Source organism: Rhinopithecus roxellana, chromosome 8 (genome assembly GCF_007565055.1).
Source record: "Rhinopithecus roxellana isolate Shanxi Qingling chromosome 8, ASM756505v1, whole genome shotgun sequence".
Taxonomy (NCBI): domain Eukaryota; kingdom Metazoa; phylum Chordata; class Mammalia; order Primates; family Cercopithecidae; genus Rhinopithecus; species Rhinopithecus roxellana.
In genome coordinates this window covers 31,322,948-31,388,271 of record NC_044556.1, presented here as the reverse complement: position 1 = coordinate 31,388,271, position 65,324 = coordinate 31,322,948, and the positions used below count along the sequence as shown (strand labels likewise).

At 47.9% G+C, this 65,324-nt stretch overlaps 2 protein-coding genes across 4 annotated transcripts; both read left to right on the top strand.

The window, feature by feature from the left end:
• The first annotated feature begins 7,204 nt into the window (after window positions 1–7,204).
• LOC104655794 (transcription initiation factor TFIID subunit 13) lies at window positions 7,205–18,277 on the top strand. The gene is made up of 4 exons (XM_010355307.2): window positions 7,205–7,302; window positions 8,167–8,245; window positions 15,551–15,648; window positions 17,726–18,277. Exons 1-4 carry the CDS (start codon window positions 7,276–7,278, stop codon window positions 17,894–17,896), a joined length of 375 nt encoding a protein of 124 aa, XP_010353609.1. The 5' UTR covers window positions 7,205–7,275; the 3' UTR covers window positions 17,897–18,277.
• LOC115899268 (serine--tRNA ligase, cytoplasmic-like) lies at window positions 15,551–43,783 on the top strand. Of its 3 annotated transcripts, XM_030937033.1 has the most exons (11): window positions 15,551–15,648; window positions 21,327–21,492; window positions 27,855–27,926; window positions 35,862–36,005; window positions 36,616–36,771; window positions 40,534–40,755; window positions 41,300–41,429; window positions 42,016–42,173; window positions 42,430–42,495; window positions 42,870–42,999; window positions 43,357–43,783. In XM_030937033.1, exons 2-11 carry the CDS (start codon window positions 21,355–21,357, stop codon window positions 43,512–43,514), a joined length of 1,374 nt encoding a protein of 457 aa, XP_030792893.1. In that variant the 5' UTR covers window positions 15,551–15,648; window positions 21,327–21,354; the 3' UTR covers window positions 43,515–43,783. The 3 variants fall into 3 exon arrangements, with proteins under 3 accessions (XP_030792893.1, XP_030792895.1, XP_030792894.1); XM_030937035.1 differs by lacking the exon at window positions 27,855–27,926; XM_030937034.1 differs by lacking the exon at window positions 42,430–42,495 and having other exon boundaries at window positions 43,357–43,779.
• Window positions 43,784–65,324: the final 21,541 nt, after the last annotated feature.

Here is a 65,324-nt window from a genome sequence, read left to right as displayed (position 1 = left end):
AGCTGGAGCGTTCAGGGAAGGCTTTATTGAGGAACAGACATTTTAGCCGGGCCTGAAAAGCATATAGCATTTCAATAAGCAAAAATAAAGAGCATTCTCGTGGGGAGGGAATTGAGCCATTAAAGGCCTGGAGAGGGAAAGTGCAAGGTAAGATTGGGGCACAGTAAAGCCTCCCCTTCCTCCTTCAATGGCTAACTCATTCATCCCTCAAGTCCCAACTCAGACCTCAATTGCTCAAGGGAGACTTCTCGGAACTTCAGTCTCCTTCCCCAGTCATCTTTCCAAAGCATACGATATCAGTTTAACTTATCTCCCCCTGCTATACTGTAATGTTCATTTGTTTTGTTTGTCATGTTATCCATAGTCCCATAGCTAGTGCTGAACATTTTGCAAGTGCTTCATAAATATTTATTGCATGAATAATTGAATGTGGCTTTGTGGAACTGGAATGTAGAGCTCATGAAGGACAACAGCAGAAGATAATGGTGAAAGGCTCTTAAATAAAAACAACTGCCAGGTGCGGTGGCTCACGCCTGTACTCCCAGCACTTTGGGAGGCCAAGGCAGGCAGATCAACTGAGGTCGGGACTTCAAGACCAGTCTGACCAACATGGAGAAACCCTGTCTCTACTAAAAATACAAAATTAGCTGGGCGTGGTGGCACATGCCTGTAATCCCAGCTACTCGGGGGGCTGAGGCAGGAGAATCATTTGAACCTGGGAGGCAGAGGTTGAGGTGAACCAAGATCACGCCATTGCACTCCAGCCTAGGCAACAAGAGCAAAACTCCGTCTCAAAAAATAAATAAATAAATAATAAAAACAACAATACTTATGGAATATTTACTACATGCCAGGTACTACCCAAAACACTTTATGGTTATTAATACATCTAAGCCTCATAATAACCTTATATGGTTAGTAAATATCATTATCCCCCTGTCATAGATGAGGAAATGGATGTATCAGCAGGTCAAGTAAGTTGTCTCAAGGTAACATAGCTGATAAATAGTACAGCTAGGATTTGAAACTCAACCTATCTGATCTCAGAGTCTGCATATTTAACCACAGAGTATAGGCAGTGTGGTTAAGACTGTATTAAGATTATTGCAGAAATTCTGAAAGTCATTTAAAAAGTGACATTACCTCACTGAACCCAAATTAGGGAGAAGCACTGTAGAAGTTTACACCCTGGGATGGAGGGATGAAAGTGGAGGCAGGGGTGGGACTGCAAAGCTTCTGCCTTGATTTGGAGTCTGAGTGCTGCTACCTGCCTGCCCATATCTCATCACTAACACCTCTCAAACTGACCATCCAGCTCCTGCTTTCCTCATTTCTGATAATCCCACCCGTGCCATTCCTTCCAAATTACTCTCATACAGCTCCATTTCTTCCTTCTATCAATTACCTCTCTACTGAATCCATTCTTTTGTGAACAAATCTCTTTTGTCATTACCTTTTTCATTAAAAGCTCATTCCATTTTCTTGCTGTAATGAAAAACAGGATTTTCTGAGCAGTTAGCTAAATGACTGGGATAAGTTCACAGCTTCTATTCAGTAATCATTCATTCAAAGTCCACATTCCTTGATCCTACTGCCCTCTTGCCCTCTTTTTTTCGTTTTTTTTCTGAGATGGAGTCTCGCTTTTGTCACCAGGCTACAGTGCAGTGGCGTGATCTCAGCTCACTACAATCTCTGCCTCTCAGGTTCAAGCGATTCTCCTGCCTCAGCCTCCCGAGTAGGTGCGACTACAGGTGCCTGCCACCATGCCCAACTAATTTTTGCATTTTTAGTAGAGACGGGGTTTCACCATGTTAGCCAGGATGGTCTCGATCTCTTGACCTCTTGATCTGCCCGCCCTGGCCTCCCGAAGTGCTGGGATTACAGGAATGAGCCACCGCTCCCAGTCTTTACTGCCCTCTTAAGGCTACTTTCCTCTCTGCTTTTCTACCTTCAGTATCCAACTATATACTCATTCTTTAACCTTTTATAATCCGGCTTCCCTCTTCACCAACACCCTCAAACTTTGTTCTCCAGATTATTCCCATACCTCCTAGTTGTCAAATCCAAGGCCTTTTCTTAAATCTTTAATCTTGTAATCTCTGGCACTGAGCACTCCATACCACCTGCTTTTTTTTGTTGGGTTGTTTAGTTTTGTTTTTATTTTTTTTGAGACAGAGTCTCACTCTGTTACCCAGACTGGAGTGCAATGGCATGATCTTGGCTCACTGCAACCTCTGCCTCTCGGGTTCAAGCGATTCTTCTCCCTCATCCTCCCAAGCCACTGGTACTACAAGCACTCGTCACCACAGCTGGCTAATTTTTTTTTTTTTTTTTTTTTTAGTGGAGACGTTTTCACCATGTTGGCCAAGCTGGTCTGAAACTCCAGACCTCAAGTGATCAGCCTGCCTCAAACTCCCAACACCTGCTTCTTTTTGAAACTTTTTCTTTTTGGGTTTTCAGTTCTTCTCCTCCCTCTCCTCCTCCCCTTTTCCTACTTTTATCTTTTCCTGCCTCTTTGACCATTCTTTCTGTCACTCTGTCTCTTTGATGTACTGTTTCTAAGGCTGTGCCCTTTGCCTCTATTCTGCCTTTGTTTCTGTGCAATCTCTAGACTATCACTTTGTGATGTCTCCCGTGTCATTTTCTCTAGTACTAATTTTTTTTTTTTTGAGACGGAGTCTTGCTCTGTCGCCCGGGCTGGAGTGCAGTGGCTGGATCTCAGCTCACTGCAAGCTCCGCCTCCCGGGTTTACGCCATTCTCCTGCCTCAGCCTCCGGAGTAGCTGGGACTACAGGCGCCCGCCACCTTGCCCGGCTAGTTTTAGTACTAATTTTTCTTTCTTTCTTTCTTTTTTTTTTTTTTTGGTATTTTAGTATAGAGACAGGGTTTCACCATGTTGCCCAGGCTGGTCTTGAACTTCTGAGCTCAGGCGATCTGCCCGCCTTGGCTTCCCAAAGTGCTAGGATTACAGGCATGAGCCACCGTGCCTGGCGTAGATCTAGTACTAATTTTTCTGTGGATTTCTGGGCCCGTAATTCCTGGCCTGGATTTCCATCATCTTTAGGACATCTCCAGACTCTCAAACACATACTAAACTCATTTCCTTCCACTTCCAACTTCTTTCCCCTTTTTCTTTCCTATTTATATTAATAGCATTCCATGCTTCTGTCCATAGCTCTCACATTGTCACAAAGTTCTGTAAATTGTCTCTTAAAGTTTGTCTTAAATCAGTTCCTTCTTCCTCTTTGCCTTAATTCAGATTATAATCATCTCTCATCCTAGTTTCCCCACTAAAGTGATCTTTTTAAAAACTAAAGTCATGTGACACATCTGTGTCTGTTCTATTCTGTTCTGTTCCCAAGAACTCTGTAGTTTGAAGTTCAGTCTCTGAAGAGAACATTTTAGGCCTTTCACACGCAAATTCCCGTCTCATTTCGTGCATCCCCACCCAACAAACTTTGCCCTGGCAACCTACATAGAGCATCTTGTAGAAGCACACCATGGCTTTTCACTCTGTTTTCCTTCTGCTCTGCTTATCACACTGCAATTGTTCCCGCACTTGGTATTTGGACCTCAGGCTCACAGGACTGAATTATTCACATGCTGCAGCTCGTGGCGCACTATTACAACTGGCCCTTCCAAAGCCTTGCACTTTGTATTGATCCATCTATTCCTTTTATCCCTATTCCCATTTCTCCTACACTGCAACTTTCTCGTGTGTTTAATGGCTATGCTTTCTTATATTTTCCTGTAAAATAAGTAGTACTTTTAATTTCTATAAATGGTATTATGTTGTAGATCTTGTTTCTTTTTTACTTTGAACTGCTTTCAAGTTCTCTCATGTTGCTGAATCTATTGCTTCTGATTGCTGCATTGTACTCTATGCTGTGCATCCAGCATATTTTACCAATCTACTCCCCTGATAACAGACACTATGAATGTTTTATACCTGACCTCCTGGACACGGATCACTACCTAAAAGCCGTTCTCAACCCTATCAGGCTCAACAATCTCCCTTAAATATTAATAACAAATACAATGTCTCCATTACTGTGCAGTGAAATTCAAAAATAATATAATTGACTGTGGTAGGTGGCCTCTCAGAAAGCCCCCAGTGATCTCCAGCGCAATATTCTTGCCCTTATGTCATCCCCTCTCCTTGAATTTTGGGCTGCACTTTTTTTCTTTTCTGAGACAGAGTCTCACTCTGTCGCTCTGGCTGGAGTACAGTGGCGCCATCTCAGCTCACTGCAACCTCCGCCTCCCGGGTTGAAGCAACTCTCCTGCCTCAGCCTCCTGAGTAGCTGGGATTACAGGTGCCCGCCACCACGCCCGGATAATTTTTGTATTTTTAGTGGAGACGGGGTTTCACCATGTTGGCCAGGCTGGTCTCGGAACTCCTGACCTCGTGATCCACCCGCCTCCGCCTCCCAAAGAGCTGGGATTACAGGCGTGAGCCACTGCGCCCGGCCCTAGCTGCACTTTTTTACTCACTTCTAGTGAATAGAATAGGGCAGAAATGATGGGATGTCACTTCCAAAATTAGGCAACAAAAAACCTGTGAGTTCTGTCTTCTGGGTTCTCTCACTTGTGTCCTCTGGAGGAAGGCAACTGGCACATTGTAAACTGCCCTATGGAGTGGATTACATGGAAGGAACTGAGGAAGGCCTCTGGGCAACATCCGGTGAAGAACTGAGGCCCTTAGTCCAACAACCTCGAAGAACTGAAACCTCCAGCAACCTGTGAGTGACTCTGGTAAATTCTCCTCCATCAACACTTGAGGTATGACCGTGGCCCCAGCCAACATCCTGACTGCAACAGGAGGGACCTTGAGCAACAGGCACCCAGCTAAATTGCACCCACATTGCTGACCCACAGAAACTGTGTAATAAATATTTGTTGTAAGCCACTAAGTTTTGAGGTGATTTGTTACACAACAATAAATAACTAATGTATCTACCTGCTCACATAATTATGAAAATAACATAATACCCTAACAGGATCCAGTGATTCAGTGTCCAGGAGGTCAGGCATAAAGGTAATATAAAAGTAAAGTAAAAATAGTAACGTATCTTTTTTTTTTTTTGAGATGGTGTCTCACACTGTCGCCCAGGCTGGAGTACAGTGGCACAATCTCTGCTCACTACAAGCTCTGCCTCCCGGGTTTACACCATTCTCTTGCCTCAGTCTCCGCAGTAGCTGGGACTACAGGCGCCCACCACCATGCCCGGCTAATTTTTGTTGTATTTTTTAATAGAGACAGGGTTTCACCTGTTAGCCAGGATGGTCTCGATCTCCTGACCTTGTGATCCGCCCGCCTTGGCCTCCCAAAGTGGTGGGATTACACTCATGAGCCACCGTGCCCGGCCAACGTATATTTCAATATATAAATACTCAGGCATGATGGCACTATGAGGTATAATGAAGATTTCAGATGCTTGTACCTATATGTAGAATTACTTTGAATGCAGACTGATTTGAGTGAGTATTGTCTACCTAAAAGGAAGAAGCTGAGGCAAAATTAATATAAATAGAGAGTTTATTTGGGCCAAACTTGAGGATTGCAACTCAGCAGCATAAAGTGGCCCAGAATACACTCTAAGATTAGCAGTAGGTACAAGTGGATTTTTAAAGGAAAAGAATGAGGACAGGGAGTGGGCTGATACAAAGTTGTCTTTAAGGAATTCTCATTGGTTTACAAAAATAACATTGATTAGTGATTGGCTAAACATTAGGAAGCTATAGGGGGTGGGATATAGTGTCTGGTGGGGCATAATTAGGCTAATTTATACCTAATATGTGTGGAATGGCAAGCAGTTTTAAGACATAAATACATAGCTCAGAGGGGGGCAAGTAGGATGTGATTGCCTCTCATTTTAATGCCTCTCAGGGCCTAATAATTTAACTCAGATTCCTCAAATCAAAGTTCTTTTTTCAGTATTCACTCTTCAAATTATTACAAGTGATGGTGCTTTTGGTGACGTTATTTCTTGAAATGGTATACAGCTCTTGATGAATTCCAAACAAAACAAAATACAATTACTATTCAATTTTGGGGCAATAACATTCCTAGAAAATTCATCGTACATTAAAAGTGTGGGAAAATGCGTTGTGTTTATTAACAAAGATAGGTTCAAGTCTCAGATAATTACTTTTCACTCACCGAATGTTCAGCAGGACATTCAGAAATCGTATTACGGGATTTTCTTTATGTAGCATCATCTGTTACACTATAGGACACATATTTTATATCACTAGCTCTGGCCTTCCAATGCCTGTGGTTTTCCCAATCATTGTTCCAACCAAAAGCCTTCCCTGGTGGACACGGTGGCTCACACTCGTAATCCCAGCACTTTGGGAGGCTGAGGGGGCAGATCGCTTGAGGTCAAGAGTTTCAGACCAGCCTGGGCGATATGGCGAAACACCATCTCTACTAAAAATACAAAAATTAGCCGGGCATTGGTGGTGTGCGCCTGTAATCCCAGCTACTTGGAGGCTGAGGTGGGAGGATGGCTTGGGCCCAGCAGTTCTAAGCTGCAGTGAACCCAGATTGCGCCACTTCACTCCAGCCTGGGGGACAGTGAGGCTGCGTCTCAAAAAAAAAAACAAAAATAAGGCCGGGCATGGTGGTGCACGCCTGTAATTCCAGCTACTCGGGAGGCTGAGGCTTTAACCCGGGAGGCGGAGGTTGCAGTGGGCCGGCATCGCGCCACCACACACTCCAGCCTGGGCGACAGAGTGAGACTTGGTCTCAAAAAAAAAAACAAAAACCTTCACAAAATTTTAAATGCTTAGTCTTGCGACACCATCTCTTGGAAATTTCTGGTGAAGCACAGTATCCCCAATAATTAACACAGTGCTTAGAAACGGTGGAACCACAAAACTTTAAAATGATTTAAAAGCATTTGTGTCAGATAAAGGACCGCTGGCTAGCCCTCCTACGATCCATAGCTTCCCAGTCCGCAAACAGGAAGCCGTGATTCAACGCGCAGCAGCAAATTTAGGGTGACAACGAGATACACACCACCTAGCCCGTGATTTCCTTTTCTTTGTTAGTTTTCAATTCCTTCAGGGTTACAGGGAGGAGATCCGGCCTCCTCCGCTAGAGACTGTCGCATTTCCGCCGCTAGGGTGGAAAGCACCACAGTCCTCCCGCAGGCCGCAGCCAGCTAGTCCCAGCTCCAGCTCCGCCCATCACCGGAAGGGAGGCGGCGGAAGTAGCGTAACCCGCTGGGAGCCAGCCGGGGGGACGCTGTGGGTTGGAGGGCTAGTGGGATGGCAGATGAGGAAGAAGACCCCACCGTGAGTGACCGTCTCTGTCCAAAACCTCTCTTTTCTTCACTCCGTCGGGCTCAGTAGCGGAGACAGAGTTCAGAATCGGATCTGCTTGCCTTAGTCAGTTCCGCCAACAGAATTCGGGGACTTCCCGCCCTAAGGATTGATCATTTTAGAAAGTGGGGAAGGACATGAAGGAAGAGTAGGTTTTGTGACCCCTTTCCCCTTGATTTTGGTCTGTATTTGCCAGACACTGAAACACGTACAGAATCATCAGAGGTCAAAACTGACATCTATTAGCGCTCACTATGAACCAACAGTTCAATTGTTAACAAAACTGTACTTACTGTGAAGTAATGGGAAAAGAATGCATTGAAAGACAGCCTGGATTTCAAAATCTCCATTCTCTCTAAGCAAGTTATTTAACTTTGACAGTCAGTTTTCTTGTTACAAAATAGGGTTACGGGCTTCCTTAAGGAACGTTTTTAGTACCGTATAAACAAATGCTTAGTAAATATTAGTTTTGCTTACTACAAAGTTTACAAAGGTAGACTTTGAGTCAGTCTCAACTGTTTAACGGTAACAGTAGCAATAGGCCACCTTAGTTGTTTAAAAATAAAACCTATGTTCATTAGAACTCTTACACGTAGAAGCAGTAGGATTATTTGTTAGGAACATTGTAGAAGCCATTTTTGGATGAGTTGGAAGTTGGACTAGATACATAGGCCCCTTCAGTGCTAAGGTTTCCTGTGTGGTTTTTTTTGTTTTTGTTTTTGTTTTCTGCTTCCTTTAGGCTTTGTTGCTTATCTGTTAAAAATGAAAAAAAATTGTTATTATTAAAATATCAAATGCAAGGCAATTATTTGACATTTCTATATATACATTTTTTAGTTTGAGGAAGAAAATGAAGAAATTGGAGGAGGTGCAGAAGGTGGACAGGGTAAAAGAAAGAGACTGTTTTCTAAAGAATGTAAGTAGTATTGACAATGATTTTGTTATAGATGATGAAAACTTTTGGACATGTCCTTTCAAAGTACATTTATTGCTTTGAATATTTCCCTGTAGTGACAATATTCTCAGACTAGCCTATCAAATTCTGTTTAACTTTTGAATCAGATAGTACCAATCCTAACTCCAATTATATGTGTGTGTATGTGTGTCTGTGTATAAATTGCTTTTTAGGTGAGCAAATGTAGTTCGTGTTTTAATTTAGGGCAGAAGAACATACCTCCATTTTTCCTCTTGCCTTTGCAGCAGTAGAAACAGAGGCTCCTTTGTAAGCCACAGATAATAATGGATCCTGCAACAGGTGTTGAGGGAGAGTAGCAAGTGAGTTGGGGCTTGGGCTTTGGACTAAGGCCATGAACAAAGTAAGAAGGTGGTGAACAGCTGGGTGCAGTGGCTCACGCCTGTAGTCCCAGCACTTTGGGAGGCTGAGGCAGGTGAATCACTGGAGGTCAGGAGTTCGAGACCAGCCTGGCCAACATGATGAAACCGCGTCCCTACTAAGAATACACAAATTGGCCAGACATGCTTGCTTGAACCCAGGAGGGAGAAGTTGCAGTGAGCCAAGATTATGCCACTGCACTCCAGCCTGCGTGACACAGCAAGACTCTGTCTCAAAAAGAAGGTCGTGAATAGTGTAAGGCATTATAGTGACATGGAGGCTAGATGCAGTGGCTCACGCCTGTAATCCCAGCACTTTGGGAGGTCAAGGCAAGCAGATCGCTTGAGCCCAGGAGGTCAAGACCAGCCTGGGCGACATAGTGAAACCCTCTTTCTACAAAAAATACAAAAATTAGCAGGGCATGGTGGCACACCTCTGTAGTTCCAGCTACTCTGGAGGCTGAGGTGAGAGGATGGTTAGAGCCCAGGAGGTGGAGGTTGCAGTGAACCCGATTGCGCCACTGCACTCCAGCCTTGGTGACGGAACAGACCCTGTGTCCAAAATAGATAAATAAACAAAATAAGCAATGACATGGAGATTATAATGTATTGATTCTCCATCCTACCCCCTCAGTAGATGGTTTTGACCCCTTTTGGCAACACGAGGAAGGGAGAGCAGCTGCTACTACGGATGGTACAGGCCAAGCCCTGGAACACAGCATGAGAATGTGCTCTCCATCTCCCAGTCCTGGGTCCTTTATGTAAAGTTATATCTAAGTATTGAGAGATGAGGCAGCACAGATTTATCATATGGTTTATTTAGGCTGGGTTATATCTGAGCAGTTCCCAAATGTCCTTCAAACTGCAAGGTCAGTATATCTTTTTTTTTTTTTTTTTTTTGAGACAGAGTCTCACTGTCGCCAGCCTGGAGTGCAATGGCGTGATCTTGGCTCACTGCAACCTCTGCCTCCTGGGCTCAAGTGATTCTCCTGACTCAGCCTCCCGAGTAGCTGGGACTACAGCATATGCCACCACGCCCCAGCTAATTTTTTGTTTTTTTGGTAGAAATGGGTTTCACCATGTTAGCCAGGCTAGTCTCTAACTCCTGACCTCAGATGATCTGCCCAACTCGGCCTCCCAAAGTGCTGGGATTACAGGCACGAGCCACCGTGCCCAGCCATACCCAGCTAATTTTTGTATTTTCAGTAGAGACTAGTTTCACCATGTTGGCCAGGCTGGTCTCAAACTCCTACCCTCAAGTGATCCTCCTGCCTCAGCCTCCCAAACTGCTGGGATTGCAGGCATGAGCCACCACACCCAGCCCAGCCAGACACTCTTATTTTTTAACCATCCAAATCCTTTTCCATATTTCGTTTCCTCACTAAAACTGACCATTTCTTATTTCATTTCTCTGATGCTCCTTATACCATTATGTGGTTTTACTTATTATATCAGCATAAGAATGGGATCCTTGTACCAGAGCATCCCAGAGTGATGTTCACTTGATTGTTAGCAAAGACCTTTGTTCCAGTGAGATTAGTTTGTGATGACAGGAATTTGGAATCTTCAGGCTTCTCCTTATCTTACCTCAATATTCACAGAGGTTACTGACGAAAGATCTGTTCTCCTGAACCTTAAAAAAAAAAGTTTGTTGGGGACTGGGTACAGTGGCTCATGCCTGTAATCCCTGCACTTTGGGAGGCCAAGATGGGAGGATCACTTGAAGTCAGGAGTTGTAGACCAGCCTGGCCAACATGGCAAAACCCCGTCTCTAATAAAAATACAAAAATTAGCTGGGCGTGGTGATGCTAAATGCCTATAATTCCGCTACTCGAGGGCTGGAGACGGTAGCTCATGCCTGTAATCCCAGCACTTTGGGAGGCTGAGGTGGGTGGATCATGAGGTCAGGAGATCGAGACCATCCTGGCTAACACGGTGAAACCCCGTCTCAACTAAAAATACAAAAAATTAGCTGGACGTGGTGGCACATGCCTGTAGTCCCACCTACTTGGGAGGCTGAGGCAGGAGAGTCGCTTGAATCCCGGAGGCAGAGGTTGCAGTGAGCCAAGATGGCGCCACTGGGCTCCAGCCTGGGTGACAGAGCAAGACTGCCTCTCAAAAAAAAAAAAAAAAAAAATTGCAGCTACTTGGGAAGCTGAGGCCAGAGAGTCACTGGAACCTGGGAGGCTGAGGTTGCAATGGGCCTATAGAATTTCAAAGCATTATCTGGCATTTGTTTATGCCTTTATAGACCCTTTAACCAAATACAGTTTACGTACTTCCCATATAATAAGTTTCCCTTTTCCAGTGAAATATATTTTCTGTCTGGTAAATTCTGCCCATCAAAATGTTAGTGACAAAGTATCGTCCTCAAAATATTTAAACAAAAACAGTAAACCTACAGTGGAGAATTCTGGAAGACACCATGTTAACCAAGTGATCAAAGCATCACTAATAATATACAGTATATTGACATTATATGCCCCAGATATGATGCATTAGGAGGACACATCACCTTGGTGTTCTTCCTGGTAATGTCTAACTTCAATCTAATGAGGAAACATCAAAGAAACCCAAATTGAGGGATAGTCTACAAGATAACTGACCAATATTCTTCAAAAGTGTCAAGGTTTTTTGTAAACAATGGTTTCATTAAAAAAAAAGGTGTCAAGGTTTTGAAAGATGAAAAAGTCGAGGAACTGTCAGAGATCAGAGGGAACAAAGGAGACATGACAACTAAATGGTATGGGAACCTGAAACAAAAAGGACATTGGTGGAAAAACTCGTAAAATCTGAATAAAGTCTGTACTTGTACCGATGTTAATTTCTTAGCTTTGATGACTCCCTATGGTTGTATAACATGTTAACATAAGGAGAAGCTGAATATAGGGCATATGGGAACTGTGTACTATTTTTGCAACTCAGCTGTAAATCTAAAATTATCTTTTTTTAAAAAAAGGCAAAAAAAAGCACAGAATCCACAACAGAAACATAAAACCTATTGGCTCCTGTGTTTGTTTTTTTCCTCCTGTTTCTGGACCTAAAGACTCTTGCCAGTGTAAACCCTAGGGATATGTCTATCTCAGGCTGGTTTCCAAGTCACCCTTTTCTTCTGTAGGCCTGGCCTACTTTCTTCTCTTTGTACTTCTACTAGTTTTTACTTCTTCTAAATAGAGGAATTATTCTTAATTTACTCATTTCTTCCTTTAGAAGTATTCTACAAGTATCTTTTTTTAATTTTTCTTTTTTTTTTTTTTTGAGACAGTCTCCCTCTGTCGCCCAGGCTGGAGTGCAGTGGCGCGATCTCGGCTCACTGAAAGCTCTGCCTCCCGGGTTCACGCCATTCTCCTGCGTCAGCCTCCCAAGTAGCTGGGACTACAGGCGCCCGCCACCACGCCCGGCTAATTTTTTGTATTTTTAGTAGAGATGGGGTTTCACCGTGTTAGCCTGGATGGTCTTGATCTCCTGACCTCGTGATCCGCCCACCTCCGCTTCCCAAAGTGCTGGGATTACAGCCATGAGCTACTGCACACAGCCGTACCTTTTTTAAAAAAAATAAAACTTAGATACAATAAATTGTGCAAGTCTTAAGTGAACAGCTTGCTGAATTTTATGTATACTATACAGTCAGCCCTCTATATCCATGGGTTCTGCATCCATGGATTCAACCAACCTCAGATGGAAAATATTCAGGAAAAAAAAAAAACTGTGTCTCTATTGAACATGTACAGATTTTTTTCCTGGTCATTATTCCCTAAACAATATAATATAGCAACTATTTACATAGCATTTACATTGTATTAGGTATTGTAAGTAACCTAGAGATGATTTAAAATATAGATAGGATGGGTTTAGGTTATATGCAAACTCTATGACATTTTATATCTGGGATTTGAGCATCTGAAGATTTTGGTATCCACGGGAGGTCCTGGAACCAAGCTCCCAAGGATACTAAGGGGCAACTGTATACACGTGCACACACACACACACACACATTCACACACTTGTAACCACTACTAAGATCAAGATAATAAAACACTTGCAGCACTTGACAGTTTCTTACCATTTACATACATGCCTTTGAGAATCTGATGAAAGTTATAATTATTCCCAGAAAAATGCACATGTACAGATAATGTATAAAATTTTTCTGTATGATTTTAGGGTCGTCTCAAGGACTTTTTTTGAGACTGAGTCTTCCTCTGTCGCCCATTGGAATGCATTGGCGTGATCTTGGCTCACCACAACCTCTGCCCCCTAGGTTCAAGCAATTCTCCTGCCTCAGCATCCCTAGTAGCTGGGATTACAGGCAAGCGCCACCACGCCCCCCTAATTATTGTATATTTAGTAGAGACGGGGTTTCACCATGTTGTTTAGGCTGGTCTCAAACTCCCGACCTCAGGTGATCTGCCCACTTGGGCCTCCAGAAGTGCAGGGATTATAGGCATGAACCACAGTGCTGGCTTGTCTCTGGACTGGGAGTTTATAGGTGATAGGATAAGAACCTGTGTGGATCTCAGCTGAGTGTGGTGGCTCACACCTGTAATCCCAGCACTTTGGGAGGCCAAGGCAGGAGGATTGCTTGAGTCCAGGAGTTCAAGACCAGCCTGGGCAACAAGGTGGGACCCTGTCTCTACGAGAAAACAAAAATAAATAAATTTTTAGAAACCAGTTCAAAACCAGCCTGGGCAACATAGTGAGACCCCCGTCTCTAGAAAAAATTTAAAATGGCTGGCTGTGGTGGCTCATGCGTGTAATCCCAGTAATTTGGGAGGCCAAGGCAGGCAGAGCACTTGAGGCCAGGAATTCAAGACTATCCTGGGCAATGTGGTAAAACCCTGACTCTACTAAAAAATACAAAAATATTAGTCGGGTGTAGTAGCGCATGCCTGTAATCCCAGCTACTTGGAGGCTGAAGCTTGAGAATCTCTTGAACCCTGGAGGTGGAGGTTGCAGTGAGCTGAGATTGTGCCATTGCACTCTATTCTGGGTGACACAGTGAGACTTCCGTCTCAAAAAAACCCCACAAATTAGCGAGGCATGGTGGCATGTGCCTGTAGTCCCAGCTGCTCACATGAGCCAGGGAGGTTGAGGCTGCAGCAAGCTGTGACTGCAACACCTCTCCAGCCTGGGCGACAGAGCCAAGACTGACTCAAAAAAAGGGGAGCAAAGAAAAGAATTCGTATGGATCCTGTCTGCCCTAAACTACAAGTACCAACAAGTGCGATGCTGTTGTGGGTATGAGGAAAGACCTGAGGCAGATCAGCTGGGTTCAAACTCAGGTTCCATCTCTTAATAGCTTTGTGACCTTGGGTAAATCAGTTACTGCAGTGCTTTAATTTTCTCATCTATAAAATGGGGATAATCAATAGTATCTACCTCAAAGGATCATTGTGAGGATTAAATGAGTTATATATGTAAAGACTTATGAGAGTACCTGGCATATAAGGACTATATACAGTTTATCTTTTACAGTTTTTTTATTTCTGTATATTAGACTTCTCTTTCTATTATTATTATTATTATTATTATTTTTGAGACACAGTCTCTGTCACCCAGGCTGGAGTGCAGTGGCACGATCTCAGCTCACTGCAACCTCTGCCTCCTGGATTCAAGTGATTCTCATGCCTCAGCCTCCCGAGTAGCTGGGATTATAGGCATTTGCCAACACCCCCAGCTGACTTTTGTGTTTTGTTTTTAGTAGAGACGGGGTTTCACCTTGTTGGCCAGGCTGATCTCAAACTTCTGTCCTCAAGTGATCTGCCTTAACCTCCCAAAGTGCTGGAATTACAGGCGTGAGCCACCATCCCAGCCTTCGCCCAGCTAATTTTTTTTTTTTTTTTTGTAGAGACAGGGTTTCGCCATGTTACCTAGGCTTGTCTCAAACTCCTGAGCTCAAGCAGTCTAGTTGCCTGGGCCTCCCAAAGTGCTGGATTACAGGTGTGGGCCACTGCACCCAACCTAGACTTACCTTTTTCATTTCCTACGGTTTCTTCAGATGAAGCCTGAAAGGGCTTTGCCAGCAGTTGTATTGATCTAGGAAATGTCAAAATTCCTTGTAGTAAGCCCTCTGCTTTCTAATTTTGATTACCCTGTTGCTTCCTGTAAGAATGTATTTGGGACCAGGCACAGTGGCTCACGCCTGTAATCCCAGCACTTTGGGAGGCCGAGGCAGGTGGATCAAGAGGTCAGGAGATCAAGACCATTCTGGCTAACATGGTGAAACCCCGTCTCTACTAAAAATACAAAAAATTAGCCGGGCATGGTGGTGGGCGCCTGTAGTTCCAGCTACTTGGGAGGCTGAGGCAGGAGAATGGCATGAACCCGGTAGGCGGAGCTTGCAGTGAGCCGAGATGGCGCCACTGCACTCCAGCCTGGGCGACAGAGCGAGACTCTGTCTCAAAAAAAAAAAAAAAAAAAAAGTATTTGGAGAACTTTCTCTCATGTCTTTTCCCCTATGGTAATATCAGTAAAGAGTCTACCTTTTTTCCAATGCCCCTCTGCCATGCCCACACACAAAAACTGTCTCCAAAAAAGGCTAAGCTGTTGCTATCTGTCCTGTCCCCTGCCAGAATTTCCTACTTAAAGGTGTTCTGCTGGGGTCAGGGGCTGGTAAGTAGATGATAGAGATTAGGAAAACACTGTTTACCTTAGGGTTCAGTAGCTGGGAGGAAGGAAGAGTTTGGTTGGCGGCTATCTGGGAACAGTTGGTCATCAGACTGTTCTTAAACCTTTTACACCAGAATCCATACTTGGAGATAACAAATACAATGTAAATATGTTTTTATACCAATATTGTCTATAACTTGGTTCACTTCTAGTTTATTTTTTTTAAAGCATCAAATTGTTAAATCTGTAAAAGTAAACAAAAGTGATTGTTCTCTTACAGTGCGATGTATGATGTATGGTTTTGGGGATGACCAGAATCCTTACACTGAGTCAGTGGATATTCTTGAAGATCTTGTCATAGAGTTTATCACTGAAATGGTAAGATTCTTTCCTAACTGGTCTTACTTAATTGAAGAATAGATTTGAAATATTAAACTTTAGGTAAGACTAGAACTTATGTCATCCCTTTGAAATAAGCTATCCATTTGAGTGCTTGTTTGCAGAAGTTATTGGTTACTGTTTATCATTAAGGATGGAGGTTATACATACATATTCTATCCCCCCTTCTTCCTTTTTTTTTTTTGAGATGGAGTTTCATTCTTGTTGCCCAGGCTGGAGTGCAATGGCGTGATCTCGGCTCACTGCAGCCTTTGCCTGCCGGGTTCGAGGGATTCTCCTGCCTCAACCTCTGAGGAGCTGGGATTACAGGCATGTGCCACCACGCCTGGCTAATTTTGTATTTTTAATAGAGACAGGGTTTCTCTGCATTGGTCAGACTGGTCTCGAACTCCCAACCTCAGGTGATCCGCCAGCCTTGGCCTCCCAAAGTGCTAGGATTACAAGCGTGAGCCACCGCACCTAGCCTCTTCCATTTTTTGTAAGGACATAATTATAAAATCCTTGAATAAAATAAAAATATTACCCCAATGCCATTGTCCAACGTAGGTTTATTTTTTTCCCCTCCTTTTCCAGTATTTAAAGATATACAATGTTTTTGTGTGTGTGTGTGTGTGTGACAGGATCTCACTCTGTTTCCCCAGCTGGAGTGCAGTGGCATGATCATTGTGCACTGCAGCTGAGACCTTCCAGACTCAAGTGGTCCTCCTACTTCAGCCTCTCAAATACCTAGGACTACAGGCATATGCCACCATGCCCTGCTTTTTTTATTTTATTTTATTTTATTTTTTAGTTTTTTTTTTTTTGAGACGGAGTATCGCTCTGTCGCCCAGGCTAGAGTGCAGTGGCACGATCTCCGCTCACTGCAAGCTCTGCCTCCTGGGTTCAAGCCGTCTCCTGCCTCACCCTCCCGAGTAGCTGGGACTACAGGCGCCCGGCACCACGCCCGGTTAATTTTTTGTGTTTTTAGTAGAGATGGGGTTTCACCATGTTAGCCAGGATAGTCTTGATCTCCTGACCTCTTGATCTACTCGCCTTGGCATCCCAAAGTGCTGGGATTACAGGCGTGAGCTACCGCGCCTGGCCAGCTCTGTTAATTTTTAATTTTTTTGTAGAGACAGGGTCTCACTATGTTGCCCAGGTTGGTCTTGAACTCCTGGGTTCAAGCGATCTAACCCCTCAGCCTCATAAAGTTCTGGGATTACTGGTGTGAGCCACTGTGTCCGGCTCAATGCCATATTATTAAGTATTTAGCTTCTACTTTTTAGTCATTAGAAATAATGCTATGATAGGTCTTCAGTTTTGCACAGGTGAGTATATAATGACAGGGGATGAGGTAGATTTATTTGGTTTTTAGAAAACCCACCAATATTTATTGGGTATTAAGATGGAGGAGGACAAAAAGCATAAATGAAATGGGTGAGTACACAAAATGATAAAATTATTTTATACAAATGAAGACAAAATCTACATATATCAAAAAACAGAAAAGGAACAATAAAGCTGACATTTTAATGTCCTTAAGATATTTTTTTGGCTGGGCATGGTGGCTCACACCTGTAATCCCAGCACTTTGGGAGTCCGAGGCAGGTGGTTCACCTGAGTTCAGGAGTTCAAGACAAGAGTGGCTAACACAGTGAAACCCCGTATCTACTGAAAATACAAAAAAAGGTAGCTGGGCGTGGTGGCAGGCGCCTGTAGTCCCAGCTACTCAGGAGGCTGAGGCAGGAGAATGGCGTGAACCCGGGAGGCGGAGCTTGCCGTGAGCTGAGATCCAGCCACTGGACTCCAGCCTGGGCGACAGAGCGAGACTCCGTCTCAAAAAAATATATATATATATTTTAAAGTGCCTGTGAAGCATAAAGGGGAACATTGCTAATAACCCACTAGGAAATGGACAGAGGACATAAGTAGAAAGATAATTCACAAATGAATAGCCATTATATAGCCATAATAATGAGAGAAAATCTTCTACCTCACTTGCAATTAATAAATGCAAATTAAAACAGTAAAATATTAGATTGTAAAAAATTCAATGCAATATGTTTCTTTGTAATAGACTCACAAGGCAATGTCAATTGGAAGACAAGGTCGAGTACAAGTTGAAGATATTGTCTTCTTGATTCGAAAGGACCCAAGAAAGTTTGCCAGGGTTAAAGACTTGCTTACTATGAATGAAGAATTGAAACGAGCTAGAAAAGCATTTGATGAAGCAAACTATGGATCTTGACACTTTTTGTAGTTTCTGAAAATTACCGTCTGGGGAAATCATATATAATAGTTGTCTATTTTCTAAAGTAAGGTTCTGATATCTAGCCATGTAAATGAAAGATGGAGAAAGTTTTCAGCCTTTATTTTTATGCCTTTGATTTTAGAGTGATATGGGTGCATTTAATTGCCTGCCTTTGTATTACCATACTTGAATTACTTACTGGGGTTTAATGACCACACATAAGTCAATGTACCTTGCAAACCATGCCGTTCCTTCTGACTTTTGACTATCTAAAGGATAAAGTAGTATTTATCTGTTAGGTATGTTTATGCCCTTGTAAGCTATACTGTAGCTTTTTTTTTTTTTTTTTTTTTTTTGAAAAAATCTCACTATGTCACCAGGCTGGAGTGCAGTGGCACTATCTCAGCTCACTGTAAGCTCCACCTCCCGGGTTCAAGTGATTCTCCTTCTTCAGCCTCCCGAGTAGCTGGAACTATAGGTGCCCAACACCACGCCTGGCTAATTTTTTGTATTTTTAGTAGAGGCGGGGTTTCACCATGTTAGCCAGGATGGTTTCAGTCTCTTGACCTGGTGATCCACCTGCCTCGGCCTTTCAAAGTGCTGGGATTACAGGTGTGAGCCACCATGCCTGGCCTACTGTAGCTATTTAATATGTGAAATCTAAATGGCATTTTTGACTCGACAGCTCAGACTTGTACTTCATGTATTCAGAAGTTTTTAGACAGCAACTAGTTTATTGTCTAGTTTATTATTAAAGATAATGAACTAGGCCAGGTGTGGTGGCTCACACCTGTAATGCAAGCACTTTGGGAGACTGAGTCAGGCAGATCACTTGAGGCCAGGAGTTCGAGACCAGCCTGGCCAACATCGCAAAACCTTGCCTCTACTAAAAATTAAAAAATTAGCCAGGCATGGAGGCATGTGCCTGTAATCCCAGCTACTCGGGAGGCTGAGGCAGAAGAATTGCTTTGAACCCAGGAGGCAGACATTGCAGTGAGCTGGGATGGTGCCACTGCATTCCAACCTGAGCAAGAGAGTGTGACTCTGTCTCAAAAAAAAAATACAGATAATAAACTGGTTTGCATTTCTTTTAAAGAGATGATAGAAGAAAATACAGTTTTTTGTGAGAATGTTTATATCTCTTAAAAGATAATTTGTTTTAATTTTCTTCAGATAACAAGTTATTATTATTATTTTTTAAGAAATCAAGTTTCACATGAATAATGCTGTGTTGGAAGGCTTTTTGATTTAAAATCTTTTCAGATTTATGACATCCTGTTAAGTTTTAGGAGAACCCGTTTTCCCAGATCAGATTTGAGCTTCTAAAAATAAATGCTTTCAGTAGAAGGAATGGCATTGCTTAAAAAGCTCATGGCAGGATAAGCATTTGGGTTAGTGTTTTATTAACATATTTTAAGTACTTGTTCATTGTGGAAATGTGTCCTTGACTAAAACCATATGTGGCTATGGAAACCATGTTTGTAGTTTTGGATACAGTGGGTATTGTGTATATTTAGTCTATTGTATTAAATTATTATTGCCCTTAGCTTAACGTAAGGATTACAATTGGATTTAAGTAGATCACTGAATGTTACTGTTTATGAAACTTAACTTTTTGTGTGTCACTTACAAACATGATCTATAAATCAGTGCTTGGGAAAGTTTTACTTTCTTAATCTACTGATACAGGAATAAAATGTGAACAATTAAACAGGTTAATCCTGGAATCTGACTGATTTATGACTTTTTTTCTCCTAGAATATTATGCCCATTACTGGTAATATGATAATTCTTGCTGCTTAGTCTAGTTGAAAATTTTTTTTATTTCAGTGCATATCAGGGTGAATCTTTTCATTTAAAAAAGCAGGGCTGGGCACCTGTGGCCCATGCCTGTAATCCCAGCACTTTGGGAGGCCTAGGCAGGAGGATCTCTTCAGCCCAGGAGTTGGAGACCAGTCTGGGCAACATAGAGAGACCCCATCTCTGCTAAAAATCAAGGCCAGGCACAATGCCTCACACCTGTAATCCCAGCACTTTGGGAGGCCAAGGCGGGTGGATTGCTTGAGGTCAGGAGTTCAAGACCAGCCTGGCCAACATATTGAAACCCTGTCTCTACAAAAAATGCAAAAAAATTAGCCAGGCATGGTGGCATGCCTGTAGTCTCAGCTACTTGGGAGGCTGAGGTGGGAGGATCGATTGAGCCCAGGAGTTGGAGACCGGCCTGGGCAAGATGACAAGACCCCATCTCTGTAAAAAAGAGAGCCAGGCACAGTGGTGTCCGTTTGTGGTCCCAGCTACTCAGGAGGGTGAGGTGGGAGAATCGCTTGAGCCTGGGAGGTCAAGGCTGCAGTAAACTGCTTACTCTGTCACCCAGGCTGGAGTGCAGTGGCATAATCATGGCTCACTGCCTTGACCTCCTGCACTCAAATAACCCTCCCACCTCAGCCTCCGGAGTAGCTGGGACTACAGGCATGCCTGGCTAGAGAAGCTATTTCACTGTGTTGCCCAGACTGAGTGGGGCTTTGCATTAAGACTATTTTAGGTTGCAAGTGATACAACTTAACTCAAAACTATTAATAGCATAAACAAGGAAGTTATTGGCTTACCTAACCGAAACATGGAAAAGAAGGGATGGAGCTGAATTTAGGGTTGACTGGATCTAAGTACTTGAGAAGCAAGACTCTGTCTCTCTGTCTTTTATCCTAAGTTTGGTTTTATTCTCAGAGTGGCAAAGGAACATGATGGCCAGCAGTTCTAGGGTTCCCTCCTTACAACTCCAAATTGAAGAAGCTGCTTTACTTCGTAATAGAAACCATAGATTTCTGGCTGAAAGTGGGCATCTCTGCAGGTGCCTGTACTGCCATCCTGCTCACTGTCTTGACTTGCTACTTTTGGAAAAAGAATCAAAAGTACATGATGCGGTATTGGAGTTTGGGGATGGACAGGGTTGGATTATTGATCAGGGAGAATATCTGAAAGTGTAAATTAATGGGGTTTTTCTCTGGAATTGGCTGCAGACTCTGTGACTCTGGCCAGAGACTTGTTGAACCACTTATCCAGTGCATGGTTTGGTTATCCTGACTCCTGAACAGGGATGGTACCACGTAGGAGTCTATAAATGGATGTTAAATTCTCAAAAGCAAAGAGTATCCTTAATTTGTTATTCTTAACAATACAGAGAATGACATTAAGATTTTGATATTTCTATTAAACTTTGAGATCACAGAAACAGGCTTAAGGAACAAAGATCACTGAACTGGGAACCAAGATTCCTTCTAGTCCCACAGCCCTGACACCATTTTACCATGCTTCAGTCTCCTCACCCATGGCATGGGAATAGGACCTGTTTGTAGCCCAACCTCTCTACCTCTTTCCCCCTTATTCCCACGTTTTGGGATCTTCTCTTTCCCATCCTCCTGTTTTATAGACTAGAGTACAAGTACTCCAAGCTGGTGATGAATGCTACCCTCAAGGACTGTGACCTGCCAGCAGCTGACAGCTGTGCCATCATGGAAGGCGAGGATGTGGAAGATGACCTCATCTTTACCAGCAAGAAGTCACTCTTTGGGAAGATCAAATCATTTACCTCCAAGGTAGGGGGCCTGGCCAGTGCACTGAGGTCAGCCTGGGCGAGGTGAACCACCACGCCCAGCCCCAAAATTATATTTTCAACATATAATCAGTGTTTTTAAATTACTGAAACTAGCCTGGCACGGTGGCTTACGCCTGTAATCCCAGCCCTTTGGGTGGCTGAAGCTGGTGTATCACCTGAGGTCAGGAGTTTGAGATGAGCCTGACCCACATGGTGAAACTCCGTCTCTACTAAAAATACAAAAATAGTTAGCCGGGTAGGGTGGCGGGCACCTGTAGTGCCAGCTACTTGGGAGGTTGAGGCAGGAGAATGGCGTGAACCCAGGAGGCAGAGCTTGCAGTGAGCCGAGAGCACGCCACTGCACTCCAACCTGGGTGACAGAGCAAAACTGTGTCTCCAAAAACAAAACAAAAACACACACACACACACACACACACACACAAATTAGCCAGGTGTGGTGGCGGGCGCCTGTTTTCCCAGCTACTCGGGAGGCTGAGGCAGGAGAATTGCTTGAACTCAGGAGGCAGAGGTTGCAGTGAGCCGAGATCGTGCCATTGCACTCCAGCCTGCGGGACAAAGTGAGACTTCATCTGAAAAAAATAAATAAATTACGGAAACTACTGAGATATTTTACTGTTGGTTTTTTTCTGGAACAAGTTCTCAAACTCCAAAGTGTGTTTCACACTTAAAGCACCACTCTGTTCAGGTGCTTATTTCAAATTTCAAATGCTAATAGTCACATGGTATTGAAAGCTACTATATTGGACAGTACAGCCTTAAAACATAAAAATCGAAATTTCTGAATACAGTTTACAAAGTCCCCCATGCCTTCCTGGCCTCGCCGTCTACACTTCCCACACAGATCCCCCTGCTCTTTGCTCTAGCTTGTTATTGCTACTCCTAGACTCTCACACTTCTGTGACTGTGGCCTCTTCCTGGCACGTGCCTTATCAGGGTGTGCCGCTCCCACTTCCATGAGCCCTCTTTGCCACTCAGCTACTCTCGTAGTGCCACCTCATTTGTTGAGTGCTCTCCTTATATTATCTTACAAATCTCTTACACAGCATTTATACTATTCCTGTATATACCCTTCGGAAACTTATTTTTATTGACATATAAACAGTAAAGTACACAAATCTTAGTATACTGGTTGATGAGTTTTCTAAATCTATACACCAATGTAACACCCAGATCAAAATATAAGACATTTACAGCAGATTGCCTTATGCCACCTCCCAGTCAGCCCCTCCTCCAAAAATAATAGTATTCTTACCTCTATCACCATAAATTACTTTGCCTGATTTTGAACTTCATGTAAATGGACTGGTATAGTATATACTTTTGTATGTGGCTTCCTTTTTTTTTTTTTTTTGAGTCTTGCTCAGTCACCCACACTGGAGTGGTATGATCTTGGCTCACTGCAACCTCCACCTTCTGGGCTCACAGCATTCTCCTGCCTCAGCCTCCCGAGTAGCTGGGACTACAGGTGCCCACCACCACACCCAGCTAATTTTTTTTGTATTTTAGTAGAGGCGGGGTTTCACCATGTTAGCCAGGATGGTCTTGATCTCCTAACCTTGTGATCCACCCGCCTCGGCCTCCCGAAGTGCTGGGATTACAGGCGTGAGCCACCGCACCCGGCATGGCTTCTTTCTTTCAAGAGTATGTCTGTAGGATTCATCCATGTTACTAACATGTAGCAGTAGTTGGTTCTTTTCATTGCTATATAATACTCCATTATGTAAATATGCCAATCAATTCTACTGGCTTATTTACTTCATGACATTTGGATAAACTGGGTTGTTACCAGTTGAGGGCATTATGAATAAGCTGCTAGAGACTCTTTTAAAAAAAATGTTTGTCAACTAACAAATTATAGTTGTATATATTTATAGGGTACAATGCAATGTTATCATTTATGAATACAATGTGGAATAATAAAAGCAAGCTAATTAACATATCCATCACCTCAAATACTTACATTTTGTGATAAGAATATGTGTACATTCTTATGTGTGTCTTTTGGTAGACATAAACACTCATTTCTGTTGGGTATGTACCAAGGAATAGAATTGCTGGATCATAGGGTGGGCACATGTTTAGATTTAGCAGATAATACCAAGTAGTTTTCCAAAGTGGTTGTAATGATTGATATTCCCACCAGCAGTATCTAAGAGTTCCAGTTGCTTGGCATACTTGCCAACACTTGACATTGGCAGTCCTTTTAATTTAGCCATTCTGGTAGATACATAGTGGTATCTCCGTGTTATTTCAATTTGCATTTTTTTGGTGACTAAAGATATTGGGCGCTTTTTCGTAAGTTGATGGCATTTGGATAGCCTATTTTGAGAAGTACCTGTTCAAGCCTTTTGACCAATTTTTATTTGTCCTTTGCTTAGTGGTTTATAGGAATTATTTATATAGAGTGGATAGAAGAATACCTGTGAGATACAGATACCACAGATCTCCTCTCCCATTCTGTGGCTTGCCTTTTCGTTCTTTCAGTCTTGTGATGAATAGAAGTTCCTAATTTTTCCAAAACACAATAGATAAATCACAGAATTTGTATTCTGTTTTGAAAATCATGTTATATCTTAACCTCCAGAAGAGATTTTCCAGTTTTTTTTTGGTAGACATTTTATTTCTTTACCTTTTACGTTTAGGTATAAGATTTATTTAATATTAATTTTGGTGTATTATGTGAGATAGATCAAAAATTTTTTTTAATGTGGAGAGTCAGTTGCTCATGATAAAAATGCAATAAACTGAGAATAGAAGGGAGCTTCCTTAATCTGATAGTAGATACAGAAAAGCCCTTGTCTTGTCTTGTCTCTTCTCTTCTCTTTTCTTGAGACAGTCTCATTCTGTTGCCAGGCTGGAATGCAGTGGCGCGACCTCAGCTCACTGCAACCTCTGCCTCCCAGGTTCAAGCGATTTTCCTGCCTTAGCCTCCTGAGTAGCTGGGACTACAGGTACATGCCACCACGCCCAGCTAATTTTTATATTTTTGGTAGAAATGGGGTTTTCACCATGTTGGCCAGGATGGTCTCGATCTCTTGATCTTGTGATCTGCCCACCTTGGCCTCCCAAAGTGCTGGTATTACAAGTGTGACCCACTGCGTCCGGCCACATTTTTCTTAATGATGAAATATTGAATGCTTTCCCCTTGAGGTTAGGAACAAGACAAGTATGTCTGTTGTCACCTCTTCTAATCAACATCATGCCAAAGGTTCCAGGCAGTATGAATAAGACAAGAAAACAGAAATAAAAGATTGGAATGGAAGAAACTGTCATTATTTGCAGATCACTTGATTGTGTATGCAGAATCTGAACTATTAAAATTAAATAACAAAATCACTGGATACAATACACGGAGTCAAAGGTACTTCTATAAACAAGCAACAGTTTAGAAGCACCATGTACATAGAGATATACCTAATAAATAACATTTAAGACTCATACACTGAAAACTATAAAACATTGCTGAGAGAAATTAAAAATAATGAAGGGATATGCTATATTCATTGATTGAAACATTCAGCATTGTTGCAATATTCAGTTTCGTTTTATTTTCTTTTTGTTTCTTTTCTTTTTCTCTTTTGTGATAGAGTCTTATTCTGTCACCCAGGCTGGAGTGCAGTGGAACGATCTCCGCTCACTGCAGCCTCTGCCTCCTGGAATCAAGTGATCCTCTCACCTCAGCCTCCCAAGTAGCTGGGACGACAGGCACATGCCACCATGCTCAGCTAATTTTTGTATTTTTGTTTTTTTTTTTTTTTTTTTGTAGAGACAGGGTTTTGCCATGTTGCCCAGGCTGGTCTCGAATTCCTGGGCTCAAGCGACCCACCCACTTCAGCCTCCCAAAGTGCTGGAACTACAGGCATGAGTCACCACACCTGGCCTTATTTTCTTTTATGCTCCCAATACCTACCCTGGTGCCTTGCAAATAGGAAGGAATCTCAGAATGATTATAGATTTACAGGAAGTTGGAAAAATAGTAGAATGGTCCTGTTTTCCCCAATGATAACATCTTATATAACTCTAGTACAATATTAAAACCAAGAAATTGACATTGCTAGGCCGGGCGCGGTGGCTCAAGCCTGTAATCCCAGCACTTTGGGAGGCCAAGACGGGCGGATCACAAGGTCAGGAGATCGAGACCATCCTGGCTAACCCGGTGAAACCCCGTCTCTACTAAAAAATACAAAAAACTAGCCGGGCGAGGTGGTGGGCGCCTGTAGTCCCAGCTACTCAGGAGGCTGAGGCAGGAGAATGGCGTAAACCTGGGAGGCGGAGCTTGCAGTGAGCGGAGATCCAGCCACTGCACTCCAGCCTAGGTGACAGAGCAAGACTCTGTCTCAAAATAAAAAAAAAAACAAAAGAGACATTGCTACAATCCACAAACCTTATTGAGATTTTGCCAGTTTTATATACGTGTGTGTTGTAGTTCTGTGCAATCTTACCATGTGTAAATTTGCGTAACCACTGCCATGCTCAAGATACAGAACTGTTTCATCACCACAAAGATCCTTCTTGCTGTCTCTTTGTAGTCTACTCCCTTTGCCCTCCATTTCACCCCTAGCAACCACTAATCTATTATCCATCTCTACAGTTTTATCAATGTGAATAAGTGAATGAGAAAATACTGATATCATTTTGCATCAAGTTTTGTTAAAGAGATATCAAAGAGGAAAGCTCCTTGGTAAAACCTTAAAGAATGGCTCTATAGGTGCTATCTCATTTCTAGTCATCAATTTTGCCTCTTAAAAGCTTGAGTTTGGCTGGATGCCATGGCTCACACCTGTAATTCTAGCACTTAGGGAGGCCAAAATGGGTGGATCGCTTGAGCCCAAGAATTTGCGACCAGCCTGGGCAACACAGCAAAACTCCATCTCTACAAAAATAAAAATTAAAAAAGTTAGCTGGGTGTGGTGGTGCATACCTGTAGTCCTAGCTGCCCGGGAGACTGAGTTGGGAGGATCACTTGAGTCCAGGAGGCAGAGATTACAGTAAGCTGAGGTCGTGGCACTGTACTCCAGTCTGGGTGACAGAGTGAGACCCTGTCTCAACAACAACTAGAAAGCTTGTGCTTGAATTTTTTTTTTTTTTTTTTTTGAGACGGAGTCTCGCTCTGTCGCCCAGGCTGGAGTGCAGTGGCCGGATCTCAGCTCACTGCAAGCTCCACCTCCCGGGTTTACGCCATTCTCCTGCCTCAGCCTCCGGAGTAGCTGGGACTACAGGCGCCCGCCACCTCGCCCGGCTAGTTTTTGTATTTTTTATTAGAGACGGGGTTTCACCGTGTTAGCCAGGATGGTCTCGATCTCCTGACCTCGTGATCCGCCCGTCTCGGCCTCCCAAAGTGCTGGGATTACAGGCTTGAGCCACCGCGCCCGGCCCGAATTTTATCATATTGCCCCTAATGTTTAGATTCAAGAGGTCCAAATTTTACCAATCAGAGTTAGACCGATGATCCATGATATGAATATATTAATTTGGGCCAATATGTTGACTAGTTAGTGCACTGTCTTCCCCCAGAGGAAACCAAATTATAAGACTAAATTACTCTCAAGGCTGCCAGAGGAGCGTTGTATCAAAGTAAAAGGGTAACTTTAGCCATTTCTAGCATGGAGAGGTAGCAATCATGACTGCACTCTTTATAGAGTCCTGTGCATAGCACCTTGTTTCCTTAAATGAGTTTTAAGATAATTGGGGAGGTTAGTTATTTGAGTGTCTTCCAAGTTTTTCAGATGTGTCACTCTATAGTGGTGTCATACATGTTATGATACTTTTTAATTTTAACCTCAGAATGGTCTTTTCCTTGTCACCAAATGCTGGGGACACCATTGTAGTCACCATTGTATGCCAACTACATTGGGGCTCTAAAGCTGTAAGATTAGGCCAGGCACAGTGGCTCATGCCTGTAATCCCAGCACTTTGGGAGGCCGAGGTCAGGAGTTCGAGACCAGCCTGACCACCGTGGTAAAACCCCGTCTCTTCTAAAAACACAAAAATTAGCCGGGCGTGGTAGCAGGCACCTATAATCCCAGCTACTCGGGAGGTTGTGGCAGGAGAATTGCTTGAACTTGGGAGGCGGAAGTTGCAGTGAGCCGAGATTGCACCACTACACTCCAGCTTGGGCAACAAGAGCAAGACGCCGTCTCCAAAAAATAATAAATAAATAAATAAATAAATACATACATACATAAATAAAACTCTAAGAGTTTATAACTTCATGAGGCAGATCCTTCAGCTCTGCCGGCATTTAGGCCTTAACCTGAGATCAGTACTAAGAAGCCAAGAGGAGGAGAAGGGAGTATCTTAATTATGGGCATTTCTTTGGTATATTGGATTCTTTATTCCTAGGTAGATTTCAGGGCAGACAACTTGAACAAGCTGAAGAACCTATGTAGCAAGACAATCGGAGAGAAAATGAAGGTAAGAAAACTGAGGAACAAACAGCCGTGAGAGCTTGAGCGGAGATATTTGATCTTGCTCTTAGCTAATGTTCACAGAAGTTCTAACTCAGTGTTTAAATCTACAAGATGTTCAGTTTCTTACCAAAGAGGAACATATTATTTTAAAAAGATAGGGAGGCAGGGAACTTGGAGGCACTTTCATATACTTTACCACAAGTCCATCTTCTGTGTTCAGGTAAGATTCTTTGTTGTCTAGCCGTTTGTTGTCTATTCTGTTCTTACATTAGAAATATAAATTCCAGGCCGGGTGCGGTGGCTCAAGCCTGTAATCCCAGCACTTTGGGAGGCCGAGACGGGCGGATCACGAGGTCAGGAGATCGAGACCATCCTGGCTAACACGGTGAAACCCCGTCTCTAGTAAAAATACAAAAAACTAGCCGGGCGAGGTAGCGGCGCCTGTAGTCCCAGCTACCCGGGAGGCTGAGGCAGGAGAATGGCGTGAACCCGGGAGGCGGAGCTTGCAGTGAGCTGAGATCCGGCCACAGCACTCCAGCCCGGGTGACAGAGCGAGACTCCGTCTCAAAAAAAAAAAAAAAAAAAAAAAAAAGAAATATAAATTCCATCAGTCATCTTTTTTTATGGCAGATTTCAGATTTGTCGTCTCAGTGTAGTTGTGCTCCATAATGAAAACAGTACAGATTCAGAGTTCAAATCTTGCTGCATTATGTGACTTTTAGGCAAGTTAATGTCTGAGCCTCAGTTTTCTCATCTATAAAATGATAATACTAAAACCTATAGAATGGAAACGTTAGAACTTTTTTTTTTTTAATTTAAATGCCAAGCAATGGTTATGGATAGAACTAAATTTCTTTCAAATGTAGAAAATTTGGCACAGTGTCAAGAACATGTAGTTGTTCAGCAATTGTGGGTTATAATGAATGGCAAGTAATGTTACTGGTCTTCATCCAAAAAAAATCCTTCCTATGTCTGAAAAATATCACGTTTCAGCTCAGCTTTTGCTTTGGTATGCAGAATAGTTCATGTTTTTAACCTTTCTTCAAAAATACCTGTTTAGCCCCTTAATCATATTACATTACATATTATAGCCAGGTACAGTAGCTCACGCCTGTAGTCCCAGCACTTTGGGAGGCCGAGGTGGGCAAATTGCTTGAGCTTAGGAGTTTAAGACCGGTCTGCACAACATAGTGAAACCCCATCTCTACAAAAATAAAATAAAACAAAACAATTAGCCAGGCTTGGCGGCCGGCGCCTGTCGTTCCAGCTACTCAGGAGGCTGATGTGGGAGGATCACTTGAAGCCAAGAGGTAAAAGTTGCAGTTAGCCCAGATTGCGCTACTGAACTCCAGCCTGGGTTTCCAGTGAAACCCTGTCTCAAAAAAAAAAAAAAAAAAAAAAAAAAAAAAAAAAAAAGAATTAATTAAATGCACTTTGCAATCTAGATAACTTTTAAGTTGTAAACCTCAAAACTAAACAACAACAACAACAAAAAACATTATAGAACTTTGGAACCGCACCAGTAAAGAGCATAAAAAGATGACCTTGGGATTCTAGCACCTTACGCTTGGCTTCATGACAGTCAGCATCTTTCTCTTTGACAAAATTTTGTTACACTTTCAGCGTGTAACACTTGTAGCTGTGGAAAGTGGTATTGATAATCATCCAGTTTCTTTCTGTGGGACTTAGTCATTTGCATGCTAGAGACCCCATGCTTATGTTAATTCCCATGCATACTCCTCCCTGGGTGTTCTTTGGGACCTATGTGCAGTCAGTGCCAGCTGGGTACTTTTTTGTAGCAAGAAGATGGGATTGTGAGTGTTGTCATTTACAATAACATTCCTAGATCTGATTTTGTTGCTAGCCATGCAGGCAGTGTTCACTCCCGCTGCCATTGAAATGGTAATGATAGTGGTTTAATTTGTAGAGCACTCGAAAACATTCAGATACTTTCACAGACATCTCCTTTTGGTTTTGATCCTTACTGCAAAGCTGGAGTGCAGATAGTACATTTGTCAGACCTATTTAATGGGTAAGGGAATCAGCTTAGGAAATTAAAAAGCTTGCTTAAAATCATACTCTAACTTAGTTGCAGAGTCAAACCTTGAGCTCTGAACTTGAATTTGCTGCCCTGGGGGACTATCAAATAGCAAGGGAGCCTGGTAACTATCTTGCTAACATATCACCCTGCCTATGATGCCATTGCAAAAATCTTGAGATTTAGTCCATTTTTTCCCTACCTCTATAGTCTGTTTGTTCTTATCAAAACTCATTCTGATAGTTTCAGATTTTTCCAACTTTTTTTCTTTTTTTTGAGACAAAGTGTCATTTTGTTGCCCAGGATGGAGTGCAGTGGCACAATCATGGCTCACTGCAGCCTCAACCTCCTGGGCCCAAGCAGTCCTCCTGCCTCAGCCTCCCTAGTAGCATGCCACCACACTTGGCTAATTTTTTTTTTTTTTTTTTCGTAGAGATGGAGTCTCCCTATATTGCACCTGGCCAGATTTTTCCAGCTTCCTTTTTTTTTTTTTTTTTTTTTGAGACGGAGTCTCACTCTGTCGCCCAGGCTGGAGTGCAGTGGCCGGATCTCAGCTCACTGCAAGCTCTGTCTCCCGGGTTTATGCCATTCTCCTGCCTCAGCCTCCCGAGTAGCTGGGACTACAGGCGCCCGCCACCTTGCCCGGCTAGTTTTTTGTATTTTTTAGTAGAGACGGGGTTTCACCATGTTAGCCTGGATGGTCTCAATCTCCTGACCTCGTGATCCACCCGCCTCAGCCTCCCAAAGTGCTGGGATTACAGGCTATGAGCCACAGTGCCCTGCCAACTCTTTTTAATTTAAGAAGAATTTAACTCTTTAAGTGATCTTCTTAAATTCACCTGGTTTTGTGCAAGGATTACAAGTGATGATTTAGCAGAATTATCACACAGAAGGACGAGAAGAGAAACTAGAGAGAACGAAATCCAGCCCTGGTTACACCCCAGCCATTGTGTCAAATTGCATTGATTGTTCTAAACTTAGTTCCAGATCCTGTGACTTTTTGGTTGTTTGTTTTCCTTGGCTGTCTGATATGTCATCACTCCATCCATCTTTCCCCCTTAGCCTCAATGCTGGGATTGTTGTTAGCAGGTGGATAAGAATCTACACTTGGGGTGGGTGCAGTGGCTCATGCCTGTAATCCTAGTACTTTGGGAGGTCAAAGTGGGAGATCACTTGAGACCAGGAGTTTGAGATCACCCTGTCCAACATAGTGAAACCCTGTCTCTATTAAAAATACAAAACAAAACAAAAGCCCAAAAATTAGCCAGACGTGGTGGCGCACTACTGTAATCCCAGCTACTTGGGAGGCTGAGGCAGGAGAATCACTTGAAACCGGGAGGTGGAGGTTGCAATAAGCTGAGAGCACGCAAACTGCACTCCAGCCTGGGCAACAGAGTGAGACTCCGTCAAAAAAACAAAAGAAAAGAATCCACAAGCCGGTGTCTGCCCCAGGGCTTGCTCCTGAGCACTGCGCTGCCTCTCCTGTGCTTGTAGCTCATGAGCATTTCAAATCAGTTCTCTTCTGATTCCTATGAGGACTTAGGCACAGGGAGTGACATTCTTCTCGTATTCTTCAGGACGTTAATTCTCTGATCCAGACAGATTAATTGATTTTAGGATCAAAAAGCTATTAAGTGGCAGCATAGGGGCTTAACACTTTGACTTCTGGTTTCTAGTGTCCTAATTTTTTTCCTATATGTTGTATCTTTTTTTTTTTTTTTTTTTTTTTTTGAGGCGGAGTCTTGCTCTGTCGCCCAGGCTGGAGTGCAGTGGCCGGATCTCAGCTCACTGCAAGCTCCGCCTCCCGGGTTCACGCCATTCTCCTGCCTCAGCCTCCCAAGTAGCTGGGACTACAGGCGCCCGCCACCTCGCCTGGCTAGTTTTTTGTATTTTTAGTAGAGACGGGGTTTCACTGTGTTCGCCAGGATGGTCTCGATCTCCTGACCTTGTGATCCGCGTGTCTCGGCCTCCCAAAGCGCTGGGATTACAGGCTTGAGCCACCGCGCCCGGCCGTTGTATCTTTTATATGTAGGAAGTTCTGCAATTCGTTTACATAATACATTAATCTGGTGTTTACTTTATAAAACAGTACCAGAGATTTTCTTTTATTGATTTGTGTTGAGTTTTTTCCTTCCTGAAGAAAAAAGAGCCAGTGGAAGATGATGAGTCTGTCCCAGAGAATGTGTTGAATTTTGATGACCTTACTGCAGACGCTTTAGCTGTAAGTTAGAGTCCTTTTGTAAGTTAGGATCTCTGCTGTTTTGTCTTTTTTTTTTTTTTTTTTTTTGAGACAGAGTCGCGCTCTGTCGCCCAGGCTGGAGTGCAGTGGCGGGATCTCAGCTCACTACAAGCTCCGCCTCCCGGGCTTATGCCATTCTCCTGCCTCAGGCTCCTGAGTAGCTGGGACTACAGGGGCCCGCCACCTCGTCCAGCTAGTTTTTTTGTATTTTTTAGTAGAGACGGGGTTTCACCGCTTTAGCCAGGATGGTCTCGATCTCCTGACCTCGTGATCCGCCCGTCTCAGCCTCCCAAAGTGCTGGGATTACAGGCTTGAGCCACCGCGCCCGGCCTGTTTTGTCTTAATTTTATTCCTAGACAGCAAGTGCTCACACTCTGCTACACACAGCATTGTGACATCCTTTCATTTCTGCTGCTGGGAAATGTCCCCACCCATTCTTGTTATATCCTATATTTGAGTATTTATTAGACAGCAGAGATGGAGACAGATGGAGTGGGAGAGTCAAGGGTAGGAAGAATAGAAAAAGGAAAGGAACTGTGTTTGGTTTATATAGCTCCATTTTCTACCTTTTGGTACACAAAGGCAAGAAACTTCAACTTACTGTAATACAGTAAATAGTGCGCTGGGCAAGAGGAGTAATTTTTGAGTTTTTTAGTCACTGAACCCTTTCTTGAAACCCTTAACATATAGCAAGAACATAAACCAGCAAAGTTGCTGTGCTTGAAGGGCTCGGATTGGGGGCCTGAGCCTGCCTGGCCCTACTGCTAAAGCACTCGCCTCAAAGAAGTAAGAGCACAGTTTGAAACAGCTGCAATACAGAATACAAAAATATGCTTCAGACAAATCTCTTACTCCTAATAAATTTATAATCTTCCTAGAGAACAGTTAAATGCAGCACATCAATAGAGTGCTAAATTGGTTCAATCAAGAAAATCAGAAACTGCAGATTAAAGGAAAGTTCTCATAAGAGAGTGGCAGTACTAACGTTTCTGCGATGTATGGGAACAATAGGAGTGGCCAGAACTATTCTCAAGCACCACCAAGGAAAAATGCCGATGGATTTGTAGAGCAAGACTGTATATATCCGTGTGTGAAATAAATCTCAGTTCTTGCCGGGTGCGGTGGCTCAAGCCTGTAATCCCAGCACTTTGGGAGGCCGAGACAGGCGGATCACGAGGTTAGGAGATCGAGATCATCCTGGCTAACATGGTGAAACCCCATGTCTACTAAAAAATACAAAAAACTAGCCAGGCGAGGTGGCAGGTGCCTGTCGTCCCAGCTATTCGGGAAGCTGAGGCAGGAGAATGGCGTAAACCCGGGAGGCGGAGCTTGCAGTGAGCTGAGATCCGGCCACTGCACTCCAGCCTGGGCGACAGGGCGAGACTCCATCTCAAAAATAAATAAATAAACAAATCTCAGTTCTTAAAACTCTTTGTTTCCAGTTTTTAAAATGCTACCACAAGGGCTCTCTTTAGAGCACAACAGGGTTAGGGCAACCAAATCTTATTTCTGTGCTGTCCTTGCCTCACTGTCCTGCTTATGGGCCTGGCCTGTTCATCTACAGAACCTGAAAGTCTCATAAATCAAAAAAGTCCAACTCCTCATTGATGAAGCCATCTTGAAGTGTGATGCGGAGCGGATAAAGCTGGAAGCAGAGCAATTTGAGAACCTCCGAGAGATTGGGAACCTTCTGCACCCTTCTGTGCCCATCAGTAACAATGAGGTTGTTATGCCCAGACCGTTTATTCCCCAAAGAAGACCACCAGAGTCCAGAGTCAAAGCCAAGCGGCAAGGATCTTTACTGCAAGTTCGAACTTGGTGCCTGCGTTCCACAACATACAAGAGGGCCCCGAACGATGCATGTGCCCGCTTTTTATAGCCCGATGTATACAGGATATGTAAGGTTACAGAGGAACAAAGGAATTCTTTTGGTCGCAGCATCACAATTGGTTAATATTTTAAGTTATACATTTAACAGTTTTCTATTTGTTCCCGCGCATTTAGTAAAACTACAAACGGTTGTGACCTTATCGGGGGCTCTCTAGGTGGTGTTTCTGAGATATATGGGGGGATGTGTTTGTGTTGGGCTCAGGAAGTTGGGACAAATAGAGGAATGTGTTTGTACTGGGCCCAGGACTGAGATATATGGCAGACACCGGTAATTAGAACAGAACAGAGCAGGACAGGGACTTTCACAACGCTTGTCCTTACAACGTCTGGAATCTATAGATAACCTAATCGGTTAGGTCCGGGGTCGATCTTTAACTAGGCTCAGGGCGCCGCCCGGGCTGTTTGCCTGTGGACTTCATTTCTGCCTTTTAGTCTTTTCATTTGATCTCTTTCAAGGTAGGTGGCTGTGCCGCAGCGGGAGGCAGCCTTAGGTGGCTGCTGTCTCTGCAGGGGCAGGGACGGGAGGAGACCTGTGGAACACTGGCATTGTCTGTCAGAAGCAGTTTCTTTGTATATTCCCTCTGTCCACCAATTGAGAATTGCAGGAGTCAGATCCTTGTCTGATTGGGAAGTAGCAGAGACAGCAGGTAGGAGGAGACTCCTGGCACAGAAATCTCTTCCAAATAGGGCTGCTGTCCTCCACTGCATGTTGCCCATGGTAGCAGGCGTCTGGTAGGAGGGATCTGCTAAATCAACCTAACCCCCTCACCCACACCCCGCTGAGAAGCTGCAGGTCGAAGGGAAATCTGCATGATAAAAGTTTCCTGCTGAGCGGGAGCTTCCCCTGCACAAAGCTGCTCGGAGCCCAGCCTTTGTTCCCTGACACCCCAGCCGGAGCAGGGCCCATCTGTGCCTCTTTCATTCATTCCCTGGTGAACATTAAACTTACTGCAGGCTGGGGTGTGCAGGAGGCTGCAGAGCACAGACCATGAGCAGACTCAGGAGGTCAGGGCCCCGAGTCCGCCCTCATGTTGCCCTGGGACCAATGAGAGCCTGGAAAAAAAAAAAATCTACATTCTCCTCTGTACCCCAGGCAATGTCGATTATCTGGGAAGAGTTGTCCTTGTGCAGGATTTAAGAGGTCATTTAAAAGGGTTAAAAACAAAACAAAAACAAAAACCGAGAGAATACTATAGACCTCTTGGAAAATCATCCTTCCCAGTTTCATGCCTAGAATTACTTCTCAAACTTCGTAAGTTATTACTTCTTCATTGAGTAGCAAGTTGCCTTCTCTAGTTATCAGACACAGTAGTGTTTAAGTTAAGCGATGACGTCACAAAGCTAAATTGTTCGTAGAATAAAGTTTGGAAAGACAGAGGTTGTAGAATTAAGAAATCATATATCAAGCTTGGCGCGGTGGTTCACGTCTGTAATCCCAGTACTTTGGGAGGCCTAGGCAGGGGGATCACTTGAGCCCAGGAGTTCGAGACCAGCCTGGGCAACATGACACAACCCTGTCTCTACAAAAAATAGAAAAATTGGCTGAGCATAGTGTCGCGCACCTGTCTGTAGTCCCAGCTAAGCCTGAAGTGGGAGGATCACTGGAGCCTGGAAGATTGAGGTTGCAGTGAGCCAACATTGTGCCACTGCACTCCAGCCTGGATGACAGAGTAGTAAGACCCTGTCTCAAAAACAAATAATAATAATAATTTAATTTAAAAATAAAAAAATAAAATCACATGTCATGTATCTTTCTTGCTCTGTTTCCTTAGGATGCAGACAACAAAGTAGAGAGGATTTGGGGGGATTGTACGGTCAGGAAGAAGTACTCTCATGTGGACCTGGTGGTGATGGTAGATGGCTTTGAAGGCGAAAAGGGGGCTGCGGTGGCTGGGAGTCGAGGGTACTTCTTGAAGGTAAGAGCTGGGAGCCAGTGAGGATAGGATTATAAAGAAGAAACAAATTTTTTTTTTTTTTTTTTTTTTTTTTTTTTTGCGGAGAGACATAGCCTACTTAAAGAGGCCCCCAAATCTACCAGTTGTACTCGCCTTTCTGCAAATGTATTGGCAATTAGACGCAATTCTCTTTCTAAAGCAAGAGAGGGCTTATCAGGATTCCATAGAACAAAAGCCACTAAGTGGTCCTCCATAATGAATGTATGTTTTGCTGACTGAATCAGAACAGTCTCTGCCTTAAGTAGCTCAGTATAATTGGATAGTCAGACAAGTAACAAAGAATCAAAATCCACTGTCAGAAGCACTGTGGTTTGTGTAGGCCCAAAGTGCTTTGAGAACATCAAGAGAATTCTCTTAACTGTGTGCCTGAAGAATTCGCTGGGCTTCAGTGTTCAGAATGAATCTCAAGGTTCAGAATGTCAGTTGCTGTGATCTGTGGTCTTTTTTTTGGCCTCCTATGTGCCCCTGGGTAATCCTGTTCTGTCGGCCCAGGTGCCTTTGGGTGTCAGTGCTAGCTGAACATGACAGTGACAAGACGCAGTCACACAGTTCTGTGTCTCTGCTCCTCTAGGGAGTCCTGGTGTTCCTGGAACAGGCTCTCATCCAGTATGCCCTTCGCACCTGGGGAAGTCGGGGCTACACTCCCATTTATACCCCCTTTTTCATGAGGAAGGAGGTCATGCAGGAGGTGGCACAGCTCAGCCAGTTTGATGAAGAACTTTATAAGGTGAGTAGCCTGGGTCAGGTGGCAGAATGACTTAAGTTATGTAGCTTAACTTCAGTGATACAAAGTGGTGCTGTCCAATAGGACTTTCTGCGATGATGGAAACGTTCTGTATCTGTGACTCTTGAGCACTTAAAATATGGGTGGTACAACGGAGGAAGCACATTTTTTATTTTAATTAATTTTAACTTAAACATGTAGCTAATGACTACCATATTAGACAGTGCAGCTGCAGAGCCTCTTTTACCTTTCCCTGGGTAATCTGTATGATGAATCTAAATCAAGTATACTTCAACACCATGAGCTTAGAAAAGAAGCCCATTCCTTGGGTGCTTGGACAAAAGGAAATTACAGTAGTGGCACTGATCTCCTAGCCCGCTTCCCGTGTCCTCCCACTCCTAACCCCAGACTGGAAGCTTCCACAGGGTGAGACATACTTACCTTGGGATGGAGGTGGCTTCCAGTTTGTGGCTCCTTCTCAACCATGGACCATGTCAGGGAAAGCCAGACAATTCAAGTCAAGGTTCAGAAGGTGATTCTGATCAACTGGCTCTAACACCAATAACAGCACCCCACTCTGTGTTTGGCACTCAAGATTTCTAGAGCGTCTCTGCTAACAGCTGTCCAATGTAGCAGTGTCTACTCTTCTTTTGCCCCTCCCTTTCAACTCTTGTGTCAGAAATAGAGACTTAGTTCCCACTGGCTTATTTCCTCTCCAGACGGTGGAGGTAGAGTTAGACAACTGCTATTGGACTCATCTAATTTATATAGGGAGATAGTTCAGTAATTAGAAGAATCTTTCCATTGTTTCTGTTGATGAGGTAAAGTTAAGTTTTCATTCAAGACGCACTGGGAAACAAAATGTTCCCCCTAAACCCTGAGCATTAGTATAACCTTGACCTCCTCCCTCTCTGCTTTCTTTTTTTTTTTTTTTTTTTTTTGAGACGGAGTCTCGCTCTGTCGCCCAGGCTGGAGTGCAGTGGCCGGATCTCAGCTCACTGCAAGCTCCGCCTCCCGGGTTTATGCCATTCTCCTGCCTCAAGCCTCCCGAGTAGCTGGGACTACAGGCGCCCGCCACCTCGCCTGGCTAGTTTTTTGTATTTTTTAGTAGAGACGGGGTTTCACTGTGTTAGCCAGGATGGTCTCGATCTCCTGACCTCGTGATCCGCCCGCCTCGGCCTCCCAAAGTGCTGGGATTACAGGCTTGAGCCACCGCGCCCGGCCTCTGCTTTCTTTTAATGAAGGGAGGAATGTGTTCCTTTACTGGCTAAAACCTGTTTTACCTTTTCTTTCTTTTTCTAATTTCAACCCGTAAGATTAGGTCATCATTAAAGAACATTAGAAATATCCACTGCAGGTTAACACTAGAGAGAAACCTATGTGGAGTATTATGGAAATTGTTAGGTAGCCGGTGCTCCCTGAGTCCTGCATTCTCCATCTCTCATCCAGACGCTTCTTGGACCCACAGGCAGGAAGAATCACAGGTTTCAATAGTGAAGAATTTTGGCTGGTACTTCTTGTCTGATAAAAACCTCAGTTCTGTGAGAATGAATATAGCGCTGCCCTGTAGAACTCTCTGCACTGATGGAAATGTTCTGAGTCTGCATGATCCAGCATGGCAGCCATGAGCCACGTGTGACTTGAGCACTGAAAATGTGGCTGATGCAACTGAGGAACTAAATTTTAATTTAATTTAATTTGTTTTTATTTTTATTTTTGTGATTAATTTCCTATATAGAGACAAGGTCTCACTATGTTGCCCAAACTGATTTCAAACTCCTGGGCTCAAGTAATCCGCCCGCCTCAGCCTTACAAAGTGTTGAGATTATAGGTGTGAGCCACGATGCCCAGCCCAATTTAATTTGAATAGTCATATGTGACTGGCTATACCATATTAGGCTGCACAGCCCTTGAGCTTTCCTGTGTTGTATGTGAATGGCCCCACAGTGGCTACATTCCTACTGCCAGGTAGCAAGGTAGTTTTCCAGGCTCTAAACACTGACCCAGAGGAACCTTTCTTCCTTTTTTTTTTTTTTTTTTTTTTTTAATTAAAATACTGCTACATAACAGAAAATTTAGAAATGGCAGAGGCAATTACCTGCTTTCCCATTGACCTAATATAACAATTGTCATCTTAAAATACTCACTTTGGGATTTTTTGCATATATATGTTGTTTTCACATACTTATAATTGCCATGTACATAAGTTGCCTTTTTACTTAGCATTATTTTTTATTTTTATTTTTATTTATGTATTTATTTTTTGAGACAGAGTCTCACTGTGTTGCCCAGGCTGGAGTGCAGTGGCACGATCTTGGCTCACGGCAACCTCTGCCTCCTGGGTTCAAGTGATTCTCTTGCCTTAGCCTCCCAAGTAGCTGGGATTACAGGCATCGCCACCACACCTGGCTGATTTTTTTTTTTTTTTTTTTTTTGAGATGGTGTCTCACTCTTTCACCCAGGTTAGAGTGAAGTGGCGTAATCTCGGCTCACTGCAGCCTCCACCCACCAAGTTCAAGCGATTATCCTGCCTCACCCTCCTAAGTAGCTGGAACTACAGGCATCCACCACCATGCCCAGCTAATTTTTTTTTTTTTTTTTTTTTTTTTTTTTTTTTAGTAGAGACGGGGTTTCGCCATGTTGGCCAGGCTGGTCTCCAGCTCCTGACTTCAGGTGAACCACCCACCTTGGCCTCCAAAGTGCTGGGATTACAGGCGTGAGCCATCGCGCCTGGCCACACCTGGCTAATTTTTGTATTTTTAGTAGAGATGGCGTTTCACCAAGTTGGCCAGGCTGGTCTTGAACTCCTGACCTCAGGTGATCTGCCTGCCTAGGCCTCCCAAAGTGCTGGGATTACAGGCATGACCCACCATGCCCGGCGGCCTTTTTATGTAGCATTATATCAAAATTATTTTTCTGTGTTACTGCATGGTCTTCATTTTTATGGTTGTATAATATTACATAAATAATGTTACAGTGAACTTTGTCCTGTCTGAACTTTTTTTTTTTTTTGCATTATTTTCTTTAGCTGAACAGCAAAATACATTCTTTAAGGATCGTAACCACTAACCTATAAGCACCAAGAAAGCAGAGACTGGTGTCCCTTTTTGCTCCACATTGGTGTTTAGTAAACGCCTCACAAGGATTATGTGGCTACCAGCACAGGTTTATTGCATACCTGCCAGCATTGACCATTATTCATCATGGATGAGTTTTCCTTATTATATAAGTTGAAAATAGCTGGGCATGGTGGCTCACGCCTGTAATCCCAGCACTTTGGGAGGCTGAGGCAGGTGGATCACCTGAGGTCAGGAGTTCCAGATCAGCTTGGCCAACATGGTGAAACCTTGTCTTTACTAACAGTACAAAAATTAGCCAGGCATGGTGGCGCGTGCCTGTAATCCCAGCTACTCAGGAGGCTGAGGCGGGAGAATCGCTTGAACCTGGGAGGTGGAGGTTGCAGTGAGCCGAGATTGTGCCACTGCACTCCAGTCTGGGCAACAGAGTGAGACTCTGTCTCAAAAGAAAAAAAAAAGATAAGTGGAAAATATTCTTTCCTCTTAATTTACATTTCTTTGATCTCTGTCTGGGACCCCACTGTGAACTGACCCTTTCCTTTATCTTTTTAGTATTCTCTCCCCACTCCCAGGCAGGGATTAAAGGAAATTTTTCCTGCACTATCACTGATATCTTTCTTGTGGTTTCTTCTTCTAGCCAAGGTCCTCCCCTCTTCCTCTTAACTGGTATAGCTCCTTCCTTCCACAGGTGATTGGCAAAGGCAGTGAAAAGTCTGATGACAACTCCTATGATGAGAAGTACCTGATTGCCACCTCAGAGCAGCCCATCGCTGCCCTGCACCGGGATGAGTGGCTCCGGCCGGAGGACCTGCCCATCAAGTATGCTGGCCTGTCTACCTGCTTCCGTCAGGAGGTGGGCTCCCATGGCCGTGACACCCATGGCATCTTCCGAATCCATCTGTTTGAGAAGGTGAGTAGATGGGTCGGGGTAAGGAGTGGACCTTTCTCTCTCTCCAGAAGGGTTAGACGAGAGATGGGATCTGTGTTGCTGAGGCCCATCCTGACTCCAGCTTTTCCTCTCATTGCTTACCTCTGTGTTTCTGGGGAAGTGCGTGGTGGAGTGGCATGGAGTATGGACCCTGAAACCAGGCTGTGGCTTTGCCACTCACCAGCTGTGTAACATTGGGCAAAATACATAAGCAACCAGTGCTCCACTTCTGCGTTTGTACGAAGAGGGTAACAGTAACGGTGCCTGCCTCACCAGGCCTATTGTGGCCTATTGTGAGGATTATCCCCGTCAATATATATAAAGCACTCAGAACAGGGCTGGCATGCATATGGGAAGCTTGCACCATAAGCATTTGCTCTTGTGGTCCAGTCCCAGTTGCTGGGGTCCCAGCCTTGTCTGCCTTCCAGTGGTGTGGAAACAGGTCTTCATGGCAAGGATGTCTTCCGCTGCAGTCCTTTATTCACCCTGTACTGCTGTCACCATCTCTTTGAGTCCCTCTCTGCAGATTGAACAGTTTGTGTACTCGTCACCGCATGACAACAAGTCTTGGGAGATGTTTGAAGAGATGATTACCACAGCAGAGGAGTTCTACCAGTCCCTGGGCATTCCTTACCACATCGTGAATATTGTCTCAGGTATGGGACCCAGCCTCTTCCCAGCCTCCCTTTCCTGCATCCCACAGACGCCACCCTCACCAGCTGAGCTGCCACACAGAGAAACAGATCACAAGTCGACTCATTGCCCACATAAATTAAAATATTACCCTCTTCTCACTGGGGAGTATTTGGTGTTAAGAATATCTGAGGCCAGGCGTGGTGGCTCAAGCCTATAATCCCAGCACTTTGGGAGGCCGAGACGGGCGGCTCACGAGGTCAGGAGATCGAGACCATCCTGGCTAACGTGGTGAAACTCCGTCTCTACTAAAAATACAAAAAACTAGCTGGGCGAGGTGGCAGGCGCCTGTAGTCCCAGCTACTCGGGAGGCTGAGGCAGGAGAATGGCGTAAATCCGGGAGGCGGAGCTTGCAGTGAGCTGAGATCCAGTCACTGCACTCCAGCCTGGGCGACAGAGTGAGACTCCGTCTCAAAAAAAAAAGAATATCTGGATGTGATTTTACCTCTGGAGATAGGACATGAATTAAAGAATTCTCCAGGCTTGCTAAAGGTTAGCCTTCTGAAATACCATCCCTCCTTCATGAGTTCTAGGGGTTTTTCCTTACAGGTTCTTTGAATCATGCTGCCAGTAAGAAGCTTGACCTGGAGGCCTGGTTTCCGGGCTCAGGAGCCTTCCGTGAGTTGGTCTCCTGTTCTAATTGCACGGATTACCAGGCTCGCCGGCTTCGAATCCGATATGGGCAAACCAAGAAGATGATGGACAAGGTAGATGGCCCCCAGGGAGGTGGGAAGCAGAGCCTTCAGTACACGGCCCGTCCGTCTTATTTCGCAGCCTCTGGGGTGCACTGGTCCCCAGCATCATGGGAAAACCTGAGCTTCTCAATCTAGACCAAAAAGGGAATCTGAAAATGCCTTCTACTGAGTCAGGACTGAGTTCTTTTAGCTAGAAACCTGAATCTAGCTCTCTTCTATAAGGTAATTCTAGCTTTTCTCTTTCTGGCTTTGTTTTTCTTAACTCCAGAGAAAGAATAATCTCCATTTATCTACACAGAACAAGTTGGAGGCTTCCCTCTTCTCACCCAAGAAGGTCTGGGTTGTAAGCTGTTCTCTTCAAACCCAATTTTCAGGCCCTACTCTTTTCCAAGTCAGGGGCTTGAAAGGGGTGAAAAGGAAAGGCCACAATAGTAGTTTCTTCCTTCCCTCAAAGGGCCCAACTCCTCAGAATACCAGAAGCTACCACTTGTCACTCATGGAGACATGAGGGATCTTTCTGCAGTTATCTAACAGGCAATGAATACCAAATAATTCAAATTCAGAAAAAAGTTGCTGAGGGGTCGAACCCATCATTTTGATGTGGACAGTTGTGGTTGGGGAAGTCTGGTTGAATGGATGGTTCCTGGCCGTCCGTAAGAACAGCTGAGAGTTGAGCCCGACTTCCCCTCTGGGACCCTGTCTTCCCAGGTGGAGTTTGTCCATATGCTCAATGCTACCATGTGCGCCACTACCCGTACCATCTGCGCCATCCTGGAGAACTACCAGACAGAGAAGGGCATCACTGTGCCTGAGAAATTGAAGGAGTTCATGCCGCCAGGTAAAACTCCCAGCTCATCTCATCACCCTCCTCTTTTCTGTCTTCACACTCTTCAAAATAGCAGGCCCCTTTCAGGTATACCAGGTTTTTTTGTTCGGACACAGCCCCGGAAACTCTTGTCTGCCCTCTCGGGCTGGGCAAGGCAGGGGGCCTGGCTGAGAAAGTAGCCAGTGCAGGTGTGATACTGAAACGCTGCTAAGATTCAGACTAGGGAAGAAAAGAATAAAGGAAACTGGTGCCTATCAAAGGGACCCCTCTGTTCAAAGGGATCATTGTCTCGTTGAATTCTCCCCAGAGGTCTTAGGGCTTTGACTCGCTGAGAAACAATAGGTCATTTGGTTGACTCTTCCCTCCCAGGACTGCAAGAACTGATCCCCTTTGTGAAGCCTGCACCCATTGACCAGGAGCCATCCAAGAAGCAGAAGAAGCAACATGAGGGCAGCAAAAAGAAAGCGGCAGCAAGAGACGTCCCCCTAGAAAGCAGGCTGCAGAACATGGAGGTCACCGATGCCTGAACATTCCTGCGTCCCTGTTTGCTTTCATTTCTGTCTGCTGAGATCTCAGAGCCTGCCCAACAGCAGGGAAGCCAAGCACCCATTCATCGCCCTGCCCCCATCTGACTGTGTAGCTGAGAGGGGAGCAGTGCCGTGTACCACACAGATGTTCCTGTCTCCTTGCATGGGCATAGGAACCCATCACTGATGACTGATGAAACCATGCAATAAAGCATCTCTGGGGAGGGCTTAGGACTCTTCCTCAGTCTTCTTCCTGGGGCTTGAACCCCGCCTCTGACGGTTCTCCCTGATACACGCTTCTGCTTTTCCTTCCAAATTAGGCTGTCCCTCCAGTTAGCAAGTCACAGAGCCTTTGAACAGGTAGGTGAAGGGAGGGGTACACTTAGAAAAGGCTCAAGGGGCGGGTGGAAAATGGAGCCTGAATCACACAAGCTTTCAGGGCAAGGGCCAGGATCCTCCTTTACAAATATGTTCCTGCTTGAAATCATTGAGGTAGGACTGGCTTAGAGCCAGAACTGTTTTAAAAGCCTCTTAGCACTTCTGATCCCTACGAAGGACTCTGGAAAGGGAGAGGCTGTATTTAATCCAGAAGAGCCCCTAGCTTCTACCCTAGCACAGGTTGGGGACTTATTAACAGCAGTTTCTCTCGTTACAGCCACCCCTACATGGGGAGACCAACTGCATACCGTCTTGCTGCTGCACCTCCAAAGGACTGAGATAGCCAGCAGGGCAGACGAGAGGAGAAAAATGTTGTAGTCCCTTTGTGGAGCTCCCACTGTTGCCCTAATAGCCAGTTCCTTTCGCAGGGGAGGCTGATGTTCAGGCTGTTTATTTACCTGCTGCCTTTCATCTGCAATCTACAAACCCTCTACTTTAATAACAGCTTCTGGGCCGGGCGCGGTGGCTCAAGCCTGTAATCCCAGCACTTTGGGAGGCCGAGATGGGTGGATCGCGAGGTCAGGAGATCGAGACCATCCTGGCTAACACGGCGAAACCCCGTCTCTACTAAAAAATACAAAAAACTAGCCGGGCGAGTTGGCGGGTGCCTGTAGTCCCAGCTACTTGGGAGGCTGAGGCAGGAGAATGGCGTAAACCCGGGAGGCGGAGCTTGCAGTGAGCTGAGATCCGGCCACTGCACTCCAGCCTGGGCGACAGAGCGAGACTCCGTCTCAAAAAAAAAAAAAAAAAAAAAAAAAAAAAAAAAAAAAATAACAGCTTCTGTTAGTTTAGTGCCTCTCTCCTAGGAGGTTAAAATACTCCCTATAGGTGATCTCTTTTATCTTTGTGATGGTCCCAGAAGGTAGGGTGGGGGACATGATTATATGATTATGCCTGTTCCATCCTTTGGAAGACAGAAATACAAGGATGGTAACGGAGATGAGACAATGTGGCCTGGTGGAGGTCGGAAGTCCTGACTCCTCGGCAGTGCTTTATGTTTCTTTGGGAGGTTGAGAGCTGGAATGTGAACTGGGCTGTCACTTAGGAGCCTTTATCTCACCTCAGCTTCCTTAGTCCCTGAGCAGCGACTTCCCTGGGCCTGCTGGAGCATGGTACCAAGGAAAAAGGGGCCATGTGCTCCGTTTTCCACTGAGGGCTTGGGATTGATCCTATTAATCTTGCTACTGGAAACCCTGTCAAAACTGAGGTAGGTGTGTGAAAGGGTGACAGTGGCTCTCTTGTGTTGCCTGGCCATGCTAGCTGGGCGCCCACAGGCAGACCCAAGCAGCCCGCCTGGGCTATATATATATCCCATTGCCCCAGCTCTGGGATAACAAAGCCAGAAGGGGACAAAGCAAGCTGCTCCCATTTGTAATTCAGAAGGACCAGAAACTCACATTCCTGTGGCCTCAACTATTTGGTTTGAAGAAAGGCAGCTTACACAGGGAGCAGGAGGCTAGTTTTGCCCCACCCCCTATACCATTCCAGAAGCCCACTGGGAACTCTCACAGGGCCCTGAACGCCCCTGCTCTGCTTTAGAAGTCCCTACAGCTGCCTGTTCCACTCCCCACGCCTACCTGCTTTGGCTCCTGGTGCCTGTGACCTTCTTACCAGTAGGAGGCTCTGCTTTCTGCCATGGCCCCGAGAGCTCTGTGGGAGGGCAGAAGCTGGGGCTCTGAGTCCCTGGGGACCCAGCTGACTTAACCTGCTGGAGCTGGCTGCCTGGACTCCCAGCTGCTTTGTGCAGAGAGACCCTCCTGCCCTGGGCAGCCCAGCTTCCCCTGCCAGCCTTCCTCCTGCCCATGTGGGGACTGGTGTAGGAAACTGGCTAGGAAGACAGCTGTATGGACGAACTGGCCTGGTAGAGAGTAACTGTAAGGGACCCCGTGCTCCCAGAGGCCAGAGGAGAAGAAGTCAATGGTAATGAAGGCAAGGCTGGCTGTGGCTGAGGTCCCTCCCCACAGGTCATGCCCAAGAGCACAACAGCAGGAGGGCACACATAGCCACCGAGTGCTTACCCTGGGCCAGGCACCATTAGGAGCAGGGTTTACAGAAGAAAGAAAGAATGTAACACAGTTCTTGCTCTCCAATAACTGCTGGGAAAGGTGTGGTTCGCCTTCCTTCAGAGAGGGAAAACCAGACACTCTCCCTCCCTGAGGCAGTGGGATGGGGCTGATGCAAGCTTCACTTAGGAGGGGCCAACCTACCTGGAAGCCGAGCATTTGGGAACAGGCCCAGTAGCCTTGACTCCACCCTGCCAGTTGCCTCCGCATCCCACGCCTGATGCCCTCATCCCTGGCACCTTGACCTGCCCCATCTCCAACCTTAGCTACCCAGGTTACCTCAGTTAGCAAACACCCTGCAGAGGCCTAGTGGAGTGAGTCAGAGCCCTGGGTCCCTCACCAGCCGTGGGTTCCCACACCCAGGTGTTCAGGGCCCAAGATGCAGGTCTGGGTGCTTTAGGCAGGGAGTGAGGAAACACTGGGACCAACAGTCTGGCCTCTCCACCAAGAGAGACAACCATGAGCCAGACCTCTAGAAATTCTAAAGAGGCTGGTAACTGGGGACCCAATGTAAGACCCAGGGACCTCCCTGCGCTCATAGTCCAGGGTGGGCAGGGCAGCTCCTTAGCCAAACACTGAAACCTTACTCCTGGGAACCAACATTCTCCTAGCTGTCTGTCCTGCTTTTCCTCCCCTGAAGCTTTTCCAGTTTACCCCAGGTCCTGAGAGTGCCTCCTCTCCCTGAGTCCTCATCCTTCCCCAGGGGTACGCGGCAGGGCTGGCCCTGGCTGCACTCCCAGGGTGAGTCTGACAGAGCTGGGATGGGCCTCAGACGAATGTGCTGCGTGTCCAAGCCTGTGCCAGGATGAGGGGCCTGGGCCGCTCCCCCAGTTACCTCGCAACATGGGGTTCCCCAGCAGCTCTTCCCAGGTACAAAAGGAGAGGCATCCTTGCAGCCTGGACTTGGCCAGGTCCTGGAGGGGCTGATTCCTCAGCCTCTGACATTGCCCTTTTAGGAGCCCTCCTAAAAGCCAACCTGTAATCCCAGCACTTTGGGAGGCCTAGGTGGGCAGGTTACCTGAAGTCAGGAGTTCAAGACCAGCCTGGCCAACATGGTGAAACCCCATCTCTACTAGAAATACAAAAAATTGGCCGAGTGCAGTGGTGCGTGCCTGTAATCCCAGCTACTCCGGAGGCTGAGACAGGAGAATCACTTGCACCTGGGAGGCGGAGATGCCATTGCACTCCAGCTTAGGCAATAAGAGCGAAATTCTGTCTCAAAAAAAAAAAAAAAAAAAAGCCTCCCCCATGGGGGCGGGGTGAGGGTGCTGCAGGCAGGTTCATGTTGCAGAAACCCAGCAATGTGCAGCTCCCCATCCACCTGCCGGGAAAGAAGCCCTGAACTCCAGGTCTCTACCTCTCTGGGACCTTCAGGCAGAGGTAGGGTGTCCCAGCCACCTCCAAGAGAACCTCTTGTTATGGAGGGGCAGGTCCTCTTCTGCTGCTCTGACTGGCTGGTTCACAAGCCCTGCATTTTGGAGACTGGTCCCTGTCCTCCGTAGGACTTGGTTCCCTTCCCCCTACACAAACCTGCTGTCAGAATGGTCTGGGAGTTTATTTTCATTGAGGTGTAAATTGCTGATAAGACTGTGTGACCTTCTGGGACAAGTGGTTTTTAAACCCTGAAGAAACTGAAGAATTACGCTCCCATTTGGAATAGGTTTCATCCTTGCCTCCTTCCATCTTGTCTCAGAGAAAACCTTTTTTTTTTTTAACTCCTTCTCCAAAACCAGGTCTTGTCTACTTGTGCCCTGAATCTCACCACTGTCCTGCATCCCCTGAGTCCTTGTTCTTGAGCTAGTTCTCTGCTGAACCTCCCCTCCCGTGTCCCCTCCGTCCCGACCTGCTTACATATTCCCCATCTGAAAACAGCCATCCTGCAGTCCTGCTGCTCCTGTAAAATTGCAATCCCATCTGGCTCCTGTCCCTCAAAGATGAATGAACAGTGGACACTTGCAGGCTCTGCTACCTCATTAACATTCCCAACCCTTCTTCCCCCCATCCCCCTCAGAGCGAAGGTGAACTCCTCCAGAGGGAACTGCATGAGGGGACAGGAAGAAGGCCTGAATGGCTGGAGCACAGAGTAAGGGTGATACTGACTGGAGGCTGGAGATGTGGGCAGGGTCAGGAGATGGCACCTGACCCTAATGCTGGCCTCCGCCTCCACTTTCCCTGCTGCTCTGTGACCTCCACATGCAGGGCTCTCAAATCCATTCTCTCTCATCTGAGCATCTCTACCCACCCCCAGCATACACATTGGGCATCTCCTCTTAGTATTCAGGCACCCCAGCACACACCTGGGACTCACCCTGGACAACTCCCTCCTCTCCATCCCCAGGGGCCAGTCTGTTTCGCAGCACCATTGAGTCTTCATCACTCAGGTCTGCCCCCTTGACAGCCTGCTCCCTGGCCCCAGCACAGGCCCTCCTCCTCCTGCACTATTGCAGCGGCCTCCTTGCTAGTCTGCTGGACCTCAGTCCCTTCTTCTGGCGCAGCCTCCTCACTGCGCCAGATTAGCCTGCCAGATGGCACAGCCATGATCATTCCTCCCCTGCCAAATCACCTCACATGGTTCCCCTCAACTTACAAGGTCCAGACTTCTCAGCTGGAGTCCCAGCTCATCAAAATGTGCCCCCAGTTCAGATTAGCGGCTCTCTGCTTCTTATTCCCACCACCCCCTTGTTTCCTCCTGTGTCCTGGCACTGACCGTGCGTTGCACCTCTCCACGCTTGCTCACGCTGTTCCCCTGCCTGGATGCCTTTTCCTCCTGCCTATTAGTGGAATTATTCCTTCCTCTTCAAGATAGCTCAGATGCCACCTTCTTCTTCTTTTTTTTTTCAGATGGAGTTTCACTCTTGTTGCCCAGGCTGGAGTACAATGGCGCGATCTCGGCTCACCGCAACCTCTGCTTCCTGGGTTCAAGCGATTCTCCTGCCTCAGCCTCCCAAGTAGTTGGGATTACAGGCATGCGCCGTCAGGCCTGGCTAATTTTGTATTTTTAGCAGAGACGGGGTTTCTCCATGTTGGTCAGGCTGGTCTCAAACTCCTGACCTCAGGCGATCCACCCGTGTAGGCCTCCCAAAGTGCTGGGAATACAGGTGCGAGCCACCACGCCCGGCCAAATGCCACCTTCTTTAAAAAGCCCTCCCTCACTCCTCCACCCCCACACAAAAGTATTAGTGACTATTGCTCTGTGACAGCTTTTGTCTCTGTCCAAGGGACTGGCTATTCCTTGAGGACATAGTTCATCTGTGTACCTCTCACACTTAGTCACCTATCCCTGTGGCTGGAGCATGACTCTGGCCAGACAGGGCTTCCCTCCTCGGCCTGCTCTGACAATCTGAACAGATCAGTCACATTATTCAGAGGGTGCTTGGGGATTTGCCACTGAAAGCTCAGCCCCAGGTTCCATCTCTTTCCGCCCTGTGCTCAGAGGCCAAAAGTGTTCTCAGCTGGATCTTAGACGGCTCTACATCCTTATGGAATGCTGGGCCTATTAAGCCACCCTTGACAAAGTACACTGGCACTGTGGGTTGAACCTATCACTAGGATAAAGCATCCAATATCATCTTTTAACAAGCCCCAAAGAAGGTCTGTCTCACAGGGATGGGACATCAAAACCTCTACCCCTGGCTGCAGCAGGCGTGGGGAATGCAGTTTTGTGGTTAAAGTGAATGAGTTCACAGCTGCCCTTAGAACAGCCTAGAGACCCAACTGGGCTACCAGATGGTGGCTCCAAGCATAAAAGGACACCTGGTCACCCCTTTCTGCCATCCATCCATCCATCCATCCTCCATTCATGCATTCATTTTATCTTTTATCTTTTTTTTTTTTAAAGACAGAGTGTTACTCTGTCACCCAGGCTGGAGGGCAGTGGCATGATCTCAGTTCACTGCAACCTCTGCCTCCTGGGTTCAAGTGATTCTCACATCTCAGCCTCCCAAGCAGTTGGGATTGCAGGCGCATGCCACCACACCCAGCTAATTTTTGTATTTTTTTGTAGAGACAGAGTTTTGCAATGTTGGCCAGGCTGGTCTCAAACTTCTGACTTCAAGTGATCAGCCTGTGTTGGCTTCCCAATGTTCTGGGATTACAGGCATGAGCCACTACGCCTGGCCCATGTTTTCATTTTTTGAGCAATATTTTCCACGTGCCTACTGTGTGTCAGTCCGGTGCTAGGTGCCAGGTGATAGGCATTCAAGACATATGTGTTCTCATTGGTCCTGGAGCTCACCGCCAGTGGGTAAGACAGATGTTAGCCACGTAAATACTTCACGTAATTACAAGTTGTCATACGTGCCAGGAAAGTGGGGGCATTTAAGACTGCCATGTTCAACAGTTGGAAGGCAGCCAGCGTGTCCAGAACAGAGTGAGAGGGGAGAGTGAGAAGAGACTGGGCCACTCCACACTGGACTTTGTGGATAAATATAAGGATGCTGGATTTTATTCAAGATACAACAGAGGCCCAAGGCAGGGTTTTCAAAAGGGAAGTCACATGCTCAGATCTAAGGCCGTGCAATAGTACCCTGTGAAGGATACCATTAGGTATCCTTTAATCAGATAAATCCAGAATATGGCACTTCAACAAGAAAACTGGACTCTTCAGTTGATGTCACCAAAAAAGGAAAGAAAGAGACATTTAAAAAAAAGAAAAAAAGTGACATGTGACCAAATGTAATCCACGAACTTGAAAGCAGCAGCTGTCTAAGACCTTTGGGAGACAGTAAGGAATTTGGATTGGATTGGATATTAGATGACACCAGGAATTCCCCTTCATGTTCCTGGTCGAAACAGCAGTCCTGTGGGTGTGCAAGAAAGGGAAGAAGGGGAGGCCCTTGGAAAATATTGGTCAAAAAACGAATACCTGAAAGGAGGAAGGAAGGATGGATGGATGGATGGATGGATGGATGGATGGATGGATGAGTGGATGGATGGCAGAGAGGGCTGACCAGATGTCCGTGTATGCCTGGAGCCACCATCTGGTAGGCCAGCTGGGTCTCTAGGCTACTCTAAGGGCAGCTCCAAACTCGTTCACTTTAACCACAAAACTGCATTCCTGGCTGGGCGCGGTGGCTCACACCTGTAATCCCAGCACTTTGGGAGGCCAAGGCAGGTGGATCACGAGGTTAAGAGTTCGAGACCAGCCTGGCCAACATAGTGAACTCCCATCTCTACTAAAAATACAAAAATTAGACGCACATGGTGGTGCATGCCTGTCATCCCAGCTACTTGGGAGGCTAAGGCAGGAGAATCACTTGAACCCGAGAGGCCGAGGTTGTGGTGAGCCAAGATCGTGCCACTGCACTCCAGACCGGGCAACAGAGCAAGACTCCGTCTCCAAAAAATTAAAAAAAAAAAAAAAATCTGCATTCCCTGACTCTCAGGAGCTGCCTGTGGAGGGGCCCAGGGCTCAGGCACCTTATTTTCCTCTCATTCTTTAAAAATTGAGAGAGAGAAAGCAGAGTGTCCACAATTATTGAATCCAGACACCAGGCACAGTGGCTCACATATGTAATCCCACTTGAGACCAGGATTTGAGATCAGCCTGTACAACACAGCAAGACCCTGTCTCTAAAAAAAAAAAAAAAAAAAAAAATTGCTGGGCATTGGCGGCCTGCGCCTGTAGTCGCAGCTGTTCAGGAAGCTGAGGTAGGAGGGCCGCTTGGGGCTGTTTTCAAGCAGTGGAGGCTGCAGTGAGCTGTGATCGCACCACTGCACTCCAGCCTGGGCAGCAGAGTGAGATGCTGTCTGAAAAAAATAAAATACAAAATATTGTTGAATCTAGCAGGAGAATATCTGGTATTATTTATACCATTACACCACTCTTTCGATTTTTCTGAATGTTTGAAATTTTCTCAAATAAAAAACTGGGGGAGATTTTTTAAACCTAAAAAATGTTTAATAGTTTAAACAAAAATTACTTTGACTGCCGAGCAGAGACTGGTTTGGGGGGAAGTGACCACATGAAGAATCCATAAAATCCTGACTGAGTATCCCCCTCTGTGACAGATCTGAAGTGGGGCACTGAGAAACAACAGAGCCCCCACAAGGAGTGCACCCTCCAGCCTTGAAGAAAGTGGGGAACAGTGGACGGGGCATGGCAGGTAAGTATAGACCAAAGGGTGTTCAGGTTTCTGGCCGCCCCCACCCCCCAGTCTGCTGGCTCCTGGTCCCTTCACACCACTCACCCCACAGTCCAGGAAACCCCCATGGTCAGGTTCTCTCCTTCTGGTTTCTATGCCCTTTCTAAAGCAGCACGGAGCCCAGAAATGGGATCGGGTGTCAGGGCCTCTTCCCCATTCTCTCCTTCCAGAGAAACTGCCCTGCCCACCCACAGAAGGTCACCATGACTGTTCCCATCAGCGGCCTCCCTCCCTACCCCTCCTTCCCTGCAGGCCATTGGTTCCAGAATTTCAGCCCACAAGGATCTGCCCAAGGCAGAGCTCACCTTGTTCTTCCCAGTGTGGCTCCTGTCTGCCCCTCCAGTGTGCTGGGCCACAGCAGATCCACCCCAATCTTGGCTCCAGCCAAGCTGATGCTTGCATTTCATTCATTCCTTCATTTCATTCATTCATAGTATACTGCTTAAGAGCGTAGGCTCTGGGCCAGATTGCCTGGGTCCAAATCCTAGTTCTTCCATTACTAGCTGTATAATCATGGAGAAGACACTTAATGTGTAGGTTAAGAGACTTAACTAATGAATTCCTTTCCCAGGAATGCTGTTCCTGATTCTTGAAGATGCAGCCCAAGTCCTGTCTCCTCTAGGAGGCCCTCTAGGATTTCCTCCACCCTCACCACTCTCTCCTCTGAATTCCTTTAGCCTTTTCTGTCTCATTTGCTTCTGGAGCACTTCACCCATGAGACCCCGTTGGGTTGAAAGCCAGGGCCGTGCCTTATCCAGGGGGCCCTCAGGAAGCAAGCTGAGTAAGGAATCCCATCAGAGCTAAAGGATAGCCCCAAGGCCAGCCAAGCAGGTCTCCTTCCTTCCCAGAGCCTCCACTGTGAAGTGGGAGGTTTGGACTAGAAGGGCAATAAATTCTCTTTTAACAGACCCCAAGTCCTTGCTGCCCCTTGATAGCACCTAGAAGCTATGCAGAAAGGAAGCCTAAATGTCCCTTACACATAGGAGAGAGGTCCATAGCTTCCTTACAACTGGAAAGCTCCATGAAGCAGGCAGCCCCTCCCTGGGAATCAGGGAGGCCTCCACCAGGGCAGCCCCTCCCTCATTTGAGACTCTCAGTGATGCATATGAAACTTGGAAATTCCCTCCTGCTTTTGGGAGTTGGAAGTATCTGAGTATCTGAGGAAGTCATGGGAGAGAGCTCTGTCCTGTGCCCCGGGAGGGAGGACTGGGGAGGATTAAGAACTATTTGCCAAACATGCCTGGGGATGAAGGGAAGCGTTTCTTGGATCCCCCAACCTATCCGCCCTTGGGTGGAAAGGCCAGCCACCTGGAGGGGTCTCCTGTGCTCATGCCTTCCCTGGCAACCCTGCCTCAAGGTGCAAAGCTCCAGAACCACATTCCATGATCCAGAGCCAGGGCTACTCTTTCCTCCCACCCAGAAAGCTTATTTTAGCAACACAGGGAGAGAGATGAATGGAGAGCTGCAGCGTCTCCACGGGTTGGCTTGGGCCTTCACCAGATATGAGAGTCTCATTACCCAACCCCAATTCAAAGGATAATTAACAGATGGTATAATTTCCAAGCATTCTCTGCACCACATGGCTATTAGGTGAAGAACAAAATGCCCACGCAGCCCCTAGATCCTTCCAAACCCCAGAGTCTGAGGAAGTCTGGAGAGGCAGAGCCCTGTGGAGGCTGTGTAACCCACGCCTCCATCTCCAGAGCTGCCCTTGGCCTTGCTCAGAGGAAGAAAGCTCCTGTTTGGTCAAAGGGGAGGGCATTTCCTTGAGCCATGGGTCCCCCTGCTACCTACTTCTCTCCATCCTGCCAGCACAGTCTAACCTTAATCTTTCTTGCTGTAGTCAAGGCCCATCTCCTTTCCTGTTTCCCCAGGGAAAAAGAGAAGAGCTGATTTCTCATCCTTGGCCTCACTGTGTGGTCACACAGACATTCCTTGGGCCTGGGGCTGGAAATCCTCTGCTGTGACCCAGTGAGAGTGGCACTACTGTGACCAGGGGGCAGTGGTAGAAGGGAGCACCTGAACCAGTACTTTTCAGATGGGTTCCTCCAGACCCTCAAGTTCCACAGAGCAGCCCAGGGATTTCTTGGTTGGGGGAGTGGTAAAGAGGGGCAAGGCCCTGACCCCCTCACTTCAACCCAGCAGCACTACTGGTCTGTTCTATATTCTGGCCTTCCACTTCAGATTTCTTTTGAAGAAAAGGATTCTACTGCTAAATAAACATTCGAGAACCATTCACCTTATTCAATCCCCTCATTTTACAAAAAGGGACACTGAGGCACAGAATTTGAGCAAGGTCACACAGCTGTGGGGTCGGAGGCTGGGACCCAGGCCAGGGCCTTCCCCCAGGCCAGCTCTCTACCACCTGACTGGGCCCCCTGGCTGCTCCAGGATGTAGGGAAGCCTTTTCTGGGTCGCCTGCACGGCTCCTGCCTGATTCTCCGTGGTCCAGCTTCATGTCTGGTCCTCTCCAAGGTCCCCTGGAATCCCGCACACCCTCTCAAGTGAAGCTACCGAGAAGAGGGTCTGGAGCCCGGGTACCGGGTAGGGCCTCCTCGCTGGTCACAAAACTGTGGCGGAAAGAGGGAGTAGCCGCAGGACACGGACAGGGAGGCAGGAGGGGGTGAGAGGCCGACTCTCTAGACAGGACCTCAGGGGACAGTGCAAGCCCCTTGTCTCCGATCCAGGAAGCCTGTGTTAAAGCTAGGCTCCACCGCAACCGGCCTCCGAATCTGGTGATAGTGTGTTTACACCACCTGGCTTCCACCCGCTCTGACCCTTCTAATTTACCTCTCTGGAAAAGCCCAAGTGGTGTCCAACATAAGGCTGGGGTCATTCTTCCAGCAGCCGGACCTCAAGGAGCATGCTGGTCAGACCGCAGCCTCGCTGGTGGGGTGGGGTGGTTGGGACGGTAGGGAGGGAGTGGGCTCAGTAGCTCATTGTGGGTGCTTCTCTGGGATTTTGAAGGCTTTGTAGTGTTGCTCAGGGCCCTTTTTACTCAGTCTGACCCGGGACCTATGGGAGGGGACAGCAATGAGGGCTCTTAGGACTGGCATGAACTGGGAACTTGGCCTCTGAGAGCCCTTAAAATATTTCGGAAACCAGTAGGCATACTTAGGGTACTGCCACCATGACTATCATCGGCTGGGTGGCTTCCGATCGCTAATTCGCACCGGCCATCTGGCTAGGCCGGCCTGGGGAAATGGGGATGGAGGGTCCTGCTGGAGGGAATCCTGGCGCGTCGGCGCGGAGGAGTGCTCTGGGTGGGGCCCACCTCCTTCGGGCCGGCCGGCGTCGCCGCTTTAAGGCGGCAGCGGCGCGAGCAGATCTATGGTAATGAGCCGCCGCCGCCGCCGCCGCCGCGGCTCTGCAGAGCTCGCCAGCCTGCCGGGGAGGCGAGGGAGCGCGGGGCTGGGCCCGGAGCCGCGGCGACAAGCAGCAGCCGCGGCGGGGACGCGGGGCGCGAGCGGGCGGCGCGGGATCGTTGGGGGCCGCCGGGACCGGGCCAGGGTCGTGGCGTACGGCTACGCGGGCGCAGGTGGGAGATCCCACAGAGGCGGAGGATTCCACAGGGCGCAGGCGGGAGAACCCGGGGCCCGGCAAGCCGGGGGCTCCGCGGGGCCCGCGGGCGCAGGTGGTGAGTGCCCGGAGCGCAGGTGGAGGCGCGGCGGCAGCCCGCGGTGCTCAGGGTGACCAGGGAGTGGGTCTGGCTCCGGGGGCGGTGGGAGCCCGGGCGCGTCGGAGGGCACAGCGCGGGGCCCCGCCGAGCCATCCAGGCGCAGGCCCCGCGGGTCGCACGGGGGCCCCCCGGGGACTGGGGCCCTGGCCCGGGCATGAGGCGCGGCGGGGCCGGCAAGAGCCGGAGGAGGAGCCGCCGCCGCTGTTGACCCGGCCGCCGGCCGGGAGCTGGGAGAGATGCGGAGACCGGCCACCGGCGCCCCCCTCCCAACGCCGCCGCCGCTGTTGCTGCTGCTGCTGCTGCTGCCGCTGCCACTATTGGGAGAACAAGTTGGGCCCTGTCGTTCCTTGGGGTCCAGTGGACGCGGCTCTGGGGCCTGCGCCCCTGTGGGCTGGCTCTGTCCATCCTCAGCGTCGAACCTCTGGCTCTACACCAGCCGCTGCACGGATGCGGGCACTGAGCTGACTGGCCACCTGGTACCCCACCACGATGGCCTGAGGGTTTGGTGTCCAGAATCCGGGGCCCATATTCCCCTACCACCAGCTCCTGAAGGCTGCCCCTGGAGTTGTCGCCTCCTGGGCATTGGAGGCCACCTTTCGCCACAGGGCAAGCTCACACTGCCCCAGGAACACCCGTGCTTAAGAGCCCCACGGCTCAGATGCCAGTCCTGCAAGCTGGCACAGGCCCCCGGGCTCAGGGCGGGGGAAGGGTCACCAGAAGAGCCCATGGGTGGGCGTCGGAAAAGGAATTTAATACAGTCTCCCAGTTCCAGCCCCCCAGCTACCAGGCCACAGTGCCAGAAACCCAAGGAGCAGATACCCCTGCTGGTTGCCAGAGAACCAACCATTAGGCATCCCTGAGGGCCATCGACCCAGACGAGGGTGAGGCAGGTTGACTTGAGTACACCATGGGTGCCCTCTTTGATAGCGGCTCCAACCAGGTCTTCTCCCTGAACCTAATCACTGGTGCAGTAACCACAGCCGAGGAGCTGGATTGTAAGATCAAGAGCACGCACGTCTTCAGGGTCACGGCGCAGGACCACGGCATGCCCCGACGAAGTGCCCTGGTTACACTCACCATCTTGGTTACTGACACCAATGATCATGACCCTGTGTTCGAGCAGCAGGAGTACAAGGAGAGCCTCAGGGAGAACCTGTAGGTTGGGTATGAAGTGCTCACTGTCAGGGCCACAGATGGTGATGCCCCTCCCAATGCCAATATTATGTACCGCCTGCTGGAGGGGCCTGGGGGCAGCCCCTCCGAAGTCTTTGAGATCGACCCTCGCTCTGGGGTGATCCGAACCCGTGACCCTGTGGATCGGGAAGAGGTGGAATCCTACCAGTTGTCGGTAGAGGCAAGTGACCAGGGTCGGGACCCAGGTCCTCGGAGTACCACAGCCGCTGTTTTCCTTTCTGTGGAGGATGACAATGACAATGCCCCCCAGTTTAGTGAGAAGCGCTATGTGCTCCAGGTGAGGGAGGACGTGACTGCGGGGTCCCCAGTACTCCGAGTCACAGCCTTGGATCGAGACAAGGGGAGCATTGCCCTGGTGCACTACAGCATCATGAGTGGCAACGCTCGGGGACAGTTTTATCTGGATGCCCAGACTGGAGCTCTGGATGTGGTAAGCCTTCTTGACTATGAGACCACCAAGGAGTACACCCTACGGGTGTGAGCACAGGATGGTGGCCGTCCCCCACTCTAATGTCTCTGGCTTGGTGACAGTGCAGGTCCTGGATATCAACGACAATGCCCCCATCTTCGTCAGCACCCCTTTCCAGGCTACTGTCCTGGAGAGCATCCCCTTAGGCTACCTGGTTCTCCACGTCCAGGCTATCGAGGCTGATGCTGGTGACAATGCCCGCCTGGAATACCGCCTTGCTGGGGTGGGACCTGACTTCCCCTTCACCATCAACAATGGCACAGGCTGGATCTCTGTGGCTGCTGAGCTGGACCAGGAGGCAGTTGATTTCTACAGCTTTGGGGTAGAAGCTCGAGACCATGGCACTCCAGCACTCACTGCCTCGGCCAGCATCAGCGTTACTGTCCTGGATGTCAACGACAACAATCCAACCTTTACCCAACCCGAGGACACAGTGCAGCTCAATGAGGATGCAGCTGTGGGCACTAGCGTGGTGACGGTGTCAGCTGTGGACCGTGATGCTCATAGTGTCATCACCTACCAGATCACCAGTGGCAATACCCGAAACCGCTTCTCCATCACCAGCACAGCCGAGGAGCTGGATTGTCATCACCAGTGGTGGTGGGCTGGTATGCCTTGCCCTGCCACTGGACTACAAACTTGACTGGCAGTATGTATTGGCTGTTATCGCCTCCGATGGCACGCGACAGGACATGGCACAGATGGTGGTGAATGTCACCGATGCCAACACCCATCGTCCTGTCTTTCAGAGCTCCCACTATACAGTGAATGAGGACCGGCCGGCAGGCACCACAGTGGTGCTGATCGGCGCCACGGATGAGGACACAGGTGAGAATGCCCGCATCACCTACTTCATGGAGGATACAATCCCCAATTCTGCATCAATGCAGACACGGGCCGTCACCACCCAGGCTGAGCTGGACTACGAAGACCAAGTGTCTTATACCCTGGCCATTACTGCTCGGGACAACGGCATTCCCCAGAAGTCCAACACCACCTACCTGGAGATCCTGGTGAACGACGTGAATGACGTTGCCCCTCAGTTCCTGTGCAACTCCTACCAGGGCAGTGTCTATGAGGATGTGCCACCCTTCACTAGCATCCTGCAGATCTCTGCCACTGATCGTGATTCTGGACTTAATGGCAGGGTCTTCTACACTTTCCAAGGAGGGGACGATGGAGACGGTGACTTTATTGTCGAGTCCACGTCAGGCATCGTGCGAACGCTGCGGAGGCTGGATCGAGAGAACGTGGCCCAGTATGTCTTGCGGGCATATGCAGTGGACAAGGGGATGCCCCCAGCCCGCACGCCCATGGAAGTGACAGTCACTGTGCTGGATGTGAATGACAATCCCCCTGTCTTTGAGCAGGATGAGTTTGATGTGTTTGTGGAAGAGAACAGCCCCATTGGGCTGGCCGTGGCCCGGGTCACAGCCACTGACCCCGATGAAGGCACTAATGCCCAGATTATGTACCAGATTGTGGAGGGCAACATCCCTGAGGTCTTCCAGCTGGACATCTTCTCTGGGGAGCTGACAGCCCTGGTAGACTTAGACTATGAGGACCGGCCTGAGTACGTCCTGGTCATCCAGGCCACGTCAGCTCCTCTGCCCACCAGTGCTGGGCAACTTTGAGATCCTTTTCAACAACTATGTCACCAACCGCTCAAGCAGCTTCCCTGGGGGTGCTATTGGCAGAGTTCCTTCCCATGACCCTGATATCTCAGATAGTCTGACTTACAGCTTTGAGCGGGGAAATGAACTCAGCCTGGTCCTGCTCAATGCCTCCACGGGCGAGCTGAAGCTGAGCCGCGCACTGGACAACAACCGGCCTCTGGAGGCCATCATGAGCGTGCTGATGTCAGGTAAGGAAGGGTCCAGGTGGCGCTGGGGTGGGGGTAGCTCACGGGGAGGGTCTGGGCAGCCACTGGAGGTAGGGCACGATCCAGGAAGCAGCTACAGACCCACCTCCCTGCCCAGTGCCTGGCACAGAGCGGGAGGGGGCAAGAGCCAGCTTGGGAAGAAGCCCCAGGAATCCCGGCGGCTGGTGCAGGCCCCGCCTTCCGCCAGGCTGGGCTGGGCTGCTTCGGTTGGCTGCCCCCACTGTCTACCAGCCTGTGACATGGTCGGGGAAATGTTGTGAGGCTGCCCCAGCTATGGCTGCCAAGAATTATGAAAAAAGGCGTGTGGAAGCCTGGGGGGCCAGGAGAGCTGGGGGAAGGGTAGAGAGGACTGTGGCACAGGAGAGGAGGCGAGGCCAGGGCCCCTTCACCCCCATCAAGATATTCCTGCAGTCTCATACAGCCTTTGGCAGAAATGGGGACCATGGGAGCACAGGGCTGCCGCTACCCAGGGGTCAGGACCCTGCAGTCCTCTTCTGGCCCCTTTTGCCTCCTGGCTGAGCTGCAGAATCGGCTGACGTGGACTTTGTCTAGTGCATTCTTTTCCCTCTAGGCAGAAAGAGCCTCGCCTGGCTCCCCCTTCAGAGCTCCCACAGGAAGTGAGGCTAGAGCTCATTGTCTGTTCAAACAGACCACACTTTCTGGTTCGGGTCTGGCTTGGAGGAGGGGCTGCAATGAAGCTGGGGGGCAAGCTGAGGCTTTCTGTTCTTAGGGTGCCAGGCCTTCCTTTCCTGCTGGCTGTGACCAGGCCAAGCTCCAGGAATGAAGTGTAGGGACCAGGACAGGCCAGGGGACTGGTGGGCTTTGAGGGCAGAGACCCCAAGGCACCTGATCTGAGGACAGAACAGAGTCCCAGGGTGTGGGAGCCTGGCGGGATCCCAGGCTGGGGCATTCCTGCTGCTTGGCCAAGCGCTCAGCCTACAGACTCCCTGGACAGCAGGACTAGGGGAGGAGAGTTGGAGGGGGTTGGTGACAGTATTCTGTCTTTTTTTATCAGCTGTGGGGAGCCAGAGGTAGCAGCAGGGAGAGGACCACACCCAAGTTGCTGAGTGCCTTCCCCAAGCCTGGGAACAACTGAGACCCTCATGAGGGGATGCTGTTAGCTGCACCCCACGGGTGGGTCAGGTCACGCCCCCTCTAGGCAGCCTTCAAACCTTCAGGGAAGGGAGGAAAGGAAGAAGCTGACGGGCCCCTACTCCCACCCCAGGGAGTGTGGCCTGAAGGGGAAGGAAGGGTATGCGAGAGTCAGGGCGTGGCCTCACTCAGGGTCCTTGCTGGACAGATGCCTCCCTGCCCCACCCCTCAAGGTAGCCACAGGAACCAGGAAGCAGGAGCTTTTCAGGGACTGTGGCTGAGGTTCTGAGCCTCCTGAGACTTCAGTTTCCCCTCCAGGAGGAGGAAGTGGGAGGCTGGAGCTCCTGTGTCCTCAGCTGTGCCTGGGCACTTGAGGCGGTGGAAGGAGGTGGGAAGGAGAGCCTCTCCCTCTGGTCCTCCACACCCAGCCTGCCCTTGGTGAGTGTGGCCAGGCACTAAGTGATGGGGGCAGAGAAGCGCCCCCACTAGGCTTTCGGTCTCCCACCAGGGCAGAGCCCCAGACCTTGGTTCCCTAGTCTAGAGAAGGCTCAGGGCAACATCCTCAGGCTTCTCCTGGCCCGGCAGCTCTGGCCCCACCCTCTCCCTTCCGCCCTGACCCTTGGAGGCAGTCACCACGGCAACGCCAAAGTTCAGGGAGGCCGGGGTGAGGGGGAGCTGACTCCCACTGCCCCTTTGTTTTCCTCCTCTTGTTCTTTGTCTCTTCTTTCTTTCCCGCCCCTGCCCATGCGGGGCCCTGCAGCACTGCCTGTCTCCGGTGCCCTCTCCCTGCTCCTGTGGCTCTCCTGCTCTCCCACTTGCCCATCGCTGGCTCTTTTCCTGCGGCTTTGTCTTCCCATTTGGTCTCTGTGTTTGTGCCTCCCCTCTCTTCCTCCCTATGGCTGCGGCTGTCCCAGCCTGGGCCGATGGCTCTCCTGGAGCCTGAATTCTCCTCGCCTCTTTCTTCCTCTGCTTGGACACACATCAGCTCCTCTCCATGGTCTGGGCAGCTCCCAGAACAGCAGAGCCATCTTGGCCTCCAGCCTCCGCTGGCACATCTGCCAGGGGAAGAGAGGTTGGGAGACTGACCGGGACCTGGCGCTTTTCCAGGTGTGCCTGGCTAAGCTTGGGGCACAGGTGGCATTTCCTGGGGTCAGAGGCCATCCCAGCTCTTTCTTTTCTGTTCAGGAAGACAGCTTAGGCAATGCACTCCCCACCCCTGTTCCCACCCTGCCTTTGCACCTGAGGGGTGACCTAGGTCAAGGCAGGGGAGGGGGACACAGAAAGGACAGAGCAGTGGGTTGACTGTTGGGGATGGGGACAATAGCAGAGGGGACAGGTGGCCACAGATGGTGAACCAGATGGGAAGCAACAGAGACATGCTGGGAGAGGGGCCCAGGCGGGGCCTAAGATGATGGCGGCGGGGGACACAGGGAGGAGTGTTTGTTCCCAGGGCTGAGTGGTGGCAAATTTTCTCCTGCTCCGTGGCTTTGGTTGTCCTCCCGTCTCTTAATCAGTTATGGGCACTGTGTGTGGAGTCTTGGGCTGCTTTCTGCCTGGAGGGAATATCTCGTCAAGGAATCATTAGGCAGAAGTACCAGGTATACAAGAGCCCCGTGCCAGCTGAGCACCCTAGTGCGTGCGGGGAAGTCTGAAACAGAGAGGAAAATAGAGCCTGATGACATAAATCTGGGCAGGCTTCCTGGAGCAGGTGAGCTCAGGGCAGGTTAGAAGACTCGGAGGACTGTGGGCTGGTGTCTAGGTGGGAAGGAACAGCTTGTGCAACAGCTTTGAGACAAGAGCAGGAGGAACAGAAGTGGGTGATGACAAGCGGGCTTACTGGTGATAGCTGGTGAGAACAAGCAAGTGATGAGGCTGGAGGGTAGGTGGGCAGTGGGCCGAGGACATGGCTGAGATGGGTGGTCTGCCTTCAGCCTTCTTGGCTTCAGCTGAGCCACCACTGGTATAGTCAGTCACCCCAAGTAGGTACAATACAGATGCAGAATTTGTCCCCATGTCCCTCACCTACTCACCTCCCCCCCAGAAACATGGGCTCCTGCCCCATTACTGCTAGGGTAAGCATTCGCTTTTTATGTCTAGTTGGGCTCCCCCTGCTATGTGGTTTTTGTTTGTTTTCTGGGGACGGAGTCTCGCTCTGTCACCCCAGGCTGGAGTACAATGGCGCGATCTCGGCTCACTGCACCCTCTGCCTCCTGGGTTCAAGCAATTCTCCTGCCTCAGTCTCCTGAGTAGCTGGAACCTCCTAAGTAGCTGAGATTACAGGCACCCACCACCACGCCCAACTAATTTTTGTGTTTTTAGTAGAGACGGGGTTTCACCATGTTGGTCAGTCTGGTCTCGAACTCCTGACCTCGTGATCCACCTGCCTCGGCCTCCCAAAGTGCTGGGACTACAGGCATGAGCCACTGCGCCCGGCCCCCCTGCTATGTTTTAAAGACCATTTATTCTTTATGGAGATTGAATAGATTGTCATCCACATCTCAGTGTTTTCTGAACACCTACTATGTGTAAGGCATTGTAACAAATAAAAATGTGAATGTGCCGGTAGCTCATGCCTGTAATCCCAGTGCTCTAGAAGGCTGAGATGGAGGATCACTTGAGGACAGGAAGTTGAGACCAGCCTGGACAACATAGCAAGACCCCACCTCTACACACAAAAATTAGCCAGACATAGTTGTGAGCTCCTGTGGTCTCAGCTATTTGGGAGGCTGAGGTGGGAGGATCGCTTGAGCCCAGGAGTTCAAGGCTACAGTGAGCTATGATCCTGCCACTGCACTCCAGTGGAGGCGACACAGTGAGAGTCTGTCTCTTAAAAAAAATAAAAAATAAAAAAATAAGACTATCCCTTATTGACCTGCAAAGCCATTTCCTCCATCTCCAGGTCCCCAGCTTTCATGTTTTAGCTAAATAAAATTCATTCCCATGTGTATGTGCATTCAGGTGTGTGTGGTATTTCTGGGCTTAGGGTGTGTGTTAGTACTTAGCTGTTTATAAGTGAGTGTGTTGCCTGGGGGTATGGCAGGCATTTGGGTGTGATGCTTGAGCCAAGTGGGTGAGGAGTAGCTACAGACCCTAGGGCCAGAGAACAGACTGACTCAGTGGGGCTCTGGGGTCTCAGAGTGAAGAGCTGCCCAGTCCCTTCTATCTCTGTCCCCCTGGTCCCCCACCCCCACTCACCCTGTCTGCAGTATGGGGAGTGGGTGATGTTGTCACTGGTTAACGTGGCTCAGCTGGATTTCCTGGGGTGGGGTCCCCCAGGCTACCCACAGCAGCCCAGAGAGTTGGGCGGGAAGAATACTTTGTGTTGGGTGTTGCCATGGGGATGGTAGGTCTGCACCCAAGCAGCCGTGGGGCTCAGTGGGAGGGGGACTAGGTGGCCCACTGACCCAGTTTACCCCCCCCCCAACTCCCTGCTGCAGCCATGGCTTTGATTCGTGGTGTTAAGGCGTAGAGGCTGAGGGGGCATGGGGATGGTTCTTATGGCTCTCAGGATGCTCTGGGCCCTGTAGAAAAGTATGAAAAAGACAACATAGGGTTCCTGTGCAGGGCAGCGCAGACTCTGGGGGAAGGGAGCTAGAGCCGTGTGGTTGGACAGGGAAAGGTTCACAAACATTAAGAGGTGTGCCGTGCATCAGTGACAGAAGATTTTGGGAAAGGATGCAAAGAGAATTTCTGCAAATCTCATCCCCTGAGCCCTGAAGGAGTGACTGGCCCACAGGTGACATGCCTGGCTCAGCACCCTTATGCCAGTTGGAGAGGAGAGGCTTTCTTGGTGGGTGGTGGAGGAATATGCAGGCTGAATTGCAAGCCCGGCTCCTGTGCAGGGCCTTCCCCACATCCCTGCACGGGTCTGTGGCTTGGCCCCCCACCCCAGACTGGGTCCTGACTGGTGTCCCTCTCCACAGACGGCGTGCACAGCGTGACGGCCCAGTGCGCGCTGCATGTGACCATCATCACTGATGAGATGCTCACCCACAGCATCACGCTGCGCCTGGAGGACATGTCACCCGAGCGCTTCCTGTCACCACTGCTGGGCCTCTTCATCCAGGCGGTGGCCGCCACCCTGGCCACCTGACCCCGTGGTGGTTTTCAACGTCCAGCGAGATACCGACTGGACACTGGGCCCCCGGGGGCCACATCCTCAACGTGAGCCTGTCGGTGGGCCAGCCGCCGGGGCCCGGGGCGGGCCGCCCTTCCTGCCCTCTGAGGACCTGCAGGAGCGCCTGTACCTCAACCGCAGCTTGCTGACGGCCATCTCGGCGCAGCGCGTGCTGCCCTTCGACGACAACATCTGCCTGTGAGAGCCCTACGAGAACTACAGGCGCTGTGTGTAGGTGCTGCGCTTCGACTCCTCTGCGCCCTTTATCGCCTCCTCCTCCGTGCTCTTCCGGCCCATCCACCCCGTCGGGGGTCTGCGCTGCCGCTGCCCTCCCGCCTGGCTTCACGGGTGACTACTGCGAGACCGAGGTGGACCTCTGCTACTCGCGGCTCTGTGGCCCCCACGGGAAGGGGCCTCTGATAGGCAGGGTACCATCACTGGCTCTGCTGCTAGTATTCGTCTGGGCCAGTATTTAATCAATGCCAGGCTTTCCTCTGAGAAGGGTATGGGGCGCAGCTAGAATAGCGTAGGTTCCCTCAACAACGCCTTTGTGCTGTTTTCCCATGATCCGACTGTGTAATTTCTGGTGATTCCAGGTTTTAAATAATTTGTAAGTGTTCAGTTTCTACACAACTTCATCATCTGCTAAGAATTTTAAAATCACATTCTCTGTTCAGCTGTTAATGCTGGGATCCATATTTAATTTTATAAGCTTTTCCCTGTTTTTAGTTTT

Excerpts from the sequence above, each read along its gene's own strand:
- LOC104655794 (XM_010355307.2), top strand. The coding sequence starts at position 7,276 with ATGGCAGATGAGGAAGAAGACCCCACC. Across the intron at positions 7,303-8,166 it reads ATGAGGAAGAAGACCCCACC|TTTGAGGAAGAAAATGAAGA; the intron begins GTGAGTGACCGT and ends TACATTTTTTAG. Across the intron at positions 8,246-15,550 it reads GAGACTGTTTTCTAAAGAAT|TGCGATGTATGATGTATGGT; the intron begins GTAAGTAGTATT and ends GTTCTCTTACAG.
- LOC115899268 (XM_030937033.1), top strand. The coding sequence starts at position 21,355 with ATGAATGCTACCCTCAAGGACTGTGACCTGCCAGCAGCTGACAGCTGT. Across the intron at positions 40,756-41,299 it reads GAATCCATCTGTTTGAGAAG|ATTGAACAGTTTGTGTACTC; the intron begins GTGAGTAGATGG and ends CCCTCTCTGCAG. Across the intron at positions 41,430-42,015 it reads CATCGTGAATATTGTCTCAG|GTTCTTTGAATCATGCTGCC; the intron begins GTATGGGACCCA and ends TTTTCCTTACAG.